The following is a 72,089-nucleotide window of genomic DNA, read 5'->3' as shown; positions in this document are numbered from 1 at the left end:
AGATGTATTTTAAAAATAACTTTACAAATTGACGTAATATATTAAATTGCATTAATTTATTTTTATAAAATTTATTTATTTATCTAATTAGAATGGATGCATGGCTTTAAAAGAACAGTGGCAATTTGGCATCCTCTCTTAGGGAGAAATATTTATATAAGGGAGATATATCATAGAATTCTAAAAAGAGAAACCAATTAACTTTTAAATTAAGTGAAATTATGATAATACTTCATGTACTTTTTTTATTTGTTGCGATTAAGATTTTATTTATTTATTTATTTATTTTTCCAAAATTAAGGAGATATGATCATGTTTTGAAAGTGAAAAAGTCTATAATTTTGGAGATATTTTAAAGCAAATTTCAAATATGTTATGTAAAATATATATATATATATATATATATATATAATAGTGAAAAAGGTTTAAAAAAATATTGAAAAAATGTTTGAAAATCAAGATTTCTGTTTAATTTTCAATCAAAGCCAGGATTGTTGACATGGCAATTTTATTTTTTTATTTTTTAAAGAAAGAAAAAAACTTAAAATTAGGAAAAATGTCCTTCACGACTTCTATCTCACGGCTCCTTCACCGTGCATGTTTCCCCATCAGAAGGGGAATGTCTCCTTCATGCATGCATGCAGTGAAAATGTTCCTTTCCCTTCGACGTACCACGTGGTCGCATAGTATAGTTTTGTTTTGTTTGTTTTTTTTTTTTTTTAATTTAATTTTCATTCGTAATTTTCATTTTTTATATGTAATTACATGTGTACCATGTGGTTACATTAGTATATATTTTTTACTTTTATTACATATAGTCACTTTTACGTATTTTTTATATATTTTACTGATTTGATTGGTCAAAATAATTATTTTATTTTAAAAAAATAAAACAATCAATCATCTTAATAGTATGTGTAAAGAGTTTGTACACAAAATTTTGGAAAGAGAAAGATGGTTGGGACAAAGGTCTCATTTCTTTTAAAATTGGGTCAAGCTTAATTTGGTGGGGAGAAGAGGATGTTTCCCCTTAAGCCTGATGCGTTTGAATCGAGGACTTTCTCGGTAGGGCATCAATGGATCCTCACCCCCGCCCATTTCATCATCATCATCATCATCATCATTTTATTATTATTATTATTATTATTATTATTATTTTATTTTATTTTGTTTGTTTTAATTTGGAAAACTTTTAAATTTCTCCTTTTCTAATACTTTTCTTTCATTTCATGAAATGTATATTCTCAATTTTGCGTTTGTTGTTAAAAGATTATTTATTTATTTATTTCTAGATTTAAATGGTATTTGTAATGTTTTTAAAATTTTCTAATAAACTGGCTATTGTGGAGGTATAGGTGTTGTGTGTAAGCTTTTGATTGGTTTTAAAATAGAAAAAGAGATGGAGAAGAAAAAAATGAGGAAGGGAGACTTTGAGGGCTACATTTTTTTCAATTGTCAATTGTATTTTTTCAAAAAAAGAAGGTTGTTTTATTCCTCAATTCATTTAGAGCAAGGAAAGAATGCAAGGAGGACAATTCACCATGTCAACCATTGCATCGGTTATAAAAAGAGCAGATTTAGGTAACTTATGAGCAACTGCATTAGCTTCTCTTCTTACATGATTTGTGGACCATATTTGAAAACAATGCAAGTTAGATGATCATCCCTGAGCTGGACAGGTTCTCCTCCTCCAGCTTAGAGATTGCTTGAATAACTTGCAGTGAGTCACCCTCCAATATTATATTCTTAAGACCCAGTTCCAAACCAAACAATGTAGCTTGAAGAGCACCATTTGCTTCTGCCAGTAGGGTATTAGGTAAAAAAAGATCTTTTCATCCTCATAATTGCTACAACTTTGCCTTCCCAGTTCCTGACTGTAATACCAATACCAATGTTGCCTTGGTTCTTATCTATGGCAATGTCTCAATTAATCTTGAAAGAATTGAGGGAGGAAGCTCCCACTTTTGAACTAAGTGACTAGAAGGAGCAGGATTGCTGGACCTTTTAGTCTTACTTTCCTTCAACTGCTGTAAAGGTTCGATAGATTGATGAAGAACTTCATTTGGATGTTTGAACTCACATTGAAAAACAAAAACATTCCCTCTCTGCCAAATTCTTCTAGCTACCACTGCTACCTCCTCCAGCACTTCTTTCTCAAAGTCAGCACATATTCCTACAAACAGCTCTAAAAAAAACTTGTTTGGATTTGTTTGGAATATTGGCATATATCAAACATCTTGTAAAGCAGGACAAGACCACAAAGCATGAACCACTAATTCTTTCCTCTCACAACAAATGGGACAATTTGGTTTTTCCAACACCTTCCTCTCAAACAAGTTTTGATTAGTGAGCAAACCATCCTGATAAGCTCTCTACAAAAATACTCTTATCTGCTGTGGATATGTTCATCTTCCATATGTCAGACCAGACTGTGCTTCAAAACATGGGACATGGAGATTGATCTTTAGCCTGGTCTTGCAGTTCTTTATGAAAATGGTAGGTACTTCTCACAATGAAGTGACCATTTGAAGTACCTTTCCACATTAATTTATCAAGTCTATTCAAGCAGCTTATAGGAATCTTCATAATAATCTCAGCTTATAGGACATGGGACATGATGTCTCCAATGATTAGTTCCCAAACTCTAGCATATTTATTCAATCTTGTCACTGCACTCTGAATTTTAAGGGAAGTGGGTTTTGGAATCCACCTGTCCTTTCAAATATGGACTTCCTTTTCATTTCCTATTTTCCACATAGGACCCGTCTCTAATAATGACTGAGCTACAAATATACTTCTTGAGATAAAGAAGGCCTGCTGCCAAGTTTAGGTTGAAACAAGTCAACCTTTGGGAAGTATTTTAGCTTTAAAACTTGAGAAGCTATCGAGTAACGGGCTTGAATTAATCTCCAACCTTCCTTGGAAGTTAAAACTTTCCAACCTCGCTTGCCTTGCCTTGTCAATTATACATGAGCACATGACATCTGTTCCTATTTATATATGAATGAGGCTAGAGAAATAATGGAAATATACTACTAATTAATTTACGCGATAAATTAAATACGGTATAGAAGAAGCCATATTACCATATATATTATAATATTATAAATATATTCTAAATATAGTAATATTTTAACAATAACAAATTTGCACTATATCTACACTCCCAAATGATTAGAGAAGGATCTCAATCATTTTTCCTTTTCTTTTTTGCATTTAAAAATGCATTAAAGTAAATTAGAAATATAAAAGGAGGGGATGGAATGCCGGGGTGGAACCATACACAATCCACATTTTATAATTTGATTTGTAATATTTAAATTTTAAAATTTATCTTTTAAATTAAATTATATCACGTGGATGATATATATATATATATATATATTTTTGATATCCTTGGATGTCCGGGCCAGCTTATGCGTACCTCGACTAATCCCACTGAAGTTAACGGCCAGGTAAACCTTCAGTGGTCTTGAGAAGACTCGAACTATAACCATTAGAGAGCAAACCTAAAACCTGATCAATTGAACTACTCCTTAGGGTTACGTAGATGATATATGGTATAAATACCTTCAAATATAATTATTCAAGATAAAAATATGATTTTTAATGTAATATTCCAACGATCGAATTAATCAATTGTTTGCGGTTGGAGGCCAGAACCAGTAAGAAAATCATTTTGATCGTCTTTTTAGCACGTTTTGTTTGAGATTTCCATTTTCCCTACTTCCATTATTTCATATTCTATTTTAGGAAAGTATTCACCGATTACTGTACTAACGCGTGGAACTCACGTGCCAATAAAGATAGCACATGGCTCAAAGTCAAATGGCTATGGGTTGAGTTCATTTGGTAAATTGATAATGAGAAATTTCACTCGTCATCTTTACATTATATATTAATATATAATTTATTATTTTTGTTCTTCTATTTAAATATATATATGATGTGTATTTAAATATAAAAATAAAAATAACAAATCACATGTTGGTATGTGGTTTAATGGATGATAAGTAGTTATGATACATATAGTCACTTCTGCGTATTCAATATACAACACTGAAGTGATTGATAAAAGTAGTTATTTTATATTAAAAAAAATAATACAACTAATCACATTAGTAGAATACATAAAAAATACGTAAAATTAATTGCACGTAGAATTTTTTTTTTTTTAATTGATGCTTGAGAAGTGTTGTGTTGCAATGCGTCTATATCTTGGAGGTTTCTAAAAAGTAATGATAAAATAATTAATAGTAATAACGTATGTTGAGAATATTTTGCCACCCAAACTCGCCCTAAGGCATGGAATATATAGAGATTTTTCTGAAATACCGGAAAGGAAAACAACATAATAGATAATATACATACCATAAGCAAGGGAAGGGATTAGAAGATGGAGGGAGATATATATATATATATACTAGTAGTTGGGCAACGTCCAAGGGACGTTCGTCCAGTGTATAGAAATATTATTTTTATTAAGGAAAAAATTTTGAATAATAATGTAATATTTTTAGAAAAAAAATATATAAATTCTAACATCAAATAGTAAGATAGACTTAAATCAGTTTTAAAGCATTTAGAATTTATAAAAAAAAAAAAAAAAATCTTGAAACAAACATGTGTAGCACAGGAGATAAACTGTTAACAGTAAAGGAACGTGCATAACACATTTTCTTAATTTAATAAAGCGATTATTTTTAAAAAGTAACATAATTTTTATAAAGAAATAAAATACTAAGGTTTTTATAAGATATTATTATTTGATTTTAATGTTTCATAATGAATTTAAATTGATAAATAAATAATATTTTATTAGGATAATTGTATTCGTAAATGTAGTTGGTAAATATATTTAAACTTAATTATTTTACATTTCTCTTTGTTTATATAAGGAATGAATAAAAATTTTAAATCACATAAATAAATTGATATATAAATTATAATTTATATAAAAGATCATATATATATATATAATAGAATATAGAATATATATTTATATAATTTATATAGATATATATAATAGAATATATATATATATATATATATATATATATATATATAGATATCTAATATACCTCATAAATAAATGATCATCAATGCATAGGTTACAGGATCATGCATGCTGCATGAATTTTAATAATTATGAATTTATTCATAAGTGATTGGGGAGAAAGATTAAAAAATTAAGAACTTTTAAGAAGAGAGAGTCACTTTAATTTATCCATGTAACTAACGGCGTTAATTTTAACGGTAAAACAACAAAAACCGTTAAACCAATAAAATTCCGTTAGATAGCCACTTTATATATATAAAGATATATATATTATATTTAGAGGGAAATGGACAGTGGGGTTCACGATCAATTTTCCTTGATTATAGTCAAGTTGCTTAAAAGAAGGTCCTTTTGGCAAGTAAACTAGATATTATCAGATATTTTCTTTTTAAATATTATTTAAATGTAAAATATTTTTTAATTTCAATTATTTAATTTTTTCATCTAATCATTACGTAAGTCTTATTATTTTTTAAGTAAAATAAGAAAAAATACAATTTTTTCAAATTTTAAAATAAAATTAATATTTAAATAAATTTTTAACTTTATAATATTTTTATTCAAATTTTTCTCTATATTTTTTCAAAATTTAATAAAACATCTTAACTTAAGTTATTTTTTCTATTATTTACAGATATATTGAAATATTTTAAGTATCGATACATGACCTAAATCTACCACACACAGGTCTTTATTCAACGTACAAAAGTTGTGGGCTAGGAATTTTATTTTCTTAGCAGTCTTTGAATTTAAAGCATGAAAACTCCACCACTCAATTGGGCTTTTATTTAAAAGGACAAAAAGGGATGGAATTTCCGCAAAATTCCTAACCTAAACTGTTCACTGTACACGAAAATATGAAGAGGGCCGTTACATATTTTTCAGATACTGAATTGGACAAAATACATTAAGAAGTTTGCCTCTCAAACAACAACTTTCAATTCAGAACGCATGTTGGCCTAAATATGGAAGCCCCAAAAAACTTGTATATTTGGTGTTGTTACCAATGAATTCATACATACAAAATCTAATAAGTTAGGTATTAATGAGTTTTGCACACCAGTCACCGAGCTCGGTATCCTGCAGCACAAGGGTACCCCGGGGTTGATGAAACACTTTTGATGTCTAAGTTAAGTTGTTGATCCTTAGAGAGAATTTTTTGTATGAGAGAACATAAGTCGTATTCTAATATGAGATTTGGTTTTTATACCTCATGCTGAGATGTTTCCCATATCCCGTATCAGATGCACCATTCTTCTGTACCAGGTACCATACCGTTACCATTAATGTGGCATGATTCTCTCGGATCATGTCCTAAGTGATAGATTGGTGAGTGTAGCCACCTTCCGTGCGTTATGTCAGAGACAGAGATCTAGCCAGGATCTCTATTTACATTATGTATCTAATTTCTTAATGCAGCGTGACTACTATTACGTGTGTTGGGCCATGACAGTGAGAATGTCGTCCCATATTTTCATGTCAACTCCCTACCGGCATTGCCCTTGGGCCTCTTGGGACAAGTTAGGCCCAACCCAGTGGGGGGCGTAAACATCCCTTCCATTAAGATTATTGGTGGTGATGCTACTTTGATACACCATACAAAGAACTAGTGAACTTTCCTATCACTAACAGAGCAATAAAGGAGAGCAGTGGAAGACAAGATCACCTTTCAAAAGAAGAAAAACATAAATCACCATAGAGGAAAGGAAATAAATTAGTTCCAACCAACCACTTGCTGGGACCTGTGTGAACAATCGCCTTCAAAAGAAGAAAAACATTTAAGAAACCTTGAAAAGTCATAAATACAGGAGCAAAATGCTTTTACATGATGTTTAATTTGGCCTTCTGCTACCCAAAGCAAAGCAAGCAAAAGGGCTTATGAAGCAAGTGATCTTCCCGGCTGTGTAGAGTAGCACCGTCTTCCCAACATAAGAGACTGCTGCCAGCTTTGTTGAAGCGTATTTGCATTGAGATACAGACAAAATTGGAAGACGGGGGTAGAGGGCATTCTGCCTTTAGTCAAAGCCAAAATCCATTTTTAAGGCATGATATTTACAACATTGATCTATACAGATACCCCAAAAACCCAAACCTACATCCATTTTAAGGACATCTAAAAGAATTGCTGGAGCCACTGACAGTTAAGTGCATCCTTCTGTAAGCCATCCTTCAGTTCCTTAACTTGTTGGAGGGCCTCCTTGAAATCCATTTTGTCTAATGGGAGATCAGAGAACTCTTTCAAAAACTGGTGAGCTCGTGCAGCACCTCTAGAGATCTCATCAGGATCACTCTCCCTCTTTCGTTTTGATCCCACCTGTGGATCATAAAAACAGAATTAAATGTTAAAGGAGGCAAAGAAACTATTCTTTAGGCCAATTTATTTGTTATTAAGAAATTAGAACTTGCTTCCAGAAAAGGTACTTTTGAAGGAAATTTTAAGCTGGCGTCCAAAGTTCAGAAAAGCATACTGTTTTACAACTACAAGTTCCCAATTTTCAAACAATGACCTGAATATTTTAATTTTTACCTAACAAGACATTTTCTTCAGAGGCTGCAGTTATTACACCAGAGAAGATGATTGAAGAAATTCTATTATGTTTCTTCAATCACCTTATATTCTGTTACCTCAAGGAAAAATGTGCAGCAACAACAACTTCAATCACAATTTGTGATGTATAGGAGTACAAATATTTGAAATCTAAGTTTATACTAATTAGAGTGTTGTCATCATGTTTTTTTTTTTATTAATTTAATAACAGTTATAATTGAATTGGCTTGTATTTTAAGAGTTCCTCTAGAGTGCTCAAAGAAAGAAAGAAATAATTTTTTTTTGATAAATAAGAAAGAAAGAAATAAATAAATAAAGAAAATGTGTTCTCAGAAGACTCATTCACTATGAGACTTTCCCTTGCCAACATGACTTAATAGTCTTTCTATTCGTTCTTGCCATGAGCACTGAAAGATCATTACCGATCCCACCTCTTCTTGAGAATTGTTTGGAATGATTGCAGCAGGAGAGAAATCTTCCAATTCAGCTGCCTTTTCTCTAGCAAGGGCAACAACACTTGCAGGAAAGTTTGCGAATTCTGCAACATGAATTCCAAAACTTTGATCACAAACCCCTGGCTCAACCTGGAGAGCATAGTCAAATTAGGATTTGCGTGGATACAGTTTTCCTCAACAAGTATGCAAAGAATGAATAGCATACAAAGAAGGATGGGACATAGATGGAACTACTATCTCCAATCTTCAAATAAAGGAACTTGGAAATGCCAGAAAATAGTAGGAAAAAAAGGCAAAACATCTTAAAAATACATATATGACAAATGACTTGCTTTTCAACGGAAATTTCTGAAGTGAATTTAAGAATAATACTCATGAAAATGATTATTCCAACACATTTTATCATCCTTGACAACTTGAAGCCAACCCACCAGGCTACCATATACTTAGAATTCCTAATGAACGAAAGGTTGGTGGGATTTTATCTGGCCTTTAAGATGATTATAAACCTCATGGGTATGAATCATAGCAACCATTCCCAACTCGAAATTTACCATAACTTACAATTACAATACAGAAAAGGCAAATAAAACTGTGTTTCAGTTTATCTTTTTCATGAATCTGTTCCCATTCAACTAATTAGAACTAACTACAGAGATGATCTGCCTGCTCTCCTACTTGAAGAACAGTTCCTTCCAGCACCTAAATGCTCCTTTTTGTTAGAAAATTCTCTCCCTCCTTCCTCATTTTCTTGGTTTTTAAATACTACTTAAATCAATCCAAATCTACCACTTTATGCAAAGAAAAGAATTGGCACTTCAAAATAAGAAGTCCTGCAAAATAACCAAAATATTTCTAGTGTGTGCCTCTACCTTATACAGCATAGTCAGCTTGTGACTTGATGAGTCAATGTGGGCACTAACATGATAGTTTGCCACACCAACGGTTTGCTTCTTATGTGGACCATGATCAGGAATTTCATGAGCTAGTGCAGTCAGTTCATGAAAGTGGGTTGCAAACAGAGTAGGTGCCTTGATCACTTCAACAAGATGCTCACAGATGGCCCAAGCTAAACCTGAGCACCAGAGAAAAAGACTTTGATAAGACTTGACCCTTACATGAAGCCTAAATAAAAATAAAACCATACTTAACTAAAATGATCGGATAAAACAGCTATGTCATCATTCTGCAGTAAGCCTAGGAAGAGAGCTGTGTCTTTCTTAATATTATTATTCAAACCATTTACAAATATAAAGCATCTAGAGTTCTGAATCCTGGCTCTTAGGATGAAAATTTCCAGGAACATATGCACGGTAGTGACACATGAATACTTAAGAATGAATGTCCCCCAATCAAAGTAGGGTCTCTTCACAACAAAATAAAAAATAACCTGCGACATACTGATAGTCTGCAACAAAGAAAAAAGAAATTAAACTAAGCAAGGGGAATGCGCATTAACTATATATCTAGTGGGGCAGTTCTTTTTCAATAGTCTGCCAGATGAGCCCCACATGACTTAGTATGCTGGATGTTTCAAGTGCCAGTGTCATTGATATTTTATTTACTCTTGAATAGATCTGAAAATGGATGGCTAGTTTGGCTTGTTCATGCATCTTAGTTTTTATGAGTACTGCATGTTCATTGATGTCCTATTTTAGACAATATAAAAGTATAAAGTTAACTTGAATATACCCAGCAATAATGAGTAATACACGCTAAACATCTCCATGCACTTCCACAATATTGATGAAGTAAAAAGATTCACAGTTTTATATGTATCCCGCAACAAATATAAAATTTTCAGCAAAAGGTTGTGGAAGAATACACAGCAGAGAAATTAATCAGTGCAAAATAAATGTCAAAAGTAAAATTCTTTTAAGACAAAATTAGAGTCAAGAGTAATGCTAGATACAGTCCTAGAGTATGCAAGCATTGTGCACTCCTTTTGAAAAACAATGGGGTCCATAATAAAATAAATTTTTTATATGAATTCCATATTTACTCACTTTTTTCAAAAGCAGTGTACGATGTTTGCGCACTTTATGACTGCAAATATTATTTCTCAAAGGCTTATTGATAACCTCATTTGGTACTGAAGATAGATATTTCTGCGTTGTATCATTTTCTAGTGTATTTCACACCTATAACTTCATTTTTTTTTTCTTTTGCAACCATGAAAAAAGTCAGTCCTGCTTTATGAGATACTTGGATAAGGTTGATGCAACCAAGACTATGGCCATGAGTCTACAAAAACTAGATACAGTATAAACAAAAGGTTCTCAACTATACACAGTATATACTTCTTTAGTTGGATAAGTGAAAATTATTTGCAGTTATTATATTTCTAATTATTCTTGGAAGTGGTCTTCTAGAATTATAAGCAGGGTCATTCAATCTTATTCTGGAATGTTCTTCTGACTATAATTTAAATGAGGAATAATATGGAGATAGGGAAACATATAACAATCAAATTTCTTCAAGAGTGATACTAACCAAATCCATCATAAGTTGATGTCCCACGGCCCAACTCATCAATGATTATCAATGACTTATCTGTTGCTCCTTTCAATATTGATGCAGTTTCAAGCATTTCTTGCATAAACGTAGAAACTCCGCGTAACTACAAAGAAAAAGACCACGCTTGCTTAAACTTCTACAACAAGGAAATGCCATATTCTTTGCAAGACAATCAAGAAATATTTTCGCCTTTGATAGAAGGGCTTTGCTACATACAGTCGGGAAATGCAGTCGGCGTGCAGTCGGCTGTACGGAATGAATAAAAAAAAATTACAAAAAAATTGTTTTATATTCAGGGGGACCTACATGAATTATAAAAAGTTATAAAAATAATTTTTTTTTTTTCATATAGGTCCTGTATTAATTTTTTTTTTACAGCCGACTGCACGCCGACTGCATTTCCCGACTGCACAAATCATTTCTGTTGATAGAAATTGGTCCAGCGATTGTGTAACAGATGCGTGGCCACAAGATGATCATTACCGCCGATTAGTTTAGTAATAAAAAACAAAGACGCTTAATGAATAGTATTGTATGAAATAAAGAACTGTCTGTATATCTAAATACATTGAAAAACATTATGCAATAAAATGGTCACAACAGAGGTACTGCTCCAAGCATACTCACCAGACCAACCTACTTCCTATAATAAGTTTGTATCAATCCATATGCCAAACATATAAAAATTTAAATGACTTGATTGGCTACATTTAGAGGGATTGTTAGGGTTAGGATTCAAAACCAGATTAACTTAATAGAAATTGAGAAAACATACATTTCATGAATTATTATAAAGAATTAATTCTTTTTTGAAAAGTGTATTTTGAAATAGTTTTTTGTTGGCAATATCTTAACAATTTTATAAATAAGGAGGGTACTTTCATAAATAACCAAGATGGGCACTAGCTGCTAAATTGGACTTAGCATGCCATTGAATGTTTCAAATTGTGTGTTGAATCTTGGATATATGCGTCCATCCTCATTCATAATCTGTGCCTTGCTTATTGCAATCATAATTTTTTTAAAAGTAAATAATCAAAACACTATGGTTAGCCATATCAGTTTGAAATATCTGTTGTAACAATTGTGTTGACGAAATGATTGTCAAAGCTGCTAATGTTAAAAATAAGTCCATACTTCAATTGCTTTTTCTATTGATATGGCACCTTATGATATGAGTATGGATGTTAAAAATGAGTCATGTAAAGATTTCCTCTTGAATTACAGTAACATGTAAAATTATGTTTCCCCTTTCAGCTGGCTGTGAGTGAGAGTATCATAAACAGACTGCAATGAATCCCATGAAAGAGATAAAAACATTATATGTACTCAGTAACTATTTTTCTTATATTTAATTGTAGAAGCAGAGAATGTGAATGCATTACAAATTGAAAGCGTGATAGAGGAAATGTATCATGTTCAGGGCCACTGGCCACCTAAACATCACTTATGAGTTTGGTTGACTAGTATGTGCATGCTTACTTGCTCAGTGTTTCAAAAGTTGTACCAATGCTGCTGCCTCAATAATTTTTAAATTCAGCACAAAACCCTATGATTGATGAAAATAATATAGAAACCAAAGAATTCAAGTTCTAAAAAGAAACCCCCCATCTTCTGAGGTTCATTGGTGAACCTTTCCAGAAAAGCTCAAGTGGTGGAATCTAAAACTCTAGGATAAGAACAGGGTGGCAGATAAGAATGATAAATAGCATGAATACCATCCCTGTGGAATCACTTTATTATACTACTTTAAGGGGTTACCCAGAAAACTCTGCTGAACTCACCTGGCAGTCACCAGCACCCACCCGAGCAAAAATGCAATCACGAACAGAAATGCTAGCTTTGACACATGGAACAAAGGAACCAACTTGCGCCATTAGAACATTCACACCAACCTGCAAGTGTAAATTATACATAGATAGAAAATCAAAACCATATAAATCTTAACTAGTAATTACAGAGTTTGTGGTGACAAGAAAGTTTGTTGTTGGTGACTATAATGGATAGAAGTGTTCATTATGTTGAAATCAAATATATGCATATCAAGGAATCAGTCCCTTAAATGGTAAGCATTAACAAATCATCAAAAGTGTAAAACACACAAATAGGATCTTATAGGTAAATGCGCTGTAGCAATAACATGGTAGCTATTTACTTGCAACTGGTAGGGAAGAAGCACATATTGAATAATCAATCTCACCTGCCGAATGAATGTGGATTTTCCACCCATGTTAGGCCCGGTAATGATTTGGAACCAACTTTTCCCCCTGACCTGATTTGAAAGGAATCCCAAAAGGCAAAATTAACGTTCTTATTTAAGGGAGTAGAAAAAAGAAAATTTTTTCCATTATCTTATAGAAACTCACTAGTTTACAATCATTTGGTATAAAATTCACCCATTCTTGAGCCTCCACACAAGGGTGTCTACTCCCTTCTAAGACAATATCTCCCTCATCCTATCATGGCCAATTAAAATCTAACAGTGAGGAAGGTAACTTGTCTAAAAATAATAATAAAAATGATTTCACTTAATAAAGAAATCAAAAGCTGCAAATAACTAGTAACTAATTACCGATGGAAGGATGTCTGGTCTTGTGTAAGGAGTAGGACAGCTACAAGCCAAATCAGCAAAACTTAGTAAGACATCCAACTCAGAAAGCATCCCTGCTAAAGAACCAAACACCTGCAGGGAGGAAGTTCTGTCAATTTAGAACACAAGTCCAGAAGAAGCAATAGGAATAATGAAGTACAACTACCTCAGAGAATGTTGCTGTAGTTCGAACTACCCGGTCAACCAGCTCTTTTTGACAACTCTTGTACTCCTCAAGCTTCCTTTGATATTGGTCACCCAGCTTTTTGAGCCTTGTATTGGTAAATCTAACTCCATCCTTTCGGGTTTCAAGGACAATAAATTGAGTGGTGAGCTTTTTCCTTATTTTTGGCTCCTCCTTCTTCGTAATTCTAAAAACATGTCCAAATTGAGAGCCCTTATCTAACTTTAAAGCTTTATCTAGGGCCAGGTCAAGATCATTTGCAGTTTGTTTATGCAAATTATGTATTTGGTGCTCCAGTGACTCTTGTTCTTCTTTCAATGCAGACAGTGTAGTATCATAACTTGGAGAAATCATGTATTCCCCATTCTCAAGTTGATCAAGGTCAACCGAAGTTTCTACAAGTGCAATGAACTTATTCAGGTGTTCATCATCAGTCCATAACTCGAGGGGATCTAAATACCTGTCCTTGATCAGTTTGGAAAACTGTCCCTCGTAGCCTGCCAGGGCACTTTTAATATAGGGAAGTCTTATACATGACTGCATCCAGAAGATATGAAGAAAATTAAAAACAGAAGCACTTTCAACGACGAGATAAAAACTTGTGACTGAACAAGTAACAGTCTGTAAAGGACAGCAAGTAGGCTGCATTTAATACTACTGCAAGGAGGCATCATGGTAAACTTAACAACAAAAATATGCAGAACAAAGCAGTCTATAGCTTGCAAACCACTGAACAAAAGTCGGAATATTTCATGATCACCAAAACTATTTTACCACTATCCTTTCATTATGAGCTCAGATTGGATCACAATAGGGCCCATACAATTAACAAAAGAGAGTAAAAGGTTAAAGAAAAAGTGTAAGAGAAAATTAATAGTAACAAACCAAGTATTAGGTTTTACATGAAAAATTTTAGTCTAAGAGAAAATTAATAGTAAGAAACCAAGTATTAGGTTTTCCATGGAAAATTTTTGTCAGTTTGAGCAAAAAAGATGAACAGATTTTAGCATGTTATAGCAAATACAAATACTAAACACCCAAACCAACAACAGCTGGATGCTTCTAAATCTACAAAATAATAAGATAGAAACTACCTTGCCTACAGAGAATCTACCTGATAAAGTTTCACAATATGCTGCAAACCAGCTCTTTTCTTATCAAGATTGTGCACTAGCCGCTCAACATCTGAAATTCTTTTCAGGTGTTGTCTCAGATCTTGGCGAAGTGCAGTATCCTCCACAAACGCTTGTACCAAATCCAGTCTGGAGTTGATCTCATCTACGTCTAATAAAGGCTGCTTTAGCCACATGTGCAATAATCGCTTTCCCATTCCAGCAGTACAAGTTCTATTCATGAGACCAAACAAGCTAAAATTTTTGTTTGCATCTGTTTTGCTTTCCAGGACATTCAGTGCCCTCATAGCAGCAGAATCTAACCTCATGTAGCTGTCAAGATTGTACCTACAGATAATATAATTTTCATAATTGCTCTCATCTGCAAGTAATTCGGCATAAGACAATAAAGCCCCCAATGCACCAGGTGCAAATTCAAATGTAGAAACTAAATCTCGAACCACTTCTTTCGAACCTTTGACAAGCCTCCCAAGATCCTCTTCTAAGTCCCTTGCTTTGAACTCAGTTTTCTTCCTCTCAGTTAACATCACACCACACCTACTCAAAGCATCATGCAAGTTCCTGTTATCACTGGATTTGCCACTCTCAATAGGCAAAAGGCATTCCTTACAACCAAGAGCAACCAAAGCTGACTCCAAGTTTGTAAAGTGGCTATCATCAAGAAATTCAGCCAACCCAAGTACTCTCTTAGTCAGATCAATGTAACCTAAGCCAATAGTGCACCCATTTTCACGGAAGTTAGGTGATAGTGCAACCACAACAGGGGAATCCTGCATCTCGTTGTTGGCAAACAAAACATCTTCAAAGCTGCTGAGATTTCCAGGAGTTCCACTTTTCACCAATCTCCAATTTGAACCACTGCCCTCATAGAGTTCAAGGGTATGGTCTGTTCTCTCCAGGAGAAGATCACGGGAAATTGTTTCAAACATGTTTCTACTAACGCTAACACTTGAAAGGGCATCAGATCCGCTACCCAGTTGTCGCAAGGAAGTAGTAGTACGATAGTAGGTCTTTGCAATAAACGTTGCATTTTCACCATGAGCAGTATAGTAGTCCTGATTTATTTACTCAAACACATATAATTGACAGCCAAATCATGCAATATAGAAAAGAAAAAAAAGGCTGAAGGCTATATAGAAATTCAAGAAAGAGGATTCCCCATTAACCAATATATAAGTTCAGTTACCAGGAAACATCACAGCTCCACTAAGAGCAATTATAAGAAATTGGGGCAACTCTGTTGAACTTAAAATGAGAAGTCGATCTATCAAAACATAAATACCAAATACAAAAATAAGAATGTAGAGAGAGAGAGAGAGAGAGAGAGAGAGAGAGAGAGAGAGAGAGAAGTTTGGCACAAGTGGCCAGACTCCAAAAAGCATACTTATATTAACATACATCTAAGAATACATTTGAAATACTATTTCATTCAAAATGAAAATCTCGATAGAGTAAGACTAAGCCCAAAACAAGCTACGCAGCAACTGAATGCACAGTGGAGTCACATTTAGGTGCTGGGGGAGGAAAGGGGGAGAGTCCCCCATTATCTTCCGAATTTTTTAAACAATTCAGAATGAAGGGTTTAATTTGAGCAGCAACCTAAATTAGTCTAAAGATACTCATGCCCCAACCTGAAGTAAAATAAGAGTTGTCACCCCCCACCGCGCCCCCTCAAAAAAGGATTAAGTCTCACTATTATCATTTAATACAAGGATTTCCATAAGCAAACAAATGCAAAACAAGTCACAACCACCCAAATATGGCAAGTGCTGATATATATCTTCAAGGAGATAAAAAGAACTTAATTGATAACCTCTCATATGCATATTATTTATAAATATTTTGTATTGACTAGATATATTCAACTAAACCCAACATGCTGTGGTACCAACCATGTACTAATGAATAAGCAAATGCATAAGAAAATATATGGGGGGGAAACCGTACTCCAAGTTTAAAAATTCGTGGTTAATGGCTGAAGGTTTTGTGGACAAGGTAAAACAATGGTGGTCGTCATACGGTTCTCACAGCTATCCTAGTTTTGTTTTGGCCATCAAGCTGAAAGCTTTAAAAAGATGGAATGATGAGGATTTGGGTCACATCAAGAAAAGGATACGTCTCCTTTTGAACAATTTACATGGCATTGATGTGTTGTAAAAAAAGAGGCATTTATCCGAAGTAGAGAAGTTATGAAAGGGGAAGATTATCAGTCATGTGTAGAGGGTTACTCTGTTGGAAGAGGTGAGCTGTCGACTTAATTGGAGAAATGATAGCATTGAATCTATAGCAGTCAAGGATTACATTGAACAATTAAGTTGATAGCCCATGGTGGATGGTCTTTCATTCAACCCTATAGGTGTGGACAAGGCTGAGTTGAGTTTTAGGAGACCAAGGACCATGAGGTGTTGAAGGATTTGAACGTTGACAAGGCCTTCAGTAAGGATGGGTTTTCTCTAGAGTTTTTTTTTGAACTTGTTGAGAGGTCATCAAAGTTGACTTGATAAATTTCTTTGAGGAGATCTACACACGAGAGAAGTTTAAAAAAGCTTTAATGCCACTTCCGTAGTCCTTATTCCCATCGCGGCTGTGAAAATCCATAATTTCCAGCCCATCAGTCTTGTTGGAAGTGTATACAAGCTTATATCCAAAGCTCTGAAAGATAAGATGAAGACAATGCTAGGAAAAGTTATATCACATACACAAGTGCATTCATCTGTGTGAGACAGCTCTTTGACCCAGTAATTGCTAATGAGTGTCTACGCAGTAGTATTTTGATCAGGGGTATCAGAAGTTCTTTTCAAGCAAGATTAGAAAAGGTGTTCAATCACATCAACAGGGGTTTGCTATATTTGTTACGGAGATGCGGTTTTAAAGAGAAATTGATTGGATGGATAGCACATTGCGTGGTGCATTTTCTGTGCTGGTGAATTTTTCACCCACTAGTTTCTTTAGCAGCTCTTGTGGATTGAGACAAGGGGACCTTTTATCTCCCATATTGTTTATAGCTGTGATGGAAACCCTGTGCATGATGTTGGCAACTGTTGTAAATAGAGGTTTGCTATTAGTATTCTTGGTGAGCCATAGTACCCTAATGAGCTGCAAGTTTCACATCTTCTATAATCGGATGATACTTGGAATTTATGTGAGACTAACCCAGATCACTTCTGCCACTTCTAACTTTTTTTTAAATGTTTTAGAGCTTTCAAGTTTGAAGATTAATCTTATCAAATCTGAATTAGTCCCCATGGGGATGTTGAACATACATATGGCCCGCCTATCATTCTTGGGTCTAGAGTGGAGGCCTTACCAATGCAAGGCTAGGGACTGCCTGTAGGGGCATCATTTAAGGCCAAAACAATATGAGACAACATTGTCATGAAGACAAAACATACATTGGATGGGTGGAAGTGACTCTACATGTTGGCAAGTGGCTGGCTAACCTGTATCAGAAGCATTCTATCCAATCTGCCCAGATATTACTTGTCAATGTTCCCCATCCCTATGGGAGTGACCAATCAGATTGAGAAGCTTTAGAGGGATTTGGAGTTACAAGGTTGTTGGTATTTAACTATGCACTATTGGGAAAATGGCTATAGAGCTTAGTCATGGAAAGGGAAGCACTATGGCACTCAATGGCGAAAGCCAAGTATGGTAGTATGTGGGTAAATGGTGCTCTCGTGAAACATTAGGGTCTTATGGAGTTGGAGCGTGGAAATTCAAAAGGATGTGGTTGGGGAAGTTTTCTTCCCACACCAACTTTGTGGTTAGAGAGGACACTAGGATTAGATTATATATTATAGCTAGGCTTGCTAGGCGTGCCCCTGCATTTGGCCCACCCGTCCAGCCCCGGCTTAGGGTGGGCAGACGGTCCACCTTAAAGGGATGCAAGGGGTAGGCTGGGCATCGACCTGCTCGGATTTTCGCCTGTTTACCCGGTCAAATATATATATATTGAAAAAATAAGATTTGTAATGAAATGATATCTTTTTGGGGATGTCGTATCATTACAAGGGTTAACAAAACCCAATTTCCCCCTTCCAGTGTCTCGACTCTCTCTCTCTCTCTGACCCTCTCACTCGCCATCGTTGTAGCTCAAGATGTCGTCGTTGCCAAGACCAGCTATCACTCATCTCACCATGTAGTTGTAACTATCTCAAACTTGAAACACTTTTTTTTTTTTTTTTTAATTTAGGGTTTGATTTTTGGATGTTGTGGTGTTTGAGGGTTTGATTTTCGGTGTTTGGGGGTTGACTTTTGGATGTTGTGGTGTTTGAGGCCCACAGGTGGGCAAACCGCCCAAGCACCCCTAATTCTAGCAATAGAGACAAGATTGTTAAGCAAGCTTTCCATGATATGTACAATGTTGCATGCTTGAAGGACACTTTGCGGCTGATGGCCGACCATATGAAGATATCTAATGATTCTCCACAGTGGAATGTTAACACCATAGCAATCCATGATTGTTCTTTCAATAATGTCCTTACATCTCATAATAACAACCTCTTCCTTGGAAGAATATTTGGCCAATTATCAGATAGCTGTGTTTTTTGCTTGGACAACCTCCCAAGGTAAAATTCTCACCATATATAACCTACGGAAAAGACACATTGTAGTGATCCATTGGTGCTGCATGTGAAAAAGAAGTGGGAAGTTTGAAAGATTGCTAGGGCGTTGAGGAATAGCTTTTTCATAGAGGTTGGTTTAGCTTGGGTCATGCCTAGAAGTATGATGGACCTTTTTTTTAATCTTGGAGAGTGCAAGTGGCAATTTGTAGTGGTGTGGAAATGGACCTTACCTCTTATGATGTATTTGGAGGATTATGAATGACAGAAGTTTTGAGGACCTTGATCAAATGTTGGAGGAGCTCAAAACGTTCTTTGAAAGCATTCTCCTTCTTCGGACAGCTTCTATAGACTTTAACAGACTAAACTTTCATTGTATTTTTTATATCTTTTTCTCCCTCTAGATAGGTGTATTTCTTGTATGTCATGTGTACCTAGATTGAGCCTTTTAAAGAAGCTTTATTCCTTGTAAAAAAGCAAACAGCATATATGATTCTGATTAAAGTTAAAAATGTTGTCAAGCAAACTTCATTGTAACCTCAATGGCCTTGTAAATGGGGTTCACCCAACACCCAAGTAGATTTAGAGTAGATGTTGACCATTCGCTCCTCAATGATGCAAAATAATATTTTGAAATGTGAACAAAAAATGAAAGGGAGAAGTATGGTAATCTTCTTCCTAGGATGATTGTAGCTATAACCAACAAAAAAATGAAAAGAACTCTAATGAACTTCAAGAGTCATATAGGACTAGAAGAATATTGTAGTTCTCATTAGATCAAAACAAGTTTGGATTTCCGCCCACGGGGCCGCGGGAGAAAGAGAGGGGGGGGGGGGGGGGGGGGTGCTCTACAAGGTAATATTCATTTTGGGGTACATCATTGAGAAAATGGAACATCCATTGGCTGGGTGGATGGAACTTTTTCTATCCAAGGGTCGGCAGATCACTATGATAAAAAGTATCCTTTCCAATTTGTCCTCTTACTATCTGTCATTATTCCCAATATCTCATGGTCAAGAATGTGTGTTCATCTTTTTCCAGATGACTTGGGGGTCAGAATTTTTTTATTTTACAACAAAGCTCTTTTGGATAAAGTTATGACGCCATGCCACTAAGATAGGGGCATTGTGAAGACTGGTAGTAAAAGCCAAATATGGTAGCATGTGGTGAGGGCGTGGTGTTCTAATAGTGTAAGCAAGGCTATTGAGCAGGGTTGTGGAAAAATTTTAGAAGAGGGTAAGGAGGCGTTAACAACAGAACTTTTACAGATCTCTGAGAATAACCTAAATGGAATTCTAGCATGCACACGACTGGGATAAACTATAGCTCAAACCCTCATTCTTTTACCTTCTTTGATGCAAAAGTTGACCAACTTCTTGATCAAATTGTTTTTGCTCACCATCCTTAACCGCCCCCTCCCCCCCTCTCCCCCCCTTTTTTTTTTATAATAGCTTAGAATTTCTGTGTAAGTATGATCTCCTTTTTCCTTGATGGTTCGAACTCTTTCATGCAGAGAGGAGATGGAGTTGATTAGATGTGTTTGATTCTTTCCAAGAGGCGGATTTTCAAAATCCAGACTTTCTGCCATACACTCTTACTCAAGATGACCTCTCTTTTCCTTGGAAGCAGATTTAGAGATAATGCACCAGCGAGGGTAGCATTCTTTGTTTGGTTGACAGCACTAGGGAAGATCTAAAAACTAGATAACTTAAAGAAAAAAATGTAATAACTATCGAGTATTCTTTGTTTGGTTGACAATGCTAGGGAGATCTTAATGGCAGAAAACTTTAGGAAAAAAAATGTTGCAATAACTGTCTAGTGTTGCATGTGTTAAAGGGTGGAGAATGAATCAATCATCTTTTGATTCACTGCAAAGTGGATGAGGATTTATGCACATCGATATGTCACAAGTTCTGGATTGATTTGTTTGTGCATTGATGGTTGGTGAACTTGTAGGCATAGTCCTATTAGTGATCATAGCAACTTTGAGTAGATTGTCTATTTGTCTGATGTGGTGCATTTAGTGGGAAAGGAATGCTCGAAGATTTGAAGATTGTGAGAAGAAGGAAATAGAACTAATAGCCCGATATATCACACATTATGGTTTGCTTTGTTATTAATGCCCCGACGGGTGGTGAACTTGTTGGTTAGTCCTATTAGTGGTCATAGCAACTTTTGAGGCTTGGAAGATTGTCTCATTCTGTCTAATGTGGCATATTTGGAGGGAACACAACTCTCGGAGATTTGAAGATTATGAGAAGGAAATAGAAGTAACAGCCCTTATGTTCAACTCTCCTTCCGTATGGATGGTGGTGGACAAAAGGCTTTGCTTCTATAGCTGTCTACAATTGATAGAATTGTGTTCTTCGTCCTTATAGTTGTGTGTTCCCCATTGTATACTTTCAATGAACATGGTTGCAGCCCTTTGCACTTAAATAAAATTTTCTTTAGTTATAAAAAAGTATTTTGACTTAGATAATCCCTAAAGATGCATGCATGTATATGGCAGATAAAAAAAGTTAGACGATACTTTTATTTAACTGATAGTTACACTCATAACATACAGAGACAAAGAATGCAATCATGTTTCTTTGAAAGAGCTACATGGGGATATTGCCTATCTCCTATAGCACTAAGGTACAGAATATCAGATTTCCCCAGCCCTAAAGCTTGTTTGGTGATATTTCAAAATTTTGCTTTGGAAATTTGGAGGATGAAAACACAGTTTGGAAAATAAACATGCAAGAATATTGAAAGTAATTATCCCTTTCTTTTACAGGTTACTTTGGAAACTCACTCAATGCAGGATGTATACAAGAAGAAAGGCTGATATCTCAAGATGCACAGACCACCTCATATGAGTCACAGCTATAATATAATGAAGATGCTTTGAAAACTCAATAAATATTTATCCTCATGACTAGAGGCCAAAATATCAGTTATAATAAAAACAGCCATTGATATGCAACAACCACAGTGCCCTCCAGAAAATAGGGGGAAACAATGTTAGAATTTGAACTGACCCTGCGATCAAAGAACCGTACAGCCCTTGGGTCCTGCAATAAAAAGGAAAAATAGATTTGGAATTATTAGTCACCATTTATGTCTACCCTCGTCTTGGTAAGCAAAAGAAAGATGCAGGGAAGGAAATTGATCTAACACTCTGGCTTCTGGTTGAATTTGGTATCATATTATGAAACTAAACAGGTACGGGCAAAGAATGATAGGGTAGAGCCACCCTTCGAGAATGATTGTCTATCAACCATTTCTTTGCGCTTGTGTAGCATTTTAGAACAACTTAAAACTGTTCAATACATTAAAGTGATCACTTCTGAGAGGAAAAAGATTGAAAACATCAACTTTATTTTCTCAAAGAAAAATATTATTTAGTTTTCTCTACTTATATATGCAATGTTATATGCCTTAAAAAACCAGCCAAGATTTTAATCATTTGGTTTCAGTAGTTCATGCAAAGTGTGAAATATTTGGATCCTTAATATTAGTATGTTTCTGTAAAGGACTTGGATCATTAAGATGGCAGCCAAAACGGGTTATAGACGCCAAAATTATAGTTTGTCCAAATACAGAAAAATAAAAGAAAAAGAATACTAATCCTAAATAAGCCAAACGTGCAGAATCACAGTCAATCCTTTTATCTATTTTCCATTTCATTCTCTACATATCCTAAGCAACAGAGAGCCAAACCCCAGTATCTGTTCAGTATCTAATCAGAATTGAGCTTTGACAAGAAATAAAAGTTAAAAAAATAAAATGACACCCAAGTTTCCTTTCCTTCTCTTTTTGCCCCATTTTCCCACCAACGAAACCTTGAGACTTACATGTGGTAAGGTCTTGAAGAATGAGAGAAACCCTTGAGCTTGCCTAGCATCTGCCAACAACACATCAAATTTATTGAGTAAAAACAATCACCACGAGATTCATCAATGAGAAAAAAACACCCAAAAAACTAAAATCAAATCAGAAAAAATTAGTAGCAAAAAAGAGAAATCAATGAACAAAAGCTAGGGTTTTCTTCCCATTTGACTTATACCTAGTTTGAGCTCAGGAAGCTTGTTCTGCTCCTCAAAATTCTCGCCCATTGCAGTTGTCTTTGGATTCCCTTTCTTTCTTCTTCGGGCTTGCTAATTCATGTTATGGACTTCCTGAGTGACAGCATATATCTATGGCCGAGATGGCGGGAAAGATATTGGCGGGTATTTTGGGGGCGCGTGTAGTACGCGCACCGCAAGCTGATGTTTAACGGGCCGCCCAAGTCTCCTATATAACTCGGGCCTTCCTTAATTTATCTTGGGCCAGAGCTCTCTACCATGTGCTTGAAGAGATTCATGAGTGTGATCCACTCGGAATTTTTCCCAATTTAAGGTGAAATTTAGAGAGAAATCATGTGTCTTTTGGAGCATTAAATGTTGTAACTATGTCTAATTCTTGCAAATTTCATCCTAAAATTCATATAGGAAATCAATAAATGAATGAACACATGCAATTATTTTGCAAACTATGCACTTGAAATGCAAAATTTATGAGGCCCTTAATCTGAACCTACTTAATCACAAATGACTTATCTTTTCATGAACGAGAGACATCTCTTCTCTCGTTTTTGGTTAAGTAGTAGGAGACGAGCTTATCTTCAAAAGCATATTCCTTTGTCATTGGAGCCTACAATACACCTTACAATTCATTCATTCAATCACAGGTTCTTCGAGCCTCAATCAATACATCACTTGAACCTATGCAAGTATTTGCCCTTGCTTGATAGTTCCATATATAGCAGGCATTTTTGGACATTTCCTATGATAGATCAGAAGGTGATTGATGCTCCAAAACCAAGTTCTTTTTCAGTAGTTTGATGAAATATTATTTTTCATTTGAAAGGAAAGGAGGATGTGGGGTAAGTACCCCATTATGCCCTTGAGCTCCATTAGAGGTTCTTGAGAGCTCCCTTTATTTGACCCTCTGCCACTTCAGATGCTGATTTTTTTTTTTCTTTTCTTTTTTTTTTTCCTTTTTTTTCTTTCTGGGAATGGGTTCTCCAACCTTTTGGGATGAACATGGAAGGGGGCCATTGTAAAAACTATTCCCAATTAAGTATACATACATGTTTGTAACATCTCATTTCTCTGAAACAGAAATATGAAAGGGATTGCATATATATATATATATATAGATCTGTAAAGATTTCAGATCTCCAATTTATGCACATGTATTTGTTGGTTTACATTGATGCACTTTTAGGTGTGTGTAGATGTATGGATGACAGTAGGATATTGGTTTTGGTGGGTCTCTTGGTTTGTGGCTGCAATATATATCTTACAAAAGAAAGTGGTTTGGGATGGTTTGGATTTAAAAAATTTTGAATTATTTATTAATACAAAATTCTATGTATGTGAGTCATTTTTGCATACTTATTACGTATTCTATTAATATGATTGGCTGCATCACTTTTTTTAATATAAAATAATTATTTTGACCAATCACATTAGTAAAGTGTACAAAGAATACGTAAAAGTGACTATATATAACAGAACTTAGGTTGGTTGCATTTTGTTGTAAAGCTTGCATATAATGTAGACAATTGAAAGATGGTTGAATAAATAATTATCTTAATATCCATATTAAGAGCCATCATGCTTTTTTTTGTTAATGACATTTGTGATGAAGCAATTATACAATATTTTCAAGAATTAAAATACTAATTTATAAAGATATCTTACAAAATAACACAAATTAACGTTACTCATTATAATATATTAGATTGTAAAATTATTTTTATTATAAAATAGATTTAATTATATCAATTTATAAAATTATTTTTACGAAATCTTTTAATGAATTTAATAATTAAAAGACTTGAAATTACAATAAATTATTGAAATAATAACTTTTTTTCAAAAATATAAATTACAATACCATAACAACTTTTACTTATTTAAGTTATTAAAATCTTATATTTAATGAAACAAAATTCTGACACCACCATTATTTTGGAGGGCCATGATCCTGCCCCACCAGCTTCTTCAATAGAAAGTCAACCATACAGTCGCAAGCACTCAATAAAAGAAGGAGAATAACGTATTTATAATTTTTTTAATTATTTATAATTCATTTTAAAATTAATTAATATGATCATGTCACTTTATTAAAATAAATTTTAATAATTTTAAAATTATTATAATTGGTTTTTCTACATTTATATATGAAATAGTTGATTAAAACATTTTTTAAATTTTAATCATTTTTTAATAAGTATGTAATTGTTTTTCCATATTTTATTACAAAAAGAGAAATAAAAAGACGAAGAGAACGGGATGATAAAGAAAAAGATAGATGAAGAAGGGAAGAGAGAAATATGATATATAAAGAAAAGGAAAATGCTATTTATACTTATATGTTGAACTCAAGATTTTAAGATTTGTGTAATTATATATCTATACATAGATTTTGATGATAACAAATGAATTTAAAGAATAAAGAAGTCTCAAGTTCAAGTTATCTACATAATAGAGTCAAGCACATCAAAAAAATAAGCATGAGCAAGAAGGGAACAAGTTCACATTAAAGTCAAATAGTAATATTGTAAATCTTTTAAAAATTTGAAATTAGGATTAAGGTTCAAAATTAATATTTTATCATAAAGCATTAAAATACATTTTCCACATATGCATGAATATTTTGAAAATTAAATTTAAAAATTTTGAAATATGATTGATTGTCATCTTTCACATGTGCATTACATAATTAAAGGTTTGAACATTGAAAAATTAAAATATTAAAGATGATTGATTGTCATCTTTCATATGTGCATGTTTTATTTGAATATTTTCAAAGTGATTGATTTTTTTTTACTTATGCAAAAGGTAGATGATTTTTTTTGAAAATTTTAAAAAATAAAATGTACTCATTTTGTCATATGCAAAAAGTAAAAAGATTAGATTTGAATTTTTTGAAAAGTAAAGTGTGCTTATTTTGTCATATCCCAAAAGTAAAAGATTAGGTTTGAAGTTTTTGAAAAATGAATGATGTTGTCTTTAACAATTGAAAAAGAAGAACCTTTTATTTGAATTTTTTGAAAAAGTGAATGATGTTGTCTTTGACATATGAATCTTTTTATATTTAAATATGAAGTCTCATATGCCTATAAATAGATCATTTGAGAGCTTCACATTCACAACACTAAGAGCATACAACATTCATTCAAAACTTTCATTCTCTCTTCTCTAAGCATTGAGCCTTAATCCTTGTTTATTTTGAGAAATCTAGTTTATGCTATATTGTTCTTATTTCACTCATTGAGGAGTGTTTTCTAATAACCTACCCACTATCAGCTCTTGTATCAGTAAAAGGGCGTGTATAACACTTGTGCGTGTAGAAAATGTTCTACACAGAAAATAGTTGAATCACCACGTGTAAGGTGATTGCAAGTGTAGATGGTGTTTTACACGGATCCTTTGTAGTGGTGTTGTTCAAAGGTGTAATAGGTTTCTATCTCCACCTGAAGGAGGTTAAATAGTGAATTTAGAAATTCTCAAGGGGTAGCTTGAGGCGAGGATATAGGCAATGGGGTCGAACCTCGTTAACATACTGAGTTTGCTTCTCTCTTACCTTTGCTCTTTATATTTATTGTTATTTCGTATTTTGTTATATTTTATATTGTATATTTGATTTATAATTGTTATTTTTAATACAACTCAATTCACCACCCCTCTTGTGTTAGTCATCTAGGCAACATTATTATTTTACTTACATAATCATACGCGCTGATGTGTCAATTACAAAAAATGGTGAAAATTTTAAAATTTGAAATTCAAATTTAAAAGGAAAACACTAATAAAATAGAATTGCCACTCAGTACATATAATATTATATATATATGTAGCACTACTCTAAAGAAAAAGAGGAAAATAGACAAATTTTATAAAAAAAGAATTTATAAATTGATGAATAGTATAAATCCATATGCATTGTACATTTTCTTAATTTGTAAAAGGGATTGTAAATGTTTGTTGACTATTTTACTTATTTACAAATGCAAAATGTACAACCTATTATAAATGCTTCCTCAAAATCTATTTAAAGTGATTGGTATCTAATTGGCTATATCTATATATAGGTAACTAAAATCTAAAGAAAATACTCTTATATTGATCCACATTAAATAATTAGCTACAACTTAGCTAAAATGACCTTTTGAATTATAGTGCCTAGCCAAATATAGGGAAACATAATAGCATAAACACATAAATTTTATTAAGTAATAGTACATGCACAACCCTTTTCATAGTCATTATTGCACAAGTACTAAACACAACAGAGATAGTTATTTGTTAGAGATATGTTATTAATTATCTCATATCATATATTTTACTTATTTTAAAATTATTTTTTATTTTTATTTTATTCTTATTAAATTAATTTAGTTATTTTACTTATAATCCATACACCACATACTTGTTATAAGAGAAACGAAAAAAAATTAAAATATATGTGATATATAGTGTGTGAGGATGATAAGTAAAATTATTGTATTTGTTATGCTATCAAAACCTAGCCGCCCCGTTGACCAAGAAGAAATATGGATAACAATAAATAGTCATGGTATAGAAAAAATAGTCATGGTAAAGAAGAAAATGTGAGCTGATTTGGCTACAAAATAGCCTGTAATACACACCAGTTTCTCCCAAATTTTTATAGAAAATTGTTATTCATCATCTATTTTATTATTATACTCTCAATACCTATTGATGTAACATCAAATAATTAGTTCACAAATACAATATAATAAATAATTTCTAATAATTTAAGACAACAACGTTATAAAATAACGAAAGAATGATGACAAAAATAATTGTGAATAAAATTACTCATTCTTATAAGCACCTATGTAGATTTTAAAAATTTGACCATTATAGACAATATATATATATATATATATATATATTTGTGTGTGTTAAAATAATTTTATTTTCTTTTTATATTTTAAAATTTTGACTATTGGATAAAAGAATAAATGTAATGGTTAGATTATGAAAAATAAGGCCATGGGAAAGTAGATAAAAAAAATGACCATTAAAAACTTTTAATTAAAAAAAACATGATGGTTAGATAAAAGAACAAAATATGACGACTAGATTTTAAAAGATATGACCATTATAAAAGTAGATAAAAAATAAAAATAAAATAATATTTTAATAACATAGGAAAAAAGAAGAGAGTTAATTCAGCTGTATTGATGCTTTTCATATTAGTTAGCCAAAATAGAAAAAAGGGACCTCCTAGCTTTTAACTAAAAGTAGGTTAAACTTTTGCCTCATCAAACACCAAATGCTCAACTAGATCATCTACATATTCCAAATTATTAAGCTTATTACATTATACATTTGGGCATGTCTCCATACTTTTTATACTATATAGTACATTAACTATTTCACTTCTTTTCTTAATTATAGGCTACTTTCTTTAGGGAGAAATGCTTGGGATCCCAATAATGGGTCCCGAGCATTTCTCCAGACACTTTATTTTTTATTTTTTAACTTAGTAAATAAGTATTTTTTTTTACTGATATTGTAAATTTTACTTTTTTAAAAAAAAAATATCTAAGAGTATTTTAAAAATACATGAAAAAAAGTAAAAATTAAAAATAAAAATTTACACTTATCGGGACCCAAATTTGGATCCCCGAGTTGGTGGCTGTAGAGCCACTCTTTTATAGGATCGAGCATGCAACAATTTATTTTTGTATTGCTACCTTTTAAGATAAGAATACAAGAAATTCTACATATAGAAGTCTAGATTTAATCAATATATGATTTATCATTTTTATATTTTAATTTTAATGTTTAAATATATGTATTTAAATATAATAAACAATGCCTAAGGCTTGTAATCTTATTGTCATAACCCCCAGCCTCTAAAATGAAAGTTTGGAGTTTGAAACTCTCATCTCTAAAATGTATAAAAAAAGAATAAAAAAAAAATAGTAAATCACATGTTGATTAAGTGGAAGTGTACGATATAAACTTTTTTTTTTTTTTTTGTATTATTTCTCTACAATCAGTAATAATGCTCTTTATATATAGCCCATACCAATTCAAGTATTGGGTATATCTTTTACCTAATTATTTAGCAATTCATTGGCACAGACTGAAAGCGACTTATGATCATAAATCAAAGGGATTGTTAGACACAGGATATTGAAAAATAAAAAGGTTTTTCTTTGAAAAAATAAATGATTGTGCAGATCTTGGGTGTGATATTAGTTTCTCACAAACTTTTCGAAAAGAAATGGGTCTTACTTGAAACCAAAAAGTGAGCCTCACCGTTTTTTTTTTTAAAAAGGTTTGCAGCGGATTTGCATGATGTGGATTACTTGTATCTAGGGATAAAGTCAGATTTTAGGTAGAGAAGTGCCGTAGGATGTATAAAAATTTGTATAGGAAGAAATTTATAAGCTTTTAACTTAATTCATAAAACCAGTTTAATAAGAGATGATTGTTCATTTTTTATAAATACATCCATATTCTTATCCACAGATAATACGGGATACTTTTTCAACACTCTTTTTCTCACTTACAGGCCAGTATTTATCTTGTCTTTGTCACACCATAAGTAGTGTGAGTTCCCATTTGTTATTTGTCATGTGGTTAGCTTTGATATTAAAAAGAAATTTATGAGATTAACTTATCTCCTAAAAGTGGTTCAATAAGAGAGGGTTGTACATTCCTTATAAATATGCTAAGATTCTTGTCTACAGACAATGTGTGATACATTTCTCAACAGTTTCCCCCATGTGCATGTTAGAATTTTTCTTGCTCTTTATCACAAAGTAAGTAGTGTGGATTTCTCATTTGCCATTTGTCTCGTGGTTGGCTCTGATACCATAAAAAAACTTATAAACCTAACTCATTTCATAAAATTGGTTCAATATTTTGGGATATCCTTCTAAACAATATGTAACAAAAATTTAAAAATTACTTTAAAACGTGCATAAGTATATAAGAAATTTCAAGTTTAAATAAAAAAAAAAAAAAAAGTGTTTAACATATCAATTGATCTCAATATTTATATAATAAACAAAGAACGTACCATTAATTATCACAATATTCATTCTCAATATATAATACTAGCCAGTAATTTATAAGAAAGTTGTATTTGGATTAATTATCCATATGTTCAACTTTAATTTTTAAAATAAAAGATAAAGAAAATAACCCATGAAAAGTCATATTATAATATTTAAAACTAATTCGAACGTAGATACAACATAATAGGACTAATTTTAATGGCTGATGTGATAGATATTTAATTTTTTATTTATTTTTCTTTTTCTTAATAATTAAGAAATTTTTTTTAATATTAATAGAATTTTTTTATATTTTTTAAAAATATTTAAAAGTATTAAAAAATGATTTGAAAGAAAAAAAAAAAAAAAAAAAACTTTTTTTAAGCCTAACGGTGGCTTGCTGGGGAGCCACCAACGGTAAGTGTAGCATCGTCCTATCCGTCAAATGATCGATCAATGTGTTACGTGTGAGCTCGTGCATCATCTGAATTGCAAAATACCATACATTTTAAACTCATGAATAATGCTATATGCAGTTTTAGGCGGATACGTAAGTTTTGCATATATATATTTTTTTTAAAAGTAAGATTTATTATAAAAAAAATCTATCTACAGTCCCAGGTGGAGAATTGCATGTGTAGACCTATAGATGCATTGAGGCAAAAGAAAAAAAAAATATCATTTTGAGAAGTATATTATTGTATTTTTAATTTTTTTTAAGATTTGTATAAGCTTGCGTGAGCAGTTCCCAAATGGAGAGGTACGTAGACTAATTTTTAAAAAAATAATTTTTTCATGTAGGTCTTATATTTATCTATTTTTTTAAAAGAATACGCAAGACTTATACACTCTAAGATTGAAATGTCATTTCTCTAATTTCATTAGAGTATTGCTACATAACTCAAACTAAATATATATTGTCTTCTACTAAATTTTAGGATTGATTCAACTTTTCTCTTCATCTCAATCTTTAGGGCTTAATTAGTGAATTGATATGGTACGGTCTTAACTAACTAACTTTTCACCCTAATATACAAAAAATATTGATCAAATTATGAAACTTTGTAATTCAAATCCCTCAATATTAAGATCTAACCGTTAAGATTGAATCACCTTAATAATCAATTTCCATTCCTCTTATATCTTGTCGGTCATAGTCGGACTAGGAGAGGGTATATATGGTATTTACTAACTAGTAATGCTATTATGTCTCCCTAGTTATACTACTCATTATGACTTATTGATAAATTAGGCTTTTAGTCTTCAACTTTTTGTGTTTTTGGATTGCATGATTTACTTTTGAATATATTTATATATTTTTATTTTTTAATAAGCCACGTGGCATCAAGATGCGGTGGTGCCATGTCAATGGGACAAAATGCAACCAATTATTTATAGCAAAATGACTATTTTCAACTAAAATGAGTCGTAAATAATCTTTTCGTTGCATTTCTCTACAATCAGTATTAATGCCCTTTATACATAGCACATACCAATTCAAGTGTTGGATATATCATCTACATGATTGTTTATCAATTCATTGGCACAGACCGAAAGCGACTTATATATGATCATAAATCATGCAAAAGGGATTGGTCCTTGAAAGTTAGACACAGGTTTTTCTTTGTAAAAATAAATGATTGTGCAGATATTGGGTGTGGTATTAGTTTCTTACAAACTGTTCGAAAAGAAATGGGTCTCACTTGAAACAAAAAAGTGAGCCTCACCTTTATTTATGTATTTATTATTTATTTTTTATTTTTAAGGTTTACAAGAGACTTGCATCATGATCTGGATTACTTTTATCCAGGGATGAAGTTAGATTTTAGGTAGAGAAGAGCCGTTGGATGTATAAAAATTTTATGGATAGAAATTTATAGGACTAATTCATTTTATAAAACTAGTTTAACAATAGGGGATTGTTTATTTTTTATAAATATATGCAGATTCTTATCCACAGACAATGTGGGATATCCTTTTCAACACTCTCCCTCATATACATGCTAGTATTTATCCTGGTCATTGTCATAGAGTAAGTAGTGTAGGCTTTTATTATCTATTTGTCTTGTAGTTGGCTCTGATACTATGAAAAAATTTATGGATTTAACTCATTTCATACAATTGGTTTAACAAGAAAGTGTTGTACATTCCTTATAAATATCCTAAGATTTCTGTCCACAGGCAATTTGGGATACCCTTCTCAACACTTTTCCTAACATACATGTTAGTATTTTTCTTGTTTCTTGTTATGGGATAAGTAATGTGGGCTTCTCATTTGCCATTTGTCCCGTGTTTGACTCTGATACCATGAAGAAATTTATAAGTCTAATTCATCTCATAAAATCGGTTCAACAAAAGAGGGTTGCTAACTCATTCCTCATAAATATGCACAGATTTTTATTTACAGACAATATGGGATACCCTTCTCAACAATATGTAACAAAAATTAAAAAATTACTTAAAAATGTGCATAAGTATATAAGAAATTTCAAGTTTAAATAAAAAATATTAAAAAAGAAAGCATTTAACATGTCAATAGATCTCAATATTTATATAATAAATAAAGACCATTAATTATCACATTTCTTCTCAATATATATAACTAGCATGTAATTAATAAGAAAGTTGCATTAATTGGGTTGTCCATATGTTCAACTTTAATTTTTTAAATAAAAGATAAAGAAAATAACCCATAAAATGTCATATTATAATATTTAAAACTAATTCGAACGTAGATACAACATAATAGGATTAATTTCAATGGCTGATGTGATAGACGTATTAATATCCGCCAGAACTGGCCGGTTGTCGTGATACATGAAAAATACAACAATATCCGCCAAATGATCAATGTGTCACGCGTGTGCTCATGCATGATCTGAATTGCAAAATTCCACACATGTTAAACTCATGAATATATGGATACGTAAGTTATACGTATTTCTTTGAAAAAAAAAAGTGAAATTTATTATTAAAAAATAAGAAATTTTATTTACAATCATAAGTAAGGGACTGTGTATGTAGACCCATAAATATATGTATGGGGCAAAAGGTAAAAAAAATTATTTTAAGAATTATATTATTGTAATTTTAAAATTTTCTTAAAGATAACTGTATGGCCTTGTATGAGCCGTCCCCAAATAGAGATTATACTGAGACTAACTCGATCTTAAAAAAATATTTTTTTTTATGTAGGTCTCATATTTACATATTTTTTTAAAAAGAATACGGGAGACTTGCATACTTTAAGACTGTAAATATCATTTCTTTAGTTATTATTAGAGTACCACTATGTAACTCAAACTAAATATATATTATCTTTAACTAAATTTTAGGATTGATACAACTTTTATCTTCATCTCAATCTTTAGGACTTGAATTGATATGGTACTGAGCTAAGTAACTTTTCAACCTAATATACCAAAAATATTGATCAAATTATTAAACTTTGTAATTCAAATCCCTCAATATTAAGATCTAACCATTAAGATTGCATCACCTTAATTATCAATTTCCATTCCTCTTATATCTTATCGGTCATAATCGAAATAGGAGAGGGTATATATGGTATTTATTAATGAATAATGCTATTATGCTTCCCCAGTTATACTACTCATTATGATTCATTGATAAATTAGGCTTTTAGTCTTCAACTTTTTGTGTTTTTGGATTGCATGATTTACTTTTGAATATATTTATATATTTTTATTTTTTAATAAGCCACGTGGCATCAAGCTGTGGTGGTGTCATGTCAATAGGACAAAATGCGATCAGATATTTCTAACAAAATGAGTCATAAATAATTTTTTCGTTGCAATAAATTAGTCATAAATACTCATTTTTCTTGTAGTGTTAGGAAGACAAGCATAATACCATTTCTCTTTATTAATTTTGGGTAATATATATAAATAAATTATAAATTAGAAGCAAAAAAGGCTCATTTTCTTTTCAAATAGGTTGAACTAGTTTATCATTTATATATGTATAAATGCTTTCATCATTAAATATTAGTGCTTAATTATGAAAATAATTAATTTTGAGGTCATGATATATATATATTTAGTGATAAAATAGATATACCGTGTTATCTATATATATATATTTCAAGAATATTTAATTATAATAATTTTCGAAATTTTAGAACCCCTAGCCTCCTAATTCCCTACTCCTAAAATTGGTCTGATCTCACTAATTAAAAAAAGAAAAAAGAAAACCCATCTTCGTTCTCTTAAAAAACTAATTAAAATCATTTCAGCACTTCTGATAATTTCTTAATTTTCTTTAAATCAGAAAGTGGCAAACATCAGTACACTGACGATCTTGATCAGTACCATTTAATAATTTCAAGGTTGATTTTTTTTTTTTGATATTTTTCTAAATTAATTGACTATTTAATTAATTAACTAATGATCAACCTGTTAATGATTAATACTTTTAGCCTAAATTAAAAAACATGATCACCAATAAATAATTGTACTTGACGACTACAGTACTTCGATCTCCTCCTAAAAATCTAACGAAATTTGCATGTACTAGAATAAGGTTTAAATTGGAAAATATTTTAATAACAAAAAAATCCCACAAAAGTAAACATACATAGGTTGATGCTGTGAGTTAGATTGTAAAGTTATTTTTATTATAAAGTAGATCTAACGTACCACATCATACATATACACTACAAGAAAATTAGTTAGTTGTAGTTAGCTATTTTTTACGAAAATGATTATTTTCTATTAAAATTATGAGTCTGTTTTAGTTGCAAATAGTCATTTTGAGCGTATATAATTCGTCACAAATGATCATTTTTCTTGTAGTGTATATCAATCTATTTGTGTATTTATATGTGTGTATACATATATGTGAAGATTTATTAAAGTGGTTGCTTCTAATTGCGCGCACCTGTTTAATTTAGAACTTGTCCTACTCCATGGCATTAAACCAAATCATAAAAAAACAAAGGAAACGACAACACTTTGTAATCAATCAAGATTCAAGGACATGATGATAATAGTGTCCTTTTGTGAGAAAAAGATGAATAGTAAATGTTTAGGCAGACATGCGCACCCATTCATTTTATCTTTTAGTCAGATCGATCCTTGGTGCGAACATGATTATTATACTTTTAAGTGATAATTGTTTTTTTTTTCTCATTTTAAATTTTATCATTTATGGTTACATTGACTAATGTATCATATTATAAGTTAAGTTTATTGAAATAACTGACGTATAAAATCGTTTAAAATATTTTATATTATCTTATATGACTTACGATGAAAGAACTGTATTTCGTCTCTTCTATTTTTCTACATACTAATAGAAAGTTGAGGGCATGGGATGTATGTTTCTACATTAGAAACTCCAACAAAGTACATTGTGCCATTGTGCTAAGTAATCCTAGCTTGTTGCAACCACCTATAAATGGCATGCATATTGGTATGCAATTATTGGCAAAAGTGGGCATATCATGATCATCAGTACATAATATTGAACATAGATCTCATGCATATTAGTGTCCTTTTGTGAGAAAAAGATAAGTTGTGAATGTTTAGGCAGACATGCCCACCCATTCATCATCATCCTTTAGTGAGATGGAGTATAGTGCGACCATTGTTTTCATGATCTTTGTTTCTTTCTCTAGCAACAGAAAGTTCAAAGCAGGGGATCTTTCCAAATAAACTCCAACAAAGTCAAGCGTGTTAATTAATCCTAGCTACCAACTAGCAACCACCCCTAAAAATGGCATATTGGTGTGTTATTATTGTCAAATGTGAGCATATCATGACATGTAACATTATTGTACACTGAGGCATTTGGTTTACCCACCCTTTCATATAACTTTTTGGCGAAAATGATGTGAGGGACAGGGATATTGGGGTTTTTTAAAGGTTTGTGAATCATCCAAGCTAGCTAGCCATACACCCATTGTATATATGCATTCTTATATATAATTAATACCTCGATCGATATATTTATTCCATGGCCCCACTCATATAGTGGAGATATACTGTGATTACAATTTCGAATATTTCGATTCTTATTTCCTGTTATAGTACCTGCTTTATGTCATATTTTAAATGATTAGTAAATTTAATTCATACAGATCGTTGGGTAAACACATAATTTGCTACAGATGTAGCCCTTAGAGATAAAAAAAAAGGCCAAAATACATTTTTTTTTTCTTTTATGTTAAGTAGTGATGTGACAAATTAATCTTTACATTAATATTAATGTGTTTGGAGCTTGAAAATAGATTTCTTTTTTTATACAAATCTAACAAATCACTAAACATCTACCTAAGCAAGAGATCAGATCAATGAGTGCAATCAAGACAACCGTGGCAGGCATGAAATTGAGATCGATCAAGTCAAGTGAGAACAAGTTCACGACATTTCGACCAAATGATCTTTAGGTAAGAATATCTGATCATGATCACTACACCTGGATCTAAGTCATGACTATTTGCAACGTCCAAATGGAATCCAAACCCTATCCACGTACTGTCAAGAAACCCATGATTACTATGCACGTAGTACTTCCCCTAGCTGGAGTAGTGGTGTTTTGGTATACGTACAAAAGTTATTCCAGGCTTAGCACATTGTTTGGCTAAAAAATGGGTTTCCCTAGAAATATCCATGAATCATGGTACAGAGAAACTTGTTGGCAAACACAAGTACGTACTTATGTTATCCAGAGTCCCCCTCAAAGCCCAACATGCATACACAATCAGTCCCTTTCAATCAATTAACCAAGAACCAGGAGTCCGACTCAACCTCCACATCCATGACATTGAGTTAGTTGCACACAGAAAGTGTATTTGGTATTATCCGCTTGACAGCATTACTTGCAAAGTAGCTGAGATATGATCAGAAAAGGTGGTTTAAAGCTTTGGTGACAGGGTCCCTTCAAAGTTGGGCATGATCGAGCTTCAACAATGGAGTGAAGATCAAAGCTTGAGGACATGCAATGGAGTCAAGATCATAACAGAAGAAGAAGAAAATACAAAAGAAAGAGTACTAGCTACCAGCTCATGTTATATATGTTTTCAATCTAGACAGAGGGAGACATGCACCTTTCTCAGAATGGGCCAAGTTGGGCTTTTCAATTTGCATCAAAACTACAATAATTGGACACATGAGTCAGATATGAAACAGTAAAAATAAAAAATAAAAATCTAGGCGCAGATGAACCGAACAACTACTGTTTGGTCACAACCTAGACAAAACAGTCATGTCAGGCTGTGTGAGAAATGGAAAAGCAATATTCCCATCTAATAGCTCCTTGTTTGGCTCAGCTTAAATGCTATTATATATATATATATATATTTATATATCTTTCTTTTGCATCATATTTTATTTCTCTATCTTTTTGCCCTGTCCTGTCTTAGAATAGTTTCCTAGAAAGCATTCACAATTTCGATGGTTTCTTGGCACTCTTCCAGGCCCACACAGTGGGATGGTCCTCCAAATATGCCCGGTTGGAAATCATATGCCACAAGATATTTTCAATGGCATAAGGATAAAAAGCAACACGAACTTTCTTTCCCATCACTGCCTGTATATATGGAATGCTATATATATATGTATATAATATACATATATATATATTACTAATAGCAATTACACAATAAATATTTCAAACAAAACTACTAGCAAAGACACATCAAGCTGGACCAGATCATTAATAATTCAAGTCAAGAGGTTGAAATCTGTTTAACAATTGAAACTCACCAAATATTAAAGCCAGTACACAAAAAGAAATGTTTGTCGTACAATCTGTAATCCGATTTTTCTTGATGATCATCGCCCTCTGATAAATGGTGCAATATCCCCTGAGAAAAAAAATTCAAATGAAGCTGAAAAGATGGTGAAAAATGAAGGAAACAGTAAAAAATAATACTGTGAAGCCTTGTTATTTCAACCACATATGGGGTTTTGGTACAGCACAGACCATACAGAGGCAAAGAACTCACCAAGGAAGTAAACGCACTTAGGGTTTTTTTTTTGGTTTGTTGGTATATTCTCATATTATCTGCCACTCTAATTGATTGCACATTCATCTCCCTTTTCTTTCATAGTTATCTCCTCCTTGAAAGCAACCTTAGAACAATCCTAGCTTTACCATATCATGTGGTCCTTGTAATTATGCTAGTCTAAAGTAGTCAGGCTCAGTTCTAGAGAGAGAGAGAGAGAGGGAGAGAGAGGTGGTCAGGCTCAGCTCTAGCTAGGGAGGGAGAGAGCGATGGTTTGAGATGAGTGGGGATCAAGGACGGCATGTATAAATGGAAAGAAAATTGAAGAAAAAAAAATGGAAATATAGTTGAGGTAAAGAGGGCTTTCAAGTGTGGATGGGACTATTGCCATTTTGAAAAAAATGAGATGAAATGGGATTAGTAGCTCGGGCACTTGTTGATTGGCTAGGTTTTGGAGAAGGTCTATGTATATGGCAGTGGCAAGTACAAGCACAAGCACAAGCATGTCTTTCTTGACAATGTGAGAGAAAGAAAGAGAGAGAGAGAGAGCTTTTCAAAGAAAAGTTAAACAGATAAGCACGCATGGAGGAACCCAACGACATTCTTACATAGAGAGAGAGAGAGATGGGATTTCTTCCTTTTGATGAAAGGGACGTTTAATTAGAAGGCCAGTCAAAGGGTGCATTACCTGAGAATTGCAGGCTCACAGTGCATACCCCTTGGAGGGGTGAAATAATTGTCCTCAATCTCTCATCATGTTTAGACACAGCTACGTGTAGGTTAAAAAATCCTTTGTAAAATCATATATGCAAACATGAATCGTCCAATGAAAAAGTCACAAACTTTTAGCAAACCAATTACCGTGACACACTTCCCACTTGATCTCCCCCTAAAACACACACACACAAATACAATGTGGATATGATTATTTATTGTTATTATTATATATAATTATTTGCAGCATATGTCTTAAATTTGTGATTCATGAGGGGCCTGTTGAAGAGTGTTTTTGAGGGTGGAGGAAGTTCATGATCATGAAAGCCTCCTCACCTGCAAACCACGTGAAACGCCACAATTACTTGGTATTCTCCTATCCACTCGTCACTTCCCAAATATCGCTAAAGGAGCCAGTGCTACTGTTTGCCCAAAAGAGAGAAAAGATTAAGAAAAAGATGGCTCTTTGTCTGCAATAAATTCCCCATTCCAGGGTGCTTTAGTACCTCCTCACCATCTTTATTCAATCTCTCCCTCTCTCTCTCTCTCTCTGAAGCCCTTGGTCGACGTACAGTATTTTAGCTCTGCTGTCTTTCTCAAGCTGAGGGGAGGTAAATGTACCCTCTCTCTCTCTCTCTCTCTCTCTCTCTAACACACACACTCACACACACAAAACGCAAATACAAGCATATATACATACATACACATACATTGTACATCATCAAAGCTGTCCTTCTCAAGCTCGGCTAGAAAGTATTAACTCATCAAGGGTTGTCCTTCTCTAAGTCTCAAGGTTTCCACTTGCAGAGAGAGGTAAAAGGATGAAATGAATTGGAAAAATTGAAACGACCCACGTCATTCTCCTGCTTTAATAGTCCAACCGGCCACCGTCAGGCCTAGTTAGGGTTGTCCAGTGCAATTCATATTCATAGATGTATCCCTCAAACAGTAACAATATTGGCAGTGACCCTTTCTCCTATTCTGACCAACCATTTTTCCAGCACCCTTTTCCAAATCATGACTTCAATATCATCTGCAATTCCAAACAAGAAGACCCTTCTCCTTTATCCTTCTTCGGTCAATACTTCTCTTCCCCTTTCGTAGATGACGATGTTTTCATCCAACAACACCATGACCTGTTGTTTCAACACCAGCAATCCTTAGTGAAAGCTGCCAATAACACTGCTGGATCTGTCACCAACAATATGGTGGATTCCAACAAAAATCACATGAATGGACAAAAAATGGCCGAGCAGATCCCGAGAAAACGATCTTGCAAGAGAGATCGGCACAGCAAGATTAACACTGCGCGAGGCCCAAGGGATCGGAGAATGAGATTGTCCCTTGAAGTTGCCCGCAAGTTTTTCGGCCTGCAAGACATGCTAGGCTTTGACAAGGCTAGCAAGACTGTTGAGTGGCTACTCCTACAGGCAAAACCTGAAATCAAGAAGTTAGCAAGAGAACTGAAGCGCAGTTGCAGCGTTAGTGTCAAGAGTGCTTCCTCTACTTCTGAGTGCGAAGTCGTGTCTGGCATCGATGATGTTGCAATTTCTTGTGAAAATCAACAAGGAACTGCTTCAGAGGAGAAGATCTCGACGAGTGCTGTGAAAGAGAAGAAGATAAGGCAGTGGCGGAAGAGTGCATTTCACCCTCTTGCTAGGGAGTCAAGGGAGAAAGCTAGGGCAAGGGCAAGGGAGAGAACAAGAGAGAAACTGAGGAGTCGGAGGCTGGATGAATCAAAATTATGTGAAGAGGCGACCAACTGTGACTTGAGCCGACTAGGTTCTTGGAGTAGCTTTGAAACTGGGGAAGAATCTGCCAGAACTCAAAGCCATAACAAGAACCTTTCCTTGGAGGTGCCACCGCCTGAGGTTGAAGAAAGAAGCTCCCATGCTCGAGATCATCATGATTTAGGGGCTGCAGAAGCCATGGTTAATGACGATTCATGTCCGAGTATTGGAAGATGGAGCCCATATAATTTGATTTTCAATTCTCTGAACAATACTGCAATTCCCCAAGAGGTAATTACTCCAAAAAACAATACAAGTTTACTGAATTTTTCGAACAAGGCACTCGATCAGTCTAGCTAACTTCCTATATATGTCATGTGCTATGACAAGCATGTATCTTCAAACGGATAGTGTCTTAGATGAACTACATTTTTTCAGATGACTGAACTCCTCGTACAATTTTTGGCAGCCTCAATTTGCAGACTTTCAATTCTTTGGCAAATCGTGGGAAGCCTACAACAATCATAATCTATCAGACAAGGACTATCTCTCGTATGTCTGATGTGTGGAATGAATAAACATTTGCAGCATGATATCATGTGGTGCTGATCTCTTTCCGTTTGAAATGTAATATACAAAATTATCCTATTTCATTGTGCAATTAATCTTGTTTACTACCATGTTGTGAGTTATTGTTGTGTCCTAATTATAAGAATCTCATGTTTCTTTTGCTTCTGTTCCAAATATATCAGAACTGAGTAGAAGACCGATAAAATATATATCCACATGAGGTGGATTAGCAGGTGGGTTGATAAAACTAAAGTATGAAGAAGTCTTTCGGGGTTAAGATGGATTAACAATTCACTAATGCAATAGATGGATATATTCGTCGTTTATTTTGCAATATACCACCTTTAAGGCTTTACCTGCAAATTTTCAAGTGATTTGCGTTTCAATATAGGTTCACTTGACAGATTGCCATGCTTTTTTTTTTATGTCTTCTCTAGTCTATCTTTCTATGGAGTTAAAAGTATTAGGGTTGCTTCTCTACAATATCTTTGTTTTTTTACTTGTGAGCTAACTTCCTGAGTGCATTAATCCAGGGAATGAATTCGGTTTATCTTTTGAGATGTGATTGAGTAGACGCTTGAGTGATCCACCATCCACTTTCAGGTCATGTTTTCAAAGTCCATTGACACCTAGGTAGTGAAATTTCAACACACCAATTATCTCATTACTTTACATGACAACAAAAATCTTGAAGTCAAGACAAGGAGAAAATTAATGATATAGTCTGTCACACACAAATAATTAAATTAGTTTAGGAATTAAACTTTAATTTGCTAAGGTGGGGATCATGATCATGTATTGTCATGATGAGCTGCTGAGGTTTCCTAATTATTAATAAGGGATAAATCAATGATAGGACACAATTAGCTTCATAAAAAAAACAAATAATAAAAAGGTTGATAAGCTCAATTGATGATATCTGACCAAGGAAGTGGAAGGAGAGGAGAAACAAAACCCTATGTTACTGGTACTGCTGCCATGGTGAATGATGTATTAATTCCAAACACTTTACTTATTCCTAATGATACTAGAGCTAATTCTGGACATATACATGATCATCTATAAATGGGGCTTTTGTAGAATAGAAATTTGTATATCCAAGAAGCAAAGCTGAATTGTTCTCATCGCTTTAAAAGATCAATTGCAGTCATATTGATAAGATCTAATATTATAGGAGGAAGAAGGTTGTAATATGCAGGTCTAGTACTGGATATCTGGTTTTCAATCTGTTTTTGTTGCAGTCGGGACTGCTCAAGAGATATATAGTAATTTATTACTTATATTTTAAGTTTTTATCTTCAAGTAAAGGGGAGAAGTATCTATGAGCACATCATTTGTTAATGTATAACAGCGGGTAAAACCCTTTACAATTGCAGATGTAGTGGTACTATATATGCAACTGAACAACACAAATTGCTAATAGAAAGGCTTTAAAGTATTAATTTTATCATAAACTTATTAATAATATTTACAATTGCACATCATTTGTTTGATATATTATCTTAATTTTCTGACGTCTCCTAGCTGCATGCATCTTCAAAGTAAAATTTTCAAGTAAACATCCAATATTTTATATAAGTTTAAAGCAAAGTATCAACATATATATCAAACCTCTCTTTTCTGAGTCGTATGGATCTTTGAAAAATGAGGGAAAGCAAATTAAAATTGTTATATTGCTGCTCAATCTGCTGAGCTAAATACCATTGCTACTGCATGTATGGCTGTCAGTCCTAGAGGGTACTGTTGCTTAATAGCTAGCTATGGCCTAGAAAAGTTTTCCTAAATAACCAAACATATATAAGGGGAAAACACAATAAGCTGGTCTAATATTAAATTATGGTCATGAAACTCAAGAATCTCAAAAGCATGGTTGACAACAGATTTAATAAGATCAGACTCAAAGAAGGTCTAATATTTAAGGACATGACATGAGACACTGATAAAAAAAAATAATATTTAAGGAGACATATGATCAGCTAGTAAGAGGTTTTGGGGAGGGAATTGTGACATATATATATATAGTTATATATATATAGCTAGCTATAGGTGGTAGATTAGGCAGAAAACATCTGATTATATATATGTCTCTTCTTGAAATCTAGTTTTATGAAATGAAGCCTCATTTAGACTTAAGAGACATTTACATAACATTTATTTTTAAATGTGGAATAATTTCCTTTATAGATATAGTGGCAAATGTATTAATATTTGTAAGGCAGGCCCTTTATAACATATGAATTGGCGAATTTTTGGGGTCATGTTTGGGGAATACATATATTTTTACAACTTTTCTCAAGATTTAGTACTGTTTTCCTTAAAGAAGTCACATGTGTTAGCCCCACAAAAACATATATATATATATATATATATATGCCACGTTTTCAAGAAAATCAAAGTGTCTTCAAGATGAATAATTAACAGTTATTTTAGAATGTGATCATATCCGAACTGTAACTTCTGAGATTTTGGCATTTTGCATCCTTAATTTATTAAAAAGTTTTGATTATATGCACACTAAATATAACTTCCGAGAGTGCTTCGATGATCAAGTCATCTATTTTCATCTAACATCCGAACAGTCAAAATTAGCTAGATAATGTGCATTTTGAGGCAAATGATCATAGGTTAATGTTGAAATGCATGAACAAAATGATATATAGTTCAAGTACCACAATTACACAAATATGATAATTTAAATACCCTTTTACCTTTTTTTTTTTAATTTATTTTTGTAATTTATTGTGTACCTTGATTTTGTTTTATTGATACAATTACTTAAAAGTATTAATTAATTTGATGTCTATTCAATATGTTTTAGCTAATCAAAACATTTTTTCTACTTCCTAAACAAAAATTCTTGAGTTTTTAGTACTCGAACTTTATATATATATATAATCAGTACTAGTGGCGATGTAGTATTAATACACATATGATCGGAGTTGATCGTTGGAAAGAGGTAGGCGTGGCGTGCGTTTAGCCTAGGCTAGCTACCGGCCCCAAGCGGCCTGTAATATTTAAATACATTTTTCTATCTTCTTGGAAAGTCTTTTCTCTGGTCTTGTAAGATGAGTAAGATTGAAAGAGAGAGTCATGAATATTTGATATATGTTGGTTGGCTTTTGTCCAACTTTTCAGCCGATATTGTTGAATGGCCGGCCAGTTTCTTGTTACTCTGTTATCTTTCTGGTGAATTCCTCAGAGCTGTGGTAAGCCTTTCTATCTTTTAGACTTTTAGTACGTATTCTATATTCAAATTGGAAAAATTCTTTCGGATGACGAGCGTGGTTTTCTTTTCTATATATGCATTCTTTTCCTTTTTTTTTTTTTGTTGTTTTTTTGGGTTGGTTCTGAGCAACTAGCTAGTACTTGTGCGTATAGGCTTGTCTTTCCTTCTAATTTCTCTCCGAATATCCAGTGCTACCTATAATATTTTTACTGTTTAGTAGTTTGGCCACACACACACACACACATATATATAAATATAATATAATAGACTGTGTAAAGAATGATTATGAAATACAGGCATGCATCACATGATATTCCGAGATCGATCCATGGCTTTCCGCTTGAACAAACAAAAGATTTACAAACTTTTAAGCTTTAGTTACATTTGTTTTTTTCAAGTATCAATGATAAAGGATGAGCCACTAATTGATGCGTTGCAAACTTTTAGAATTTGGCTTGCATCTACGGATCAAAAAGAATTACAAAGAGATTACACAATAATCCCGCAAGCTAAGATAACGTGACTTCGTATAGTCTATTAGATCTACTTGATAATAAAATGTAACTTTACAATTTGACGAACCATATCATCTCATATCAGTTTGTAGGATTATTTTATATAATTCATTTATAGTTAGCTAGAATATTTCTCTATATATATTGCTCAAGAGTTCCCTAGGCGCTGCTCATGTAATGTTTCTGTCTAGCTCGGTTGAATATATAGGATCTATGTCAAGTAATTGTTAAGAGGAACCGAACCATGCCATCTGAATTAACATACAAATTTAAAAGTACTTGACAAAACTGCAAAGTTGGGAAGAAAAGTCTTTTAGGATAGACAAATAGTACGTACTATATGTTCCTCACTGTTACAGAACAAATGTACCCACTGCACTAAAAATCATCCCAAGGGAGTACCTCAAGTACCACCTTATGTGCATGATCTTCTTCTTATTTTCAAGTACCAAATTGAATATTGCTATTCTAGCTAAATGTTTCTTTAATCATTTGATAGCACCTCAACCCCCAAAACCACTGCACAGAAATTAGCAAATGATTTCAATATTTTATTTCAGTTTCTTTTAATGGTGTGCTCTGGGTTCGTTTTCTTTCTCTGTGGAAAGCAGGCCCTCATGAACGAATTTCTGCAGCTCAGCTTTAAAAAACGAGTTTATTCTGATCTGCTTTCTAATTTTGGCCTTGCCCTAAAAGCGTGAGGGCGATCCAAATCCCAGAAAACCTCTAAATACAATGAATCGATTCATTCCCAGTTATTCAAAGAGATTTCACTGTGCTTAACTAAACCCAGAGAGAGTGAGAGAGATCAGTGCTCAAGTGATGATCGTTCAACGAGATAACCTAGGAGAAGAGAGAAGAGAGAAGAGAGAAGAGAAACAAGAAACTATATATGGAAACCTAAGATACCCTGCAGATTAGGACTTACTATTATTAAGCCTCAAGATCTCTATCATTCCTCCAACCCATTTTCCTGAAAAATGAAAAAGAAATAAACAGGAAATATTCAAATATGATCCAAGTTTACTAGGCTGTAAATAACCAAGTGGGAAGCAAAAGAAAAATGGGAACAGTGAAACCCCAATTAGAAACCACTAGTACTCCGGAATCTTGAAGCCCTTGTATAGATATTGTTCTTTTGCTTTTCCGATCCTGGAAACAAAAACAGGATACCAAGTACCAGTACTTTTCAGAAGCGAATTTGATCACATGATTTTTTAGCTTGAAAACCTCCATCAAACATTTTCCCTCTATTCAAAAAGATGCAGTTCAACCACAGATGAAGATTTATAGAACCCCAAAAGATGCAGAAAGATTTACTGAGAGAGAGAGAGAGAGAGACAAACAGGTTCTTCCAACCCACTTCATGAAAAACCCAGAAAGGAAGTTCGATCACTGTATGGATAAGAACTGATGATAAACCCTAATGGTGATGGAAAAAGCTTGTCTTGGAGTGGTTGGAGGAATTTTAACAGTGGGGAACACCCGAAAAAGGGTTGGCTGGTTGCAGAAATGAAAGCGCACTGCTGGTGTTGTATAGTACATTGGGCATTACCGCATTACCCTTTGAGCAGATTGAAAATGACCACTTTCATTCAGGGTGGCTGTAACTCATTATTAATGAAAGAAAGTAAATTTCACTAGCACATGTAAATATGCCCTTTTCCTTGGAGCATCTAGTCTAGATTTACCACCTTAGTCCTTGCATGACCCAGTCCCTGCCCTGTGTCTCACTTTTTTGTTCTTGTTTTTAAAATTATTTTGTAGGTACCCACCCACCTCTTCCAGGACCACATGCAGAGCTAGGAAACTGATGATTCTTTAAGAACTGCTATTGGCTTGCATGCATCTATGGAAGAGGATAGGCCTATTGATGATGTCTTCTACTTTTTAGTTGGACACACATTCAGTAACGTACGTTTCAACCAGATATAATACCACTTCATGTACTGTTTTGGCTTGTACTGTTAGTGGTGAGAAATAATTAAGAGAGACTTGAAATAGCTAGGGATCGAGAAAAATAGTAACAAGAGGAGAAAAGATGAAAAAGAAATCTGCAAAAAAAAAAAAAAAAAAAAAAATCTTAAACATGACAGAGGAGAAGAGGATCGAAGAGGGGATCAGGGGGAAGAAAAAAAAAGAACATATGTACGTATTTGGGTATTTGAATTTCTAAACATTAACGCTTGAAAGCCAGTCTGGAGATCGATCAGCCCTAGAGAAAGGAAAGGAACATCTATTATAAATTTATATATGATTATCACCGTTGGCTAGCTGCACTTGAGACCATGCATGGTACATATATAGGTTTTGTGGGTGCATGTCATCAATATTGGGAATCATATAAATATATATATATATATACATATATGTATATCTATATATATGTATATGTACGTATATTGTGTATCTTACTCGAAATATTGCCTATATTAACTAGCATTTGAACCATACTTTGTGGGAAAAAAAAAACAGTTCAAATATGAAAAGTTTTAGTGTCCTATAACTAAGGATGAGAAGTTTAGAGCTTGCAGTTTGGATAATCTTTTTTATTTATTTATTATTTTAAGCAAAGTTTTCAAAATTAATCCAAATATCTTTTGGTGCATTATGATCATCATGTTCAATCATCACAAAAATAGTTTTTTATTTCAAATTTTCAACTTTTATCCAATTTTCACGAAAATCAAAATAAAAACTACCATTAAAAATTAAATTCAAACAAATTTTCAACTTTACCCATTGATCAGTTCTTTCACCTAGCTATAAGCTGTCCTAATACAAGAAATATTTTTAAAAAATTATTTAAATCCTCTTATATATCTAGTTTTAAAAAACCCAACGAACTAAAGAAAAACATAAAGAGATCAGCTCAAAATTAAGGAAAAGATCATCAAGACCCAAGGCAGGCAATAACCCCATGATCATAAATGGATCATTGGGAGAACTATGAATAGCGAGTAATCAGCTTATAATCTCATGCATATATATTATACTCTTAATTAATTAAGCGATATAATTCTAGAAACCACAATATATTGTTTCTAAATATGAATCCGAGTTATTCTATTCTACATATAGAATACACAATCAATATTACTTACATGATAAGATTTGATTTATAAGATTCAAATTTTAAAATTAATCTACCAAATCAAATCATGTTAGCCACGATATATCTAAACCAAAGTCATGATAAAATGTTTTTGTCTGATTCTCATGATGTCCTCCTGATCCAGCTAGACTCTAATATTAATAAAATTAATGGTCGTGTCTCAAGTAAACAAGATATAATAACCATATATTGTGATCTAGATCTGGTAAAAATAAAATAAAATCTCTGTTTCATGCCCCACATGATGCATTATTCATTGCATCCTGCGCGTCTTTTACTTACGTTAATGTATCTTTGACAATCAACACAACATGCCACAAAGTTAGTTTGGTGCAGTACACATAGTATATTGATTAGATTAATCTAGATTTTGTAAATAATTGTGAATATTCAGTGCATTGGGACTGAAATAGTTTGAAATGACCAGCTTGATCATGATTTAGGATTTTATTTGTTGAAATTATTGCGATAAACAGCTTATCTCTGCTTGCTGTGGATCATCATTATTAGCCATATTAAAGTTGTACGTAAGGTCGTTTTTTGGTTGAACACCTATATAATAACCAATTGGATTTTAATCTGTCCTTTGAGTCCTGTCCCAGCTTGCACTACAACCACTGAAACATCGAGTCATGTGCAAGCAACATCGAAATGGATGCCATGCCATGCCAAGACACATATACGGTTGTTTACAACATTTTTTTTTTTTTTTTTGTTGATAAGTAAACATGAATTCATGTATAAGAACAGTGGGCCGGGGAAGATGATCACAAGAAGAGTACTCATGATCCATTTTTACGTGGGGATATTCTTTCTTTCCTCCTTTCTTTCTTTTTGATATCAGATCATGATCCTCAGCAGGTGAGCGAATAATTTGAAGGGACAGCAAGCTTTACAGCAAATCAATTCCTAGCTAGTTGTCGCTTGGATCAGGATGATTAAATCGAGGTATTTATATTAGTACTAGTGTCGGCTAGCTACATAATAATCTGCATCATGTTGCTGGAACATTGACATAATATTGCTGTGTGCTGTTCCATGCATCTTGTTTTATAGATCAAACGACACTTGTTGGTTATCATCATGTACAGTACTTCAGGTTGTAATAGCTAGTACTGGAATGTAGCCTAGGTACGAGATATACAGTTTTTATGAGGTACTGGTTGATCAGATCATGTTTTGTTGAGTGCTATTTTGGATGTTTACGGCTGGTTTGATGCTAAAATTATCTCAAATAAATTGTAAATAGTAAAGAAATAATAGTAATAAAGTATTTGTGAATAATAATAGTGAATTATTTATAAATATTAATAGTAGTGAACTATTTATAAATAATAATAAAATAATTTGAGAATAGTTGTATTTTCAAACATACAGCTTAGAATATCTCAATATATATATCAATAGTAGTAAAATAGTTTTAATTAAGATATTTTATTAGGTTTTGGGTAAGAGAAAAAAATTGAAAAGAAATATTATAAAATTAAAAAATTATTTGAATATAATTTTTGAATATAATTTTTGTTTTAAAATTTAAAAAAGTAGTATTATTTTATATATTTTGTTTGAAAGTTTGAAAAAATTGTAATAATTAAATAATGATTAGATAAAAGAATTGAAAATTTGAAATTAAAAAATATTCTATTTGAGTGATATTCGGAAATAAAATATACGAGAATATTTAAAAATATTTAAAAAGATTTGTATAGGCAAACGGACCTTAATTTGTAGTTTGAGAGCTATGTATATTTGATGGGATTTCCTAAAAATTCTTTGTGCACGGTCAAAAGAATGCATGCAGCCTTGTGAACAGCGATCAAGAACATTGGTTTAAGTAAAATACGGACTAAAATTCAGGTTATTCACTGGCCGGAATATAATCTTTCTGTGGTGGGTACAAAATCTATCTAGAAGGAAGGAATTTATAAATATATATATATATATATATCTTTGTGTTTTTTATTGAAAAAAAACGAGAGAATTAACCCCATTTTATTCTTCTCCATATCAAGACGGGGGCGGCAACCCCACGTACATATATATACAATTAAAGTCTTAGAGATTTAATGAATATATTAATAAGTATTAATTATATATCTGGATTTCAGTCATATATATATATTTATATATATGGAAAATTGCACCCGGCCAAAAGATTTTTTTTTCTTTTTCTTTGTGACCAATTAATCCTTATATATATTTTTCTAAATTAATTAATTCTCAATCGTTTCTGAGCATTGTAGGAAGTGCAATTAGAGCTAGCCAGTAGGAAATCAGCTTTTGGGTTTTCAACTCTATACCTATATAAATATATATATATATATATATATTTATAACGTTCAAATGGGAGATCCAAACCACATGGCTATACTTCAAAAGGACTACTCAATGATACAATTGGAATCCCATTAAAATATTATAAAGAGTAAGAACTTCTTATCCTCAAGTAATATGGGATCTCATATACCACCTACTCTTATCCTTATCATATGAGATATCATAATCTACTCCTCTTAAATTTCCTACATTCTCATTAGGCTTGTTAGTTGTAAGTGGCATGACTCAAGTCCCATATTTCTGGTTGGGATATGTTTTGATACCATTTGTAAGACCCCAATGGAATGCTTTAACCATATAGTTTATACTCTAAAATGACTAGTCAATGATACAATTAGAGCCCCATTAGAACCTCATAAAGAACATGAATTTTTCCTTCCCAAACAATATGAGATCTCATTCATCACTTACCCTTATTCTTATCATATGAGCTATCATATATATATATATTATTGGCAGGCGACTTCAATATTTTTCACTTTGATTCGAAAAGGCAGGGGGTCATCCAAGGCCTTGATTGCTATGGAAGAGTTTAATAGTTGGATTGATCAAGGTGGTTTGATTGACATGAAAAATAAGGGTAGCAGATACACCTGGTGCAATGGTTAGTGTAAGCTATCTAGGAGATGGGCTAAGCTTGATCGTGTTTTTCATGATGCCACTTTATTGTCCCGTTTCTCTAATGTTGTTTGTTCATAGTTACCGAGATCAACGTTGGATCATTGCCCGAGGCATATTGAGTTAACTGTTGACCCTTTCTCATATGGCCATTATCCGTTTTGTTCTCAACATATGTGAGCTGATCATTTGACTTTTTTGAATTGTGTTCAGTGGGCTTGGATGGCACCTGTTGTGGGTATTGGTTTGTAGAAGCTTGCTAGTAAATTAAAATATGTTCGGGTTGCTCTTCGTGAATGGAACAATGTGTCTTTTGGTTGGACTACGACCAAGATTGCTCAGCTTGAGGAGCAAGTAGATAGGCTCGAAAGCTGGTTACAACATGACTGGATTGAAGATGCTGATAGGGAGTTAATCTTAACTTCAAAGGAATTGTTTTCGTGGAGACGTTGGGAAGATACTCGATTGGCACAAATGACTAAGTTAAAATGGAAGGTGGATGGAGATCGGTACTCTAAATTTTTCCATGTTTGTTTGGCCAATAAGAGGTGGAAATGCATCTTGGATACGAGAGCTATGGATGGGGCTGTTTTTGTTTCGGTAGAAGCCATCCATCAAGGAGCTGTTGATTATTTCTCTGGTTTTCTCCAAGTGGAGCCCTCTCAAGATCTTCCGGATATTTCTTATTTAATCTCGTCAGTTATTTTTGGTGAGGATAATGATCATATTTGTTGCACACTGTCTATGGATAAAATCTTTGCTGCTCTTTCTTCTATTCTTACAAATAGTTCTTCGAGGCCTAATGGTTTTGGTGTGGGTTTTTTAAGAGTTTTTGGAAGATTGTGAAAGTGGATATCTGGGAAGCAATTTCAGAATCTTTTCTCTCTAAGCAGTTGCCAAGATTCTATTCGGTCTCTTTCATTGTTTTAATTCTGAAGGTTGATATGCCTACATGCTTTGATCAGTTTAGGCTAATTAGCCTATGTTCGGTGTTCTATAAAATCTACTCCTAAATTATTGTTAATTGATTGACAGGTCTCCTCCATAAAATGATCTCTTTTGAGCAAGGAGCTTTCATTTTAGGCATAGCATCTTTGAAAATATTTTCCTCACTCAGGAAATGGTCTAGTCTATTAACAAAAAATCTTATCGTGGCAATATTATCCTCAAAGTGGACATTGCTAAAGCATATGATCGGGTTGATTTAGGGGTGTAAAAAAAAACCGGCAAACCGGAAAACCGGCCCGGACCAAACCGGACCGGACCGGTTGTGTCGGTTTTGGAACGGTTCGGTTCGGAACCGGTTTTCATAAATGAAAAACCGGTTGGAACCGGTCCGGTTTCGGTTTCGATTAGTTTTGGACCGGACCAGACCGGACCGGTACTATTTATATATTAATATTATATATAATATATTTTATATTATATATAACTTTTAATCACATAAAAAATAATTACATATATACTAATACTAATATTCTAATATAGATTATAGTTAATACTCATACTAATATAGTTATACTAAATCATCAAAACTAACACTAACATATAGCTATACTAATAGTCTAATATTAATACTATTATATTGTCTAATATATTATATAGCTATAACTAATACTAATATATATACTAATACTAATCGTCTAATATAGGATTATAGCAGATTTTTTTTTTTACACTAAATTTCTTATTTTAGTTTTTGTTTTATAGCAGTTTTTTATATAGCAAATTTTGTTTATATAACAGATTTTTTTTATAAAGTAAATTTTTTATATCAGAATTTTTTACATAACAGATTTTTTTTTTTTATAAACTAGATTTTTGATAGCAGAATTTTTTTACATAACAGATTTTTTTTTGCAAAGCAGATTTTTGTAAATGGTAAACAAAATTTTTTAAATCAGTTTTTTCTTTTAAACAGAATTTTTATAAAAAATTTTTATTTTATTAAAACCGGAAAACCGGACCAAACCGGACCGGAAACTGGTAAAACCGAAATACTGGTTTAGGAGGAAAATCGGTGCGTAATCGGTTTTGAAAAATGCAAAACCGGTGCCTACCGGTTCGGTCCTAGATTTTGTACAAAACCGGACCGAACCGGACCGGTTACACCCCTAGGTTGATTGGTGTTTCTTGGTGGCTATCCTTCATAGTTTTGGATTTTCTCCTCAGGTTTGTGATTTAATTCAGATTTGTATTTCGTCTCTTTGGTACTTTGTTATAATGGAACCTCTAAAGGTTTTTTTTTGAGGAGGTCATGGTTTGCGTCAGTCGGATCCTCTTTCTCTCTACCTATTTATTATTCTTCAAGAGGTTCTTTCTAGACTTTTTAAGAATACAGTCATGGAGAAAAAGTTTGGTCAATTTTCTCAAGCCACATGTATGATTCAAATCTCTCATCTTATGTATGTTGATGATATGGTGATTTTTACAAATGGTAGCACGGGATCAATTCAGGAGCTTTTATTTGTCTTTGATAAACATGAGACTTGGTCAGGACATAGGATCAATAAAGAAAAGATGGCCATGTTCTTTTCTAAAAAAAATCCTTTGGGTCGCAAGAGAGCTCTTAAGTGTTTGACCGGGCACTCGGAGGGTTTTTTTCCTTTCAAATACTTAGGAGTGCCTATTATTTTGGGAAGATTTAAGCAAGTTCATATGGAGGAGATGATTAACAAAGTCCTTTATAAAATCAATGGTTGGAATATGAAGCTTCTCTCTTTGAGAGGTTGTCTAATTCTCCTTAGGCATGTGCTTTCTAGCACTGTTGAGTACTGTGAAGTCTGGTCCACACCGCTCAAGTGGAGGCATTGGCCGCTCGAGCGAAATCAGGCAGAGTTGAACGCTCGATGTTAGCTCGACAGTGAGCTCGAGCAGATGCGGGAAGGAAGTTCGCTCGACGTGCGCTCGACATGCCGCTCGAGCGAACATGCATTTTACACAGCTCTAGGGTTTTTTCCACCATTTGACTATATATATGATTATTATGTCATATGGCCATATTGTAGAAATATTGTGGACGTATAGTGATTGATCCATCATTATAGTGTGATATTCCTTAATAATAAAATCTTCTGCAGCTCCCGTGGACGTAAGCAATTTGCCGAACCACGTAAATCTTGTGTCGTGTGTGATTGCTTTTCTCGTTCCATATTTCTTTTCAATTTATTGTCATCGTTTTTCATAACAAGCACGACTTTACATTTGTTTGTTGTTTTACTGGTCTCTCAATCTATCATCAAAGAGTTATATTGCTTGATGAGTACTTTCTTTTGGGGCGAGACTAGTGGGAGAGGTAAGAAAAAATGGGTGGCTTGGTCGCATGTGTAACCCTATGGAAGACAGTGATTTGGGTTTGCGAAACCTGGATGATATGTAGAAAGCCCTCCACTTGAGGTTCGTTTGAAATTTAATCCAAAGTAATTTTTATGGGCTCGTTTTTTCAAAGATAAATATATGAGTTCTAAACCATGGTTTCTTATTGATTTGAATAAAGGTATGAGATTTTGAAAGATGATTGTTAAATGTATTCCATTGGTTCTTGAGGATTCTAAGTGACGTATCAAGGAAGGCAATCTTTTCTTTTAGTATGACAAATGGAGCGATCAGGGTCCTTTATTTACTGATCTTTTGATTGTGGGTAGCCCTCGGCTTAAAGTTATGTATTGTAAACTGTCTAATTCATGAGATGTCAACTTGTTGGTTAGTTTGATGGGGCATGAAAATGTTGATGATATTCTTGAATCATTAGCAGTTTGCAAGGGAGGTTCGGATGTGTTGACATGGACGGGGCATGATAATGGTTATTTTTCTACTAAATCAGCTTGGGATTGCATTCGAATAAGGGGTTCCACTATGGATTGGCATTCTTGGATGTGGCATAATCTGCTTCCTTTGAAGGTTTCAGTTTCTATGCGAAAGGCTTGGAACAATGCTTTCAGTGTTGATGATCACTTTCGTTGAGTGGGTGTGCCAATTGTTTCTAGGTGTGACTACTGTGTTGAGGGTAATTATGAAGATCAAAATCATGTTTTGTTTAAAGGGGAATTTGCTGCTCGGGTCTGGTGCTATTTTTGGTCTACCGCTTAGGGGTATTTGGAAAGAGACGGTAACTGCCTGGTTTCGCTGTGTGTCTTCTTCTTCTCAGGTTGGGATAATAGTGGGACTTCTTCATTCTTTTCTTTCTTCGAGTCTTTGACATCGCAAATGTGTAGCTTGCATGGAAGGTCGTCGTCTAAAGTCCTTCAGTGTAGTTTGGCAATCCGTTCATCATTGGATTCATTTAGCCTGCCATTACATCCACAAGATTACTAAATGTTCAAGGAATGATACTTAGATTTTACACTGTTTGCTTATTCCGTCTTTCGTTTCATCAAGGTGCTGTCCTAAATTGGTGGCAGTTTTGGGAATCTTGCTTCTAGGGTGGGTGGTATTATTAGAGATACTTAAGGTAATTTAGTTCATGCTTTTGCTTCTCCTCTAGGAGTTGGTTTGAATAATCATGTGGAGTTATTAGCTCTTTTGTATGGTCTTAAAGCTTGTAAAACTTTGATGATTGGTTTTGTAGAAATTGAACTTGACTCTCAGGTGGTGGTGTCATGGTGGAAGCAACGGAGATGTGGGGTTTGGTATCTGGAAGATTTTTGAGGGGAGATTGTTGGTCTCATAGATTCAATGGTTTATTTTTGTGAGTCATGTCTTCAAAGAGGGGAATAAAAATTTAGACTAGCTAGCAAAGTATGGTGCGATGGGTCATCGTATAGAGTGGCTAGTGATTGGGGAAGTGCTGAGGCTGCTTAGATGTCTAATCCGCTTGGATAAGCTAGGTTTTCCTTCTTTACGCTTCTACTAATATGACCGGTTTTTTATTTGATGTTTTTATTGCTTTTGGTTTTTGTGGTTTGGTTTTGTATTGCTTTATTTCTTGCGTGAGCTAACTTTGTTTTGCAAGTTCCGTGTTTCTTATGCATTGGTTGCAGTTTTTTTCTTTTGGTTATTCTAAACTAATTTATATTGAGGTTTTAAGGTTTTACTATTTTGACGCCTGGGCTTTGGTGCAACTTATTGGTTCAACCTCACGTCGATGCCAATAAGAGAAAAGTACAAAATCTCTCTATATAAAGTTGGAATCTTTCCAATAAAATAAATTAATAGGTTTCTGGTGTCTCACTAGACTAGTTTCATCTCAGGATCAAACATGTAATTTCATTAATCATTTCAAAAAATTATTTTTAATTGTACATCCTTTATTCTTAAATAACAAACAAAATAGAATACTAATCTATTTAGGAAATAACAATTGCAGATAGAATAAAACTAGAAAATACTAATCTAACTAGGAAATCAATAATTTAGAAAAAAATAATTAAAATGAATTAAAACATCTCCACTGACTATGGAGCATCCTCCTAATCTGCATCAATTGCCAGCTCCCTTGAAGAATTTGACTCTGACAAGTTTTAACGAGTGTAAGCAGCACATAGATGTGGATGTAAATGCTGGACTTTCGATGCTTGCAACCAAATTGATTTTGAATTTGGACGATTTTTCCATTGAACTAAAAACTTGTAATACCCTCATTGACGAGTTGTAACAAATTGGTGTTCAAGAATGGAGGCAATCTCATCTTGAGTAGCTGTATTTGTTGGGACACAAAGAGTTGGTGTTTGTGATGCCTCTGGAGCTGGTAATGTGGAAAAATAATTTTCATCACTCTTAAACTCAATGAGATATTCTATATTAAAAATTTGGCTAATACCAAAATCAGAGGGTAAATCAATGATATACACGTTGGTGTCCAATTTCTTGAAGACTTTAAAAGGACCCGCCTTCAGTGCAAATTCTACTTGTGGAAGTACTATATCCCAACTGGTGACATGATCTGCGACGAGACAACGTAATAAATTTTCTAAACTCTTGTTAGTTACTTCAATTTGGTTGTCTGCTTGGGGATGGAATGCACTAAAAAACATCAGCTTCATCCCCTTTTTGTCCACAATGTCTTCAAAAAATAACTCACAAATTTTACGTCCCTATCAGACATGATAGAAGCTGGAAGACTATGTAATCGAATTACTTCTTGCAAGAATAATGCAGCAATCTTTGAGGCATTATAAGTCTTATGACATGGAATGAAATGCGAAATTTTTTAAAAACCATCAACGACCACCATAATTGAGCCATGTTGCCAACGAGTTTTAGGCAACCCAAGAACAAAGTTCATGCTAATATGCTGCCATGGCTTGTTTGGAATGGGAAGTGGTGTATAAAGTCCTACTTGTTGCTTGGTTCCTTTATTTATTTGGCAAATACGACAACGATCAACTGTACCACTATATGCACATCTCTACACATCCAAGGCCAATAGAATCAATCAACAACAATAGCAAAAGTTTTATCATATCCAAAATGTCCAGCTAAACCTCGACCATGGAGTTCTATAATTAGGAACTTGCAAAAAGACCCACGAGGAATGCACATTCGTGTTCTGTAAAATAGATATCCATCTCTCAAAGAATATTCATCACCAAATATGTGCACATGAGTAGATAGATTACTCCACACGTTGCTGAAATCCTCATCATTAGCATACTGTATTTTGAGACTTTCAAATCCTGTAAAATTAGCTGAAAACATATGCAACAAGTGAGGTCTCCTGCTTAAGGCATCCACCACCTTATTTTCAGTCCTCAACTTATGCCTAATAACAAACTCGAACCGCTGCAAATAGTCCATCCAGCGAGCATGTCGGGCATTTAGCTTACTTTGAGAATTTAGATGCTTCAAGGAATCATGATTAGTGTAAAGGATAAACTCTCTATGAATCAAATATGGTCGCCAATGTTTGAATTAAAGCATAGAATTCCATGTCATATACTGAGTATCGTCAGTGAGTGTCATTAAGTTTCTCACTGTAAAAAGCGATGTGGTGACCTTCTTGACTCAATACACTCCCAATTCCTACATGTGAGGCATCACAAATCACTTCAAAAATTTTAGAGAAATCATGCAACTTAAGAACTAGTGTTTGCCCCATTTTCTCTTTAATTTTGGTGAAGCCTTGGTAGCTGTGGCATTCCATGACAAATTCTTTACTTTCAAGCACTCAGTGATTTGGGCCATTATAGTGCTAAATCCATAAATAAATTGGCGATATAATGTGGCCATATCGTGGAAGCTCTTGACTTTGAAAAAATTCTGAAGCGTTGGCCAATTCTAAATAGCTTGCACCTTTGTGGAGTCAGCCTTGACACATTGATCAGAAATTATAAAATCGAGAAATTTGGCACTTTTTTTCATAAAATAACACTTGCCCCGATTAATATAGAGTTGTTCAGCTCTCAAAGTTTTCAATACTTGCTCGACATGGCTTAAATGGTCTTACAAATTTCAGCTAAAGATTAGAATATCATCAAAATAAACAACAACAAATTTACCCAAGAATGACTTGAGAGCTTGTGTCATAACGCGCATGAAGGTGCTTGGTGCATTGGTTAATCCGAAGGGTATGAGTAGCCATTCAAACAAACCATCTTTCATTTTGAAGGACGTCTTCCACTCGTCGCCGGGCCAAATACGAATTTGACAGTATCCACTTCGAAAGTCGTTCTTAGTAAAAATAGAAGAGCTAGTTAGCAAATCCAACATGTCATTAAAACGGGGAATGGAAAAAAGGTATTTCACTATTATCTTGTTAATTGCTCGGCTATCCACGCATATCCTCCAACTACCATCCTTTTTGGGCGTAAGTAAACCGGAACAGCGCAGGGGCTAAGATTCTCTTGAATAAAGCCTTTGTCTAACAATTCCTGAATTTGCTGGCTGAGCTCTTCATTCTCTGTTGGACTCATGCAATAGTGCGGTAAATTAGGTAAGGTTGATCCGAGGATCAAGTCTATAGCATGTTGCACATCCCACATTAGAGGTAGTTGTTTCGACATCTCATCCGGCATAATGTCTTGAAATTTCTCCAACATTGTGGCGAGTTCTGCTGGAACATAACCATCATCTTGTTTTATTTCATGCCTTACTACCATTAGCACCATAGCTTCATCATGTATGACTCGAGAAAATTGACATATGGTCAAAACTAGGACAACTTCCTTTTTGTCTTAAATTTGGAGATTTGTAAAGGATTCAAAACAAATTTCTTACCTTTAAAATTAAATGAGTAAGTGTTAGCATACCCATCATAGGAAACCCACAGATCATAGAGCCACGGACGCCCTAATAGCATGTGACAAACGATCATAGGGATCACATCGCACTAGGCCTCGTCCACATATTTTTTTTCCCAATGAAAATTTAACCAAACATCGTTGCTTGACTAGGACTGAGTTGTCTTCATTAAACCAACTGATCTGATAAGGAGTAGGATACTTCTCAATCTTCAGCCCCAAACATTCTACAGCAGTTTCAGAAATCACATTCATACCGCTGCCATTATCAGTAAAGACGTTCAAAACTCGACCATTATGTTCCATGCGCGTGTGAAAAATATTGGTACGCAACTACTCAAGATTAGCCTGGAACTCTTTCTTAGTTTCGGTCAACACTCAATGAATCATGTAACTAGGTAAATTCGAAGCACCCAAGTGTTCTTCATTGTGACTATCCCCATCGGTCTTCTCTTCATCCATTTCTTCAACAACATCCATTACTAATAATTCTTTTTCACATATGAAGGCTAACTTTTTATCTCTTGTAGGACACACAACAACATAGCATTCAAAACCTTTACATTTATAACATTGTGGCCCTTTGCTGGTATCTTTTACTTTTCCTTTTTGGTCTTCAATCATCGCGGCCCAGGTTGATTTTTCAGCAATGGTGGCCTTTGGAATGAAGGTGTTGTGACATGTTCTGGTCTTAGATATGTTTATATCATTTTTCTCCCAACCGAGACCCCCATTTGTTTCTCAATACATAGTGCCAATTGATATGCCTCCTTTGCATTGATTAAACGTGTAGTCAACATCTCCTTACGTAGATCGCTATGTAATCTGGTGCAGTATCCAGCTAAAGTTTGATGTTCAGTCTCCACAATCTTGCTACGAACAGTCAACTCGTGGAAGCAGTCCGTAAATTGATCAACACTCAATGACCCTTGCCTGAGTTGTAACATCTCTTCGAACATCATTTGCTCATAATCAATGGGCAAATATTTTTCCTTCAGTCGCTCTTTCATCTCCCCCCAGTTAGAAATTGCTGGGCGTCGGGTATGACGTAATTGTTCTTCCACACTTCCCCACCATGCTCGTGCTTGCCCCTTCAATTTCATCCGAACATAACAAACCTTTTGATCCCTTGATACAGCAAACCAATCGAAATAATCCTTAATGGCCGTTAACCAGTCTTCAAAAGCGTTGGGCTATAATTTTCCATAAAAATCCAGCACATCAACTTTTATCGTCTTAGTCAGTTCATCAAGAGGTTGATACTCTGCGTTATGTCCACCATGACCTCAATGAAAATTTTGTCTATGGCGTCGGATACGAGGCCGAAGATCCTCAAACTCCTGGTCTTCTTCATCTTCCCAATCTTTATCAACATCTCTATCACTTTCGTCTAACACCTCTACACGAATTGGGACACGCCCTCTTTGATTGAAAGGTCTAAACTTCTCTCGAGCTTGAAGCTCATCCATGGCATCTAGTCGGTTAGTGAGTTGCTCTAAAGTTGTGGCGATTTGATTGATTTGTTGCTGCAAATTGGGTTGTTCTGTGTGTTGGTTGTTCAAATTTTGATTTTTTTCGATGACGTACAAAGTACCACGATAGGTTACAAGCATGGGGTGCTAAGCTCCTTTAGGAAGGAACCTTACTTTGATGCCAAAATTGGTGCCAACTTCTTGGTTCAACCTCACGTTGATGCCAAGAAGAGAAAGACACAAAATCTCTCTCTATAAAGTTAAAATCTCTCCACGAAAATAAATTAATAGGTTTTTGGTGTCTCATTAGACTAGTCCCATCTCAGGATCAAACATGTAATGTCATTAATCATTTCAAAAAAATGTCTTCAATTGTACATCCTTGATTCTTAAATAGCCAACAAAATAGAATACTAATCTAACTAGGAAATAACAATTGCAGATAGAATAAAACTAGAAAATACTAATCTAACTAGGAAATAACAATTACAAATATAATAAAATCAGGAAATACTAATCTAACTAGGAAAACAATAAATTAGAAAAAGATAATTATTAATTAAAATATCTCCACTAATTATGGAGCATCCTCCTAATTTGCATTAGGTTTGGATCTTATTCTAAAGTTTTCCTCCTCCACAAATGAAGATGATCAATAAACTTAGAGTACCATCCTCTTTCCAAATATATATATATATATATATAATGAGCATCTTCTTGATGTGTGCATATATGTAAGGTTATTTTCGTTGTAAGGGTTTTTGATAAATTAATCCATATAAGAGCCTTATAATGTATGTAAGTTGAATATCAGAATATATATATATATATATATATAGTCAAACAAATTATTCTCTCAAAATATTTTTTTGTTGCTTGAAAACTCGAAAGTTCAGCTCTTTCAATGGAAGCAGCCATTTCCTTATTCTTTTTCTAAACCTAATATTCAAAATTGGTGGCCAAAACCTGATCTAATAATATACCAATATCGAGTCCATGCCAATTTTGTCACTCTTAATTACCATGTACGTACTAATTAATCATGATTTCCATGTTTCAGCAATCAAATCTTCAATCAAGCATGAAAGCAATACATGAAATACAATCAAAGTCCCTCCAAAAGTTTTGGTGAAGAATTTTATATGTTTGAAGATAATTAATTAAGTGCGTGTTTGGGAATGGAAAGCATCTTCATCTCAAAATTTTTCACAATTTCATTCTCAAATATCACTCAAATACAAATATTTTTCAATTTTAATTATAAACTTTTTCATATAAGCATTATCAAATCATTACAACTTTCCCAAACTTTCAAATAAAATACAAAAAATAATACAATTTTTTCAAATTTTAAAACAATAAATAATACTAAAAATTATATTCTAATAATATTTTAACTTGATAATATTTTTATTTAAATTCTTATCTCTCATTTCCCAAAACCCAATAAAACATTTTAATTCAAACCATTTCACACTTCATTACTATTTACATACTTCTTATATCATCTCATTCTCTAAACATCTCCTAAGGCTGTGTGTGGTAAGTGAGACTACTTCACAACTATTCACAAACAGTTCATTACTTTCATAAACTATTTATTACTTTTTCACTATTATTAACAGATTATCTAAAATCATTTCAGCATTCAAACGTATCCGAGTTATAAGTCCTAACTACTACTATTGTGGACAGGACAGGGAAAACATATGTCTTTTATTTGTACAAGGGCATTAAGGATTTAAGGTGCAAAAGTTATCTAAATATTGGACTTATACCTGCAATTAGTAAATCGTCTCATGGTACATTTGTTTTTAATTCCTAAGTAGCTAGGCTGCATGCCCAAAGTTTTATATTTAATTATAAGAGTTTTTCAAACGGTTTTACTACTTTCTCAACAATTTATATATAATGTGTTTTTTATCGTTATTATTATTATTATTTTTATATGAAGCTGTTGACAATAAGCGATGATATATCATGTGAATGATTACAAAACGACATCTAAAGATGATCTTTCTAATGAATAATTAGCAACTAATTCTCGATTTAATTGTGAGATAATTCGTTTTTCAGATTTTTGAGATCTATACCGTCCAAATTATAAAAAAAAGCTAGACAAGAAATTAATATGGAGAGGTACCTTGATCACGCAGAATATCTTCATGCATGCATTGGCTACAAATTCATGCATGCATATACATCGATCGTCCAACTCAATTTACTTCGGGCGACCAAGAAACCATATCAGCCAATGAAGTGGCTCATCTATATGCATATTGACGATCAAAGGACCTTTGCTAGAATGACATGCTGTCCCGAAATCAAAATTAATTAATGAAATGTCATTGACAATAATACAAGAGTTTTGCTATGTATAAGTCAATACTGTATTGATATATGAATACTACTATTTGTTTAGGATTATGTTATAATTAGAAGAAGTAATTAATTAAAAAGATTAATTCTTTTTTATGCTAACTGACGTGGAAGACTTTCGCATTAACAATATGTTGAGTAGTGTTACATGCAGATCACTTAGAAATATAATTTTCATTATAAAAATAAGAGGTTAAATATGTGATACTATCATGCATGCATTACAAACCACCCAAGCTTGAAGTATGCATACCAAATTGAGTAGTGTTAGTAAGCAGTAATTATTGCGTACTTTTTATATACTATACTGATGTGATTCGTTAAAACAGTTATTTTATATAAAAAAAGTGATACACCAATCACATTAATGGAGTGTACAAGGAATACGTAAAAATGACTGTGTATATAATTTTTGTTATAATTTATATTGTCTACTAGATTGAGAAAAACTAATTAAACATGATAATTTTTTTGATAAAGACCCTTTTCTCTTACACTATAATTTTCAATAAAAATATGAAATATTTAAAGAGTTTTGTCATACATAACAAGCCACTTGTAGTGGGACCTAATATAATTTAGAAAAACCAAGAAATTAATAATTTTTTAGCATAATTGATGTAGAAAGCTTCCACATCATCGATGTGCTGGGTGTACATGTAAAAAGTAAGGCTTATAGATAGATTTCAGAATTTTTAAAACATTTTTTTTCTTAGGAAAGTATATTTAAAACATTCTTATCAAGCTTGTAAATCTTATGATCCATGCAGATTAAGTCAAATTACCTGCTCTCACTTCAAAATTAGTGAAAGAAATGCCTAATTAATATATAAAAATAATCCATGGTTTTTTTTTTTTTAAATCCCTGAATTACACAAATATTCCATACCAGGAATCAAATAGTACTTAAAAGATCAAAAGAAAATATTAAAAAATAAATGAGAAAAAAAGCACAAAATTAATGAAAATGATGGCATGGTGGGGAGGATTAACCCCTCCCTCCACCCGGCCATCTCTGCAGCCGACTGGGCACACAATGGAGACGAGTTCTCTGGCCTCTTCCACCCCGCACGCACACCATCTGTGCCTTAAACTAATAGTTATCCTAGCCCCATTCCAACCATCTGGGTGTGAGGGTCAGGACCCATCATTCATGTAAGCCGGTGTGTAAAGTCATTTTTCGTGTCTTGACAAATTCTCTTACAAATTAAGTCTTTCCATGTCGACGCGAAAGATGTACTTTATACACTGACTTACTAATAAAATTTTTCACTAATTAAATTATGTATGTGAATGGCCCCATTCTAACCCAATTCCCATTGTTTATGAGGAGGGTCAGGACCATCATATCTACACGATGATTTTTGCTTTGAGCCCATCCCATCATGTCTATATAATTTGTTGGTTTAAAGACAGTATCTGAACCAGATATATGGGCTTTCCCCCTATACTACTTTTACTGTTAATCAATGACTATATATAATGGTTTAACTTTATAGAGGTAGGCCCAGTACTAAAGAACATGTCCTACATACCCACATTCGAAGCTGACATTTTACATTGGGAAAACATTAATATTGCATGTTCAGCTTTCCATTCGCTACAAAAAGAAACCTAAATTTTCAGTTGGGGGCCCATTTGCGTTCTTTAATTCTGTTCACAAAAATATAAAAAGGAAAGGGAATTGTTGTAAAATAAAATTGCATTCATTATATATAATAGGAAAATGATTTGTATAGTCTTAGAGTGTATGTGCAATCTCTATATGCACTTTAAAAAAAAAAAAAAAGTGGATAAATTTAAAATTCACATGAAAATAATCATTTTTTCTCAGTAGAAAAATTGCATATAGCACTACTCTCTCTCTCTCTCTCTCTCTCTCTCTCTCTCTCTCTCTCTATATATATATATATATAAACTTTTGAGTTCTTGGACCAATCCACAAAAAGAGGGAAGGTGCAATTGAAACTCAACACAACCATTAATTTATACCCTAGCTAGATTAACCCAAAACAACTGCAATCTAGCAATATTTAATGTTCAGAAATAAAATATAAAATTGAAAGTACTCAACATGCATAATCATTTATAGTAATTACAATATATCACAAGTAAAAAAATTCCAATACTAACAAGCAAAACTGTCAAAAATAATTACTGAATTCGTTGGAATTCTAATAGAAATCTAAATATTTTTCTCTTTCGTTTTTTCTATGTATATTTTATGAAATATAACAGTACTTGAGTACTACATGGAACGAGAATATATATATATATATATATATATATATATATATATATATGTATAAGTTGCTTAAGAGTGATCTGATCTAACACTAGGTGAATATTGCATGATGATCATCATGCATGTGGATTTAAATAGCTTAGTAGTACTTTTAATTTGCTCCTCCGTATATAATATTTTAATATATATAGTATTATTGCCTTAGAAATTCGAGACTAGTCCTGAGACGTGCCATACCTAGGGCTACTGATGAGTGCTTCTATACGCCTGGCTTAGGTTCTAGTATTTTAACTTTGAGTAATGATTTGAAAAAGTTTAAAATAGACAAGTCTCGTGCAGTCGTTTTGTAAAAAAATGGATCCCACCATATATGAAAATTAGTTCCGTGCAGTCTATGTATAGAACTTGTTTATTTGATACTTGTATCTAACATTATTCTTTAACTTTTATAGTCATTATTTATGTCCAAAGATTGGAAGATGAACATTAGAAGGATGGCTATATACAGCAGATTATTATGTCGAGATTAAATTTTTTAATTTATACATTTTCTTTCACTTCAACTTGTTATTTTCTAGCATTATATATATGTTTGCATGCTTGCATGATAGGAAGGTAGATGAATTGGACAAAGTGAAAGTGGTATTCAAGTACCTTTTAATTGTAAATGTGAAATCATCATTTATCCTAAAGTTTTAAATTGAGTAGAAAATGTGGATTTAATTATTTATATCCTTATATAACACTCTCATGTGTGGCTAATCTCCCTCTCAATAAGTGGTTTCATCTTGTGGAATATTTAATTACTAAAGTCAGAGTTCTAACTTAAGATCCGTGCTCTGATATCATATGTGAAATTACCACTTATTCTAAAAACTTAAGATGATGGAAAGATATATATTTAACTATCTAATATAGACTTCGTAATAGAACTTGACAGACTACTCAGTGTCTGCAAATTTGCATTAGTTCAATTATGTGTCTCTCTCTCTCGCTCGCTATAAATATAATATAAATTTATACAAAAATATCTCAGATGATTTGTGAATAGTAGTAAAATAATTTTTGAATAGTAGTGAAATAATTTTAATTATGAATAGTAATGAAGTAATCTTACTAGAATATCTGAGAAGAGTTGTGTTCTCAAATAGCCCTAAGTCCTTATATTAATTTATGAACTTACATTTCACTGTGCTTTGTACTAATTCATGCTTGCTGTCTACATGATACGTACACGCACAAGAGGCTGTCCTTTCAAGTTGACTTGGCTTACAGACACACACCCAAATCACCTACATTGATTTCAGCTGGCTAACTTAGCTTTGCTTTCATCTTACTACACGTGCCTAGGTTGTGACACATACAATTACAAATTGTACAAGCTGAGGTGCTAGGGGACGGTAATTAGTTAGATAGGCTGTTTCAATGTTTCTGTTTTTTCTATTATGTCCATCACTCCAGATTTTCTTCTATCTCTCAAAAGGTCAGGCTTGAATCTTTATATTAAATTCATTTTCTCATACATACATATATATATATATATATGCATGACTTTGTACATGACTAAGTTAATTTAGAACTGTACATAAGGATAATCTGTGTTGTTTGTTCTTGGCACCATCATGAATAGTGGGATATATATATACTATGTGCATCGACATTATGTGTGAATATTAAAGATTTTTGGGCAGCCAATGAAGTAGTTATATATGTTAAATTTCTTGGAGACTGAGAACAATATATATATAAGTAAGAGATCAAACAAAAAACAAAATTTTTTAATAATGTTTTTTTTAAGATTATACTAAGGGGGGCGGAAGATTAGGGCTAATTTGAGTACTAGAGCATTTTGAGAAAACTCCACTACTATTCATTATTTTATTATTACTTTTTACATATTTTTTTATTATATTTTAAAACTATTTAATATTTTATTACCATTTTTTTTATTACTATTCACAGAATATCTGAGATCACCTCACTACCTATACCTAAACCTAAACACAACCTAAAAAGTTTGATTTTTTTTTTTAGGTTAAAAAAAGGGTTTGGCTAGTGAACGTGAATATACTATTTTTCAGGACACAAAGACAAGCTAGTCACTTCTATGAGATATGGCATAAGAAAGTCATCCACAACAGATCACAATAAAGTAGTTTTCTATATATCTACAGTAATATATTCTCAACATTTTCTTTTTAAACATATAAAACTTCCCATTTTAATATATTTCGTCTCTTCATTAAAATATATCATTTTCATGTAAATAAAAACTAATTTAATTTTTTTTACAAAGAACATTAAATCCATTATTTATATACATATATTTTTAAGGTGACACCCACATTTAAGTTAAAACCTAGCTATAAGCTCATTAAAAAAAAAAAAAAAAACCTAGCTATAAAATGTTCACAAAAACTTCCCAACATTTTACATCCAAACATCCCCTAGTTTGAATTAAGGGGCATTAATTAATTTGTACAGTGAAGCTGAACCTATCATGCATGCTTACACATACATAGATTCGTGAGTATCTATTCAGAAAATATATGCAAATCTTAATCCAGAATGGGGATATTACCATAATTGGTATGAGGGCAATGATATATGACTATTCCTCCTTTTGGGGAGAGAGAGAGAGAGATCTCAGCAGCATATGCATGCAGGTGGCAGTGGTGGTACAGAGGGTGAGGAGTACTGGGAGGTATCGAAGATCAGATCAATCGACGTGATCATCATTATCAGATTGTTTTATTTCCAATAATTACGGAAAAAAAGAGCAAGTGGAGACAAGATTTTCCCAATACTCGAGGGGTGACGTACGAACAGCTATATCCATGCTAGGATTACTGCAAACGTCCTATAATTTGTACTCCGCACAAACCAGCAGCGAATTTTGAGGTTGTTTTTCACAAAAAATGAAAAAAAGGAAATTGGGAGTACTGAGAATTAGGAGAAGGATCATCCATGGTAGTTGTAGAACTGCATCGGTACTACCACTACTCTACCTAAAGAGTATCCTTTCCCACAACAAACTAAGCGGCCAGCCTCCATTCTCTCAAATGGCGACACGAGTAATACATGAAAACTCAGGGGAAAAAAACCCTCAAAAAGAAGAAAAAAGAGAAAAGAACCAAGGTAAACTTCTAACAGCAATAAAAAGAAGCATGGACCTTGTATTTTACCTGGGATATAATCAAATTTTGGCTTCGTTTTGCTTAGAAGATCATGTTCTTCTTGTCCAGCCATTGCAGTCTGTGCTTAAAAATAATCTTCGTTCATCACAATGAAAAAGAGAAGAAAAATTGATGTCATCTGTAGAGCACTAGCCCTATAGAGAGAGAGAGAGAGAGAGAGAGAGAGAGAGAGAGGGAGTGGCATTTGAATCTGCAAAATATATATGATCTTACCTTAGAATTCAGCAACTTTTTCTCTGCACTTTTCAACACAGGCACCTTTCTTTCTCTGCACATTTGCTTCAAAGGAAGGTCTCTCCAAATGCAGAAAGTTTATGCCATCGGCATCTAATGTTTCTTTTTCTTCTCCCTCTCAGAATTAGTTGTGTGATAGGGAAAATGGTAAGTGAAAGAAAAGTAACAGTAATGATTTAGAACGAGTAGCTTGATCCATGGAAATCATTTAAATTCTGAAAAAGAAGCCAAAAAGACGACGAGATTAACGGAATGTGAGAGAGACAAATCTAGAAAAAGGAAGATACTGCAATAAATAATCGATACGGACTAGCAGTTCCAGGATCCACTGCACTCCTCCTCCTGCTGCTAAATGAGCTGGCTAGGGTTTTATTTTATGGAGAGAAAGATAAAAAAGGGCAAGTAATTGGCACTTCCCCCAGATAAAAAAATATGAAAAAAAAGCCATAACACGGGCATAGTGATGAAGTACGTACGAAAGATGGAACAGTAACATGAGTGTCAGATTCGAAGAGATGAAGTTATGGGGGCTCTACAAGGGTTCAGCAATGGTAGTTACCTTGGAAAGTGTGAGCTTTTTGTGTGTTTTGTACGGAAAGGTGCTGGCTATTGGTGGAAGGGAAATAGATCACGACCTTTTTCCATAGGACGTACGTATCCCGGTCAGGCCAGCAGGCTGCTGCAGCGTAATCTCTCTATCCGAAGGATTGTGTTTGTGTCTAAAGATTGAGCCATGAACTTGCCCAGATATAACATAATCTATTAGTATTTATATAATATTGACAATGATGGTAATACTTAGTCCTCCGTTTCTTTGCATTGATCCTCAAAATAAACATAAGGTATTTCCTGTACGTAGTTTCATCCTCTTCTGTAGGAAGATTCAAACCACATTAATCGTACAAGAGGATTGACATTGACTTCTATCAAATTCTAAAATATAACTAAGAGCACTAACATTAGTTTTTCTATATACATCTTCAAATTTCATCTTTTAAAAATTGATTTTACATATAATAAAAAACTTCCACGTTAAATTATGCATATTTAAAACAACTAATAATAAAATATTATTATTTTTTGTTTTTTTAAATTGTTATTTTTATATATTTTATAATTAGCACAATGTGCTCAAAAATACTAATTCCATATATCTAAATATTATTAATTTTATATATCAAAATGATCACTTTTATCAATAAATATTAATATATATATATATATATATATAAAACACTTTGTATCATCGATCAACTTAATATAAATTTAATATATTAAAATCATCTTAATACAAATTTCACAAAATTGATTTTAATGGGTATGAGAGAGAAAAAATAGTAAAATAATATTTGAAAAGTGAATTATACTTTTTTAAATTTAAATAAATACTATTCATAACTATACAAAATTTTAAAGATGCATATTTGACAGTTACTATTCACTGACCAAATTCATTTGTTATTCCATTAAATCTCATCAACTGACTTTCTCTTTCCCTCCTTTTTCTATTCTGTTTATTTTTTTGGGTTTCCTTGTTCATGGCTAGTCACTAACCCAGATGACCTTTATTTTTTCTGTGATTTTCCTGTGTTTGTACTGTTTGTTGGATAATTAGATTGAGAAAAAAAATAGTTGAAAAATAATAATTTAAGTAAAAATTAAATTATTAATTAATATATTGTTAGTGTAGTTGTAAAATGTAAAAATAAAATAAAAATATTATTATTAAAAAAATAATATTATATTATTATTTTGACTAATCCAATATGGAGTTATGGTTCCAATGGTTTTGAATTTATGAAAAATATGTACTTTTATCTAAATTTTGAAGATGAATATTTTGATGAAGTCAATGCCAATGATTCTATCCCATTTCCAACGTGTAAGGCCAGTAATATTATAATTAATCACTCCCAAAAGGAAATTAAAATAAAAAAGATAAGAAATGAGGGGAAGAGTTTGCCAAATTATCGGTAAAATAAGGTTTTTTTTTTTTAACACAAATCATATAAATTAATATAGATATATTATATATATATATAATAATGGCAAAAGAGAGGCCGCAAATGCAGGATGATCCAAATAAATAAATAAATAAAAAGGGTGAAAAACAGTCAAATGATAAACTTTTCTGTGGTTTACTGTGCAAGAGATCCGAAACCTTTCATGAAGGAAATCATAAACTTTTCACGAACTTCTGTGTAACATTAGATCTACAAAAGGTTCGCCACAAAAGCGCTGATTTTACTGTACATATACACATGTACCTCTTTGAGTTGCATGAATCACTGAGGAACTGAACTGCTCTAGACATTAACGAGCTTCTGTAGGTCGTGTAGAGAATAATGCATGTTAGAGCTGATTGCATGATCTTTGAACTTTTAGGAATCATGTTTTCAACCAAATTATATTGGAAAATGCTACTCTTACCAATATTTTTATTGCTAGTTTCTACCGCTTTAATTTTTCTATTATTATTATTGGTTTTTACTTAATTATTAAATAAGTATTTTTTAATATTATTGTGAATTTTTTTAATTTTTTAAAAATATTTAAATATGTTGAAAAAATATGTAAAAAAATATAAAAAAAATCTCAAAAAAACATAAGCGGGAGCTCCGAACGGTGGGAGTTGCACCACCCAACTACATTTGGGTTTAAAAAAAGATATAGATTTCTAATCTTTTATAAAAGTTACAGTCACTTTTACATATTTTTTATATATTTTATTAATGTTAATTACATCATTTTTTTATAGTATAAAATAACTATAACTAATTATATTAATAAAATATATAAAAATAATTATATATAACACAATTCAAACTTATAACTCTTAATGCTTTATAGCATTCTCGTGTCAGGTCAGCAAGATTATTAATATATATATTATTGCAAAGTTTTGGATTTTAGATACAATGAAAACCTAAAGATCGATGATCATTTTTATGAGTCAAAATTATGATCAGATCAGTCTTTTTTTTCTGAAGCATTTTCTAATTTATTAATTAAATAGACGATGAATTAATTAATCAGAGATGCCAAACAGCAGTACTCTTATAATTAATTCATCCACGTCGACGACCTTTTTGCCCCAGTGTGCATCATGTTTAGCAGCTTGCTCAATGTGACAGTCCAATCCTTTTCAGATTTTGCTTTACGAAGAGAAACGACATACAGTAGTCTTTCATGTGGCCGACACTTGTCCATGCAGTTGCTGAGTTAATCGGGCTGCTCCGCCTGCCCTGCCGTGCTAGCTGCTTCGTTCAAACCTTTTCAGATCTTGCTTGCACCAGTTTCGATCGGTTCAGTTTTCCAGGGTACGTACATGATGAATAGTATTATAGCAGAAGACAAATGTCAAGCCGACCATTCAGATCATTTTAGTACTACGTCTACTGTTCCCTTTATCTCTCTTCATCTTTTTAGCATCTGGCTTTTTCATCGTTCATCTACTAAAATTATA

General features: G+C 33.1%; 2 protein-coding genes and 1 long non-coding RNA gene across 7 annotated transcripts; 1 reads left to right on the top strand and 2 right to left on the bottom strand.

Annotated features, from left to right (window-relative positions):
• Positions 1-6,726: 6,726 nt before the first annotated feature.
• On the bottom strand, positions 6,727-23,259 carry LOC122296180 (DNA mismatch repair protein MSH2). Of its 2 annotated transcripts, none has more exons than XM_043105655.1 (13): positions 23,100-23,259; positions 22,888-22,937; positions 22,072-22,104; positions 14,468-15,541; positions 13,336-13,890; positions 13,152-13,262; positions 12,946-13,035; positions 12,780-12,851; positions 12,364-12,474; positions 10,556-10,682; positions 8,935-9,137; positions 8,030-8,191; positions 6,727-7,373 (listed from the first exon to the last, which is right to left on the bottom strand). In XM_043105655.1, the coding sequence occupies exons 1-13, from the start codon at positions 23,146-23,148 to the stop codon at positions 7,173-7,175; spliced, it is 2,838 nt and encodes a 945-aa protein (XP_042961589.1). In that variant the 5' UTR covers positions 23,149-23,259; the 3' UTR covers positions 6,727-7,172. The 2 variants fall into 2 exon arrangements, with proteins under 2 accessions (XP_042961589.1, XP_042961590.1); XM_043105656.1 differs by having other exon boundaries at positions 8,039-8,191.
• A 13,282-nt stretch (positions 23,260-36,541) lies between these two features.
• On the bottom strand, positions 36,542-69,032 carry LOC122297453. 3 transcript variants are annotated; one of them, XR_006238783.1, is made up of 7 exons: positions 68,934-69,032; positions 68,603-68,838; positions 68,378-68,464; positions 62,712-62,881; positions 37,853-37,953; positions 37,195-37,239; positions 36,542-37,025 (listed from the first exon to the last, which is right to left on the bottom strand). It is a non-coding gene; the product is annotated as an uncharacterized LOC122297453 (long non-coding RNA). The 3 variants fall into 3 exon arrangements; XR_006238785.1 differs by lacking the exons at positions 36,542-37,025; positions 37,195-37,239; positions 37,853-37,953 and adding an exon at positions 44,668-45,822; XR_006238784.1 differs by lacking the exons at positions 36,542-37,025; positions 37,195-37,239; positions 37,853-37,953 and adding an exon at positions 53,028-56,602.
• Positions 39,268-41,268, top strand: LOC122297452 (transcription factor TCP12-like). Of its 2 annotated transcripts, none has more exons than XM_043107504.1 (2): positions 39,268-40,829; positions 40,977-41,268. In XM_043107504.1, exons 1-2 carry the CDS (start codon positions 39,741-39,743, stop codon positions 41,064-41,066), a joined length of 1,179 nt encoding a protein of 392 aa, XP_042963438.1. In that variant the 5' UTR covers positions 39,268-39,740; the 3' UTR covers positions 41,067-41,268. The 2 variants fall into 2 exon arrangements, with proteins under 2 accessions (XP_042963438.1, XP_042963437.1); XM_043107503.1 differs by having other exon boundaries at positions 39,286-40,829; positions 41,008-41,268.
• Positions 69,033-72,089: the final 3,057 nt, after the last annotated feature.

The sequence above is a fragment of the Carya illinoinensis genome, chromosome 15, assembly GCF_018687715.1.
Source record: "Carya illinoinensis cultivar Pawnee chromosome 15, C.illinoinensisPawnee_v1, whole genome shotgun sequence".
Classification (NCBI taxonomy): domain Eukaryota; kingdom Viridiplantae; phylum Streptophyta; class Magnoliopsida; order Fagales; family Juglandaceae; genus Carya; species Carya illinoinensis.
Note: the sequence above shows the minus strand (reverse complement) of the source record. Positions and strands in the feature narration are given on the sequence as shown.

Bases quoted from the DNA above. Each gene is read 5' to 3' on its own strand.
- LOC122296180 (XM_043105655.1), bottom strand. From the start codon at position 23,148: ATGGGCGAGAATTTTGAGGAGCAGAACAAGCTTCCTGAGCTCAAACTA. The intron at 22,938-23,099 runs GTATAAGTCAAA...TGTTGTTGGCAG, and splicing joins GCTTCCTGAGCTCAAACTAG to ATGCTAGGCAAGCTCAAGGG. The intron at 13,263-13,335 runs GTAGTTGTACTT...TCCTCCCTGCAG, and splicing joins CTACAGCAACATTCTCTGAG to GTGTTTGGTTCTTTAGCAGG.
- LOC122297452 (XM_043107503.1), top strand. From the start codon at position 39,741: ATGTATCCCTCAAACAGTAACAATATTGGCAGTGACCCTTTCTCCTAT. The intron at 40,830-41,007 runs GTAATTACTCCA...AATTTTTGGCAG, and splicing joins ATACTGCAATTCCCCAAGAG to CCTCAATTTGCAGACTTTCA.